We start from the raw sequence: 72,089 nt of genomic DNA, 5'->3' as shown, positions 1-72,089 counted from the left end.
ATCAGACTCACTCTCAAAGTTCCGGAGCTAGTTCTGGATCCTCAAGTAGATGGGCATTTGCTGTGTAATCTGCCTCAATTGCATGGCTTTCCCTCAAGACAGCTTTTTAAATCAAACTATGAAACATGGATAAATGCCATTTATTTTGACTATTGGTTGAGTTACATTTAGTTAATGACCTTAAACTGAAGTGAGAATGTGTGGTGAGATAATCATATTTTAGGATTTCTCTCCTATCTGAATCCATGAGCATGCAGAAAACATAATCTCAAATTGTTTCAGTACAACAAACATCTGCTTATACAGTGGATAAAATTACCTCCCCTTAGGACTTGTATCCTCTTGAAAGTAAATGAGAAGCCAGAATCAAGGAATGTCAAATCCAAAAGAAAAGTTTGTGGTCATCTAGACTTCATTTTATTTTTTTAAGTTTTTATTCAAATTCCAGTTAGTTAACATATAAAGAAGATTAGTTTCAGGTGTACAATATAGTGATTCCACACTTCACACAACGCCCAGTGCACATCACAACAAGTGCCCTCCCTCATCCCCATCACCCATTTAACCCATCCCCCCATACCACCTCCCCTTTGGTAACCATCAGTTTGTTCTCTTTGGTTAAGAGTCTGTTTCTTAGTTTGCCTCTCTTTTTCCCCCTTTGCTCATTTGTTTCTTAAATTCCACATATGAGTGAAATCATATGGTATTTGTCTTTCTCTGACTGACTTATTTTGCTTATCTTAATACCCTCTTGCTCCATCCCTGTCATTGCAAATGGCAAAATTTTATTCTTTTTTATGGCTGAATAATATTCCTTGTGTGTGTGTGTGTGTGTGTGTGTGTGTGTGTACACATACACACCACCTCCTCCTTATCCATCCATCAGTCAGTGGACACTTGGGCTGTTTCCATAACTTGGCTGTTGTAGATAATGCTGCTATAAACATAGGGGCACATGTATTTCTTTGAATTAGTGTTTTTGTATTCTTTGGATCAATACTTAGTAGTGCAATTGCTAGATCATAAAGTAGTTGTATTTTTATCTTTTTGAGGAAGCTCCATACTGTTTTCCAGAGTGGCTGTACCAGCTTGCATTTCCACCAGCAGTGTAAGAGGGTTCCCCTTTCTCCACATCTTGCCAGTACCTGCTGTTTCTTTCCTGTGTTGTTGATTTTAGCCATTCTGACAGGTCTGAGGTGATATCTCATTGTAGTTTTGATTTATATTTCCCTGATGATCAGTGATATTGAGCATCTTTTCAAGTGTCTGATGCCTCTCTGTAGGTCTCTGGAAAAATGTCTGTTCACATCTTCTGCCCATTTTTTAGTTGGATTGTTTGGTTTTTTGGGTGTTGAGTTTTTATTTTGATGAAGTCCCAATAGGCCTATCTTTGCTTTTGTTTTCCTTGCCTCAAGAGACATATCTGGAAAGAAGTTGCTATAGCAAGAGACATCTCTGGAAAGAAGTTGCTAACACAGACTGCCTATGTTCTCCTCTAGCTAGGATTTTTATGTCTCACACTTAGGTCTTTAATCCATTTTTAATTCATTTTTGTGAATGGTGTAAGAATGTGGTCCAGTTTCATTCTTTTGCATATTGCTGTCCACTTTTCCCAACACAATTTGTTGAAGAGATTGTCTTTTTCCCATTGGATAGTCTTCCCTGCTTTGTTGAAGATTAATAGACTATACAATTTGATTTTAGAAATGAATAAACTATGAACCTAAAAAGTTCAGAGAGCTGCCCTAGGTTACAGAGGCCATGAGGAGGAAAGAAAGAGCAAGATTCCTTAGGAATCCCAGGAGAGTAATTTTTCCAGTAGACCTCAGATGCTGGGAATAAGGAGCCACCAGGTTTGGAACAGGCCCTTTGGGTGGGAGTCACCAGGAGTTGGGCAGTTTGTGAAGACTAGACCAATGACAAAAGTGAGTTTCTTTTAAAAAGTAGCATTTCTTTCTTATTCTTTTTTCATGACCTTTTCTCCCTCTAAATATTGTGTCCAATATGACTACAAGTTATCCAATGGAAGACTTTCCAGTTCCCCGGGTGGGAAATAAAGTCAGATGCACATACCCCCAAACTAGCTAGGTTGATATATATTTGGCAGCTAATGGATTTTAAGAAGATAGGAAAGCATAAATCAATTTCTCCTGCAATCGAATCCAATTGTTTCTTTTACACTGTTGACTTTTTGCTCTGCTAAACTCTCATCATAAAAGCTTTCACTAAGCAAAAGTGAAAGTTGTGTAGTCTTCTTTAGCTTCTCTTTCCCTTGTTCTATCATTTAGACTATAGTCTAAAAACCTTTGAAAATGATTTCACTCTTACCAATTATGCTACACTGAGTAACCATTTATAAACCTCCTTGTGTAAGTTTTTCTCTAAGCTATGTGTTAAAAATAGAAGTGTTGTGTGAAAAGTTAAGATCATTTTAATTATGGCCAAACTATCTATAAAAGTTTCACCTATTTATATTTACATCAACAATACATGAGAGTACTTGTTAACCCACTAGACATTCACAACTTCACATTAATATGGTATATTTTCTCTTATGAGCGGTTGACCTATTTTCCTTTATTTTATGACATCTGATTCTTTTTCATATCCTTTGCCATTTTTCTAAATGTCTAACATAAAGGATTAAATATGTTACTGTGTAGACATTTAATATAATAATAGGTAGTCATTACTAAAAGTCAGGCAATTCTACATGATCTAATATGGGAAAACCTCCAATATATATTGTTAAACTTTTTTAAAGATGTCAAATGGGCAAAACGGGTAAAGGAAAATGGGAGATACAGGCTTCCAGTTATGGAATGAATAAGTAACAGAGATAAAAGGTACAGCATAGAGAATATAGTCAGTGGTATTATAAATGTGTTGAATGGTGGCTGATGGTAGCTACACTTATGGTGAGCATAGCATAGTATACACTTGCCAAACCACTATGTTGTAAACCTGAAACTGACATAAAATTGTGTATCAACTGTAGTTCAATTTTTAAAATGAGAAAAAGAAAAGTATGTCAAATAGTGTGCATAACATGCTAATATTAATTTTCTCAGAAAGTTATATCCATCCATACTTGTATGTACAGAGAACATCTCTGGAATGATACATAGAAAACTGGAAAACAAGGTTATCTCTGAGAAGATGTATGATGGACTTAGAGATAGGTTAAGGAGAACAACTTCCTTTTACACAATATGTCATTTGATAACTTAATTTCTTTTTTTTTTTTTAAGATTTTATTTATTTACGTGACAGAGAGACAGCCAGTGAGAGAGGGAACACAGCAGGGGAGTGGGAGAGGAAGAAGCAGGCTCCCAGCAGAGGAGCCCGATGTGGGGCTCGATCCCGGAATGCCGGGATCACGCCCTGAGCCAAAGGCAGACGCTTAACGACTGTGCTACCCAGGCGTCCCAGATAACTTAATTTCTAATTCTAATTTCTTTTGGTTTTTACTATACATATGTGTTAGCAATTTAAATAAAAAAATAGCAATATCTGAAAACTGAAAAAAAATAACATATTAAATGGAAACAGTAAGAAGCAAGGGAGGGTAAAATCAAAAAGCTGTCAGTGAATCCTTCCCCAAACAGCCATGGGAAGCTGAAAATACCATTGTTGGTTTTAACTGTCAATGAACAGCCAGAGGGCAACATGCTCAAGACCTGCTGTGTTGGCATCTACCTCCTTGGGTGACTGGTAATTCCATTTTTCCCTGGTAGATTTTCCCTCTCCCTTGAAGGAACCCTGAGGCATAGAAGTAGCACAAAGAGTTTTTGGAAGACCAGTTAGTGAGTCTTCCTCAGAGAGGCAAAATACAAAACAAGAACAAACAAAACCTAACTCATGGGTAAAAATTTTTATCACTGGTTCCTAAAAATCACGTTAACACACTGGATTATATTCTCCATAAGACAGACATTATAATTGGAATATGAATTATGTATGTATTTTTATAACAACAGAAATAAATAAGAATTAGAAAGAATTTCAACCATGAATGAAAAATGAAATCACCTATAATCCCACTTTACTGATAAACCACAATGTTAGTATTTTGCTTTTTCTTACCAATAAATACATACATTACATATTTTATATGCTCTATATACTTTTTAAGTTTTCACATATACATAATTTATATATATTTACTGCATTTATTTTTACATACTTGGGAAAATGCTTTTTAAAAACATTTCTATAAATAGATACAACCAGTTATCTCAAGAATATTTTCAGAGGAAGTGAAATTTATATGGATGTTCAAAGTATTTAGGATTATTCTAGTCTCTATAAGTGTGATTATTGAGTTTTCTTGTCCTGGACACTGTTTGGGAAGCTTTGATATTAGGTTATACTAGCTTTGTAAAAACAACTTGTAACCCTATTGGCGTGTGCATGTGCATGTGCGTGTGTGTGTGTGTGTGTGTGTGTGTGTGTGTGTTTATAAAGCAATTTAAAGGGCACTGCAATTAAAGTTTGAATATAATTGTTTACAACTGTCTGGGCCCAGAACATTTTGTGGAGGTAGCTGACAGATTTTTAAAAACTTCTCCCAAGGTTATTATTATATTTAGTTACCTATTCCTCCTTGTCTTCATTTTAATTATACATACTTATGCGTAAACGATCCAATTCAAGGAAATTGTCAAATGTGTACTTTTAATCTCCTCTTCTGTGTAGAAACTTAATAAAATAATAAGTTTTCATACATGCTGATTTTCAAAATTTGTGGGGGGTGGTGATGAATTGCTTTCACTATTTTTTAACCTGACTGCAACTGTATATTTAACTGACTTTTTTTTAGAATCAACTCTTGAAGTTGCTTATTTACAATTAACAATTTACTTAGACTTAGAATTCTACTCTTTGATGTTTTCTGATTCTGTTATCTTTATCACTCACTTTCTCCTAAGTATTAATTTTCCAAATTCATGAGTTGAATGCTTATTTTCCTTCTTTTAGTTTTAAATAATGAAGGCAGTTAGAAACAGATTGCATTATTGATGCATATTGAATGTTATTTCATAAAACAAGGATATATTACATAAATCTCTGAAGACTTTAAAACATTTATAACTTAAAATTATACTTGAAGCCACATAAAAATGTACTAGCCATATTGATTACAGAAAAATCTCCTAAGTGCTATGAACATATGGAAAGTATAAATCATAACACTAATAAATTTGACCATATAAAATGAATATAGCAATGATAAATAATAAGGTAATGAATTATCAGAAAGTTTACCTTCTAACACTTCAGAAGAACATTTGGAGATAAACTTTACTATAGCAAACAAAGTGCTTTACTATATCCATTAATAATGGATATAGATCATTTCTTCAGCAACAACAAAAAATATCACTGGAGGTGATTTTCTACCTCCTATCCCCACACTTCTTACTGCACAATGTAAATTCAGCTTTGAAAATAAAAATAAATGATATAAAGGTGACTTGAGAATTGTGATTGAATGAATAAATCACCAAAGCTCCCCTTTGTTGAAATAGAACTATGAAGGTTTTAATAAAACTATTGGCTATAAACTGTCAACTCATCATGTAAATCTGGAGCCAAGGGCAGCAGTATGAAATGTTATGTTTATTTGTTGGAAGGTATTCAACATAATCCACTCAGGTTTTAACAAGCAAATAAATAAAGGCGGCAAAAATTCAACTACAGGATTTTATTTGGTAATATTAAATAATCAGATTAACCAAATGGATCATTCCAAGAACTAATTTGTACTGCAGCTACTTATATACATACATTTTGTATCTATTTTTTTAACTGGATTGAGGTCATATAAACAACTGAGTTTCTCCTCTATGAGCAGCCATTTTCAAAACACATGTTAAAGGAATACCTTTTTCTTCTGGGTATGAAATGGACAGGAAGAAAAATTTAATATAAAATAAGAGAACTTTTGATAAAATACAACAAGTCGGATTCTCTTTAACTTTCCCTTCTTTTAAACAAGCATTGATTCTTGTTAGTTCATAGAAAAATTTGAAGAACAACCTATTTGTCAAAGAATCATTATTATATCTTATAATATTGGTGGGATTAGGAAACGTGCGCTGCTATAATAGCTATATTAGAGGAAATATAAACATTAAGTTTTTTCTTAGCTTTTTCTGTTCCTACCCTTATGAATTAAAAGAAATTTATTTGAAAGATGTTTACATTAATTCTCAGGACCTGGACACTATTGCAAAAATGCATATAATGGACAAGCAATCATTAAATGCAAAGCAGTTGTTTGCCATTTTTAAAACATCTAAATTTTCAAATGTGAAACAAGAATGTTATTATATCAGGAGGGAGTGTCACTTCTTTCTAATGCCCTTGTCAAGCAACTACTCTAAAAATAGTACAACATGTAATTCTGAAAAGCCATAGATTAATAAGAGACATTCAAATCCTGCAATGCAATTTGGTTTTTGCCTCCAGTCATGACTTCCTTTTCCGTGGCCTTTGGTTTAGTTTCTTAACCCATATATGTGCAAATTGACAAATTTTCTTATGTAATAAAAATTAAAAAAAGAAGATAGAAATGCACAGTACAATAAAGGAAGTGGGAAAGAATTATTCACACACAGTTACCCATGTACCCATAGTTTATATACAAACTGTTTGAATTATAACTTTTTTACTAAATTTCAGAAAAGAGTAGGATCCACAGACTAGAAACTAAATCTGACCCAAGAATTTGTCTCAGAACAGGTAGAAGACATGGTAAGTAGGGTAGAGGATAAATAGTTGTTCAGCTCAGCAGAAAGTATAATGTTGACACACATATGTTAACTGCAGCTATATAAGGTTTGATAGCTAGGGAAATAAATTCAAGAAAAAGGTTATCTTTAGTCTTCTAGCAAATCTTCAAAACCATTAGAAAGGAATTGAAATTTAAACTGTAAGTCTACTATCTTCATTTTGTTTAAAAACAATGTTTCTGTAGGGATTTTAAAATAGAAATTTTTACAATAACATCTAAACCTAATTTTTAGAATTTCTAGTATTGTCCAAAGAAGATTAGATTTCTGACCTAACCACTACCATAAAGGAAACTCACTTTAACAGAATCTTTGATATCCTCCTCTTTTTAATATCCTTCAGTGAATTCTGACGCAGAAAGAATAAAATCTAAATTGTCAATCTCAGTTTTAAAGCCCTCACCTCAACATTTCCAAACTTGTATCACTTCAAATGTGTCTGCCCAATACTAACCCTTGCTCTCAACCAAGGCCAACTGGTATTCCCAGCCTCCAGGGTATGGCTTCCTTTCTGACACCAGCCCTGTCCCTACCTACAATGGAAACTGACTGGATAAGAACAATCAGAAGGTTAGGAGCCAACAGATAGCCTCCCAGGTACCTAGAGTTGAAAAGTGAGGCAATGTTGGCTCCTAACCTTCTAGACTGACAAAGTGACTAGATACAAAGTTCACAAAAAGTAAAAGGCATGTTAGGGAGCATAATATAGTCAATTTTAGAAGTACCATTTTGGGGTATTCCTGTGATATCCAGCAAGAGGTACTTGACAAACAACTGTCAAGCTCAGGATGTACCTTTGGATGTCATCTCCTTACAAATAATAGTTGAAGTCAACAAGAGTGTGAAAACAAAGAGTCAAGGAGAGAAATTTGGTAGAACACGTATAATATCTCCTAAGAGTAAGAGGTGATAGGGAAAAAAACAATCAAATAGAAGGAGTAGAAGAGTGTGATGAAATGAGATTTTCAAAAATGCAGAGGCAATCAAGGTACAGGTGAGGCTGTAATGTTGAAGGAAGATACCATTTGGAGTACTACCCTTAGATCCAGGCAGGCAGGGCCCCTCACACCACTGAGAGCCCTTTGAACCACAAGTACATTCACACAGCACTGTGATAAAGAAGACACAGCAACTCCTTCTCTTAGGATTCTCTAAAGATGAGGTCAGTACCCCCAAACATTGGCTTTAATAACCCCAAAATATTTCTGATTACGGCTCTATGTACTCTAAACAAGGGCAATTGAAACCCAGTGTTGTCAAAGTCTATGAGTTGTGCTACCACCAATGATGGGATGGGATGTTGAGAGGATTTGAGTAACAGAAGACCTTAGGAAAGGAAAAATCAGACAAATCAATTAATATTTCAAACCTTTCCTCTCAGATCTCATGAACACAATAAATTCTTACATTATAAAATGTGGTTTCCCAGTGATGCCAAATACCCATTTTCTTCTTTATTACACTTTTTATGAGGTACTTATAAATTAGTGCTGTATTTGTAGCAATTCTAATAGTGATTAAGCAACATTTGATAATATTTCACAATTTATATTCTCTTAAACTTACATGTAAGTAGGTATAAAACTCATATGCTTGGGGGCGCCTGGGTGGCTCAGTTGTTAAGCATCTGCCTTCGGCTCAGGTCATGATCTCAACGTTCTGGGATCAAGCCCCACATTGGGCTCCCTGCTCAGCGGGAAGTCTGCTTCTCCCTCTCCCACTCCCCCTGCTTGTGTTCCCTCTCTCATCACCTCTCTCTCTGTCAAATAAATACATAAAATCTTTAAAATAAAAAAAACAACTAATATGCTTGAACAGTAATATTGATTTTCACATTTACAGCTAGATAGACATCATATTCTAGAATGATTAATAGTTGCATTTTTATAAAAAATTTATAATTTAATTAAATTTTCCAAAATATGAAAACAAAATTATTAGATTTAAATATTTTTTCCTTAAAATGTTCATACTTATTAACTTATAACTTTCTCTTCACACTCAATAGATTTTTTATTCTAGAACAAAAATATATTTACATATATGAAAAAGAATTTTAATCTCATTATTCTTTTATTCATGTTTGATACTTTTATTAAGATATATTCAAATTTTATAGATTTTATACACAATTTCATTTCATTTTTTATCTCTGATACTGTGAATGAGTACAAGTTGATATCTCGATAGAAATATAAAACAGAAAAGCAGAGCTTATAGAAGATAATAGTACTAAAAGATAAAAGAAATAGAAAATCTTCAGAGGAGGATTGCTCAAATTTTTAAAAACAAGAAATAACAAAAAGGAGCTGACTCCTACAGAACATGACTTACATAAAGTTTATAAACAGAACATTATAAAATTGTTATTTTAAAAAGTTATCATTATTGATCCAAACAATGGGAATGGGCAATATCATTATTCTTAATCAAATTCACTGGGACAAGTTAAGCAAAACTGCTGCAACTTCTAACTATTTAATCAAGATTTCATTACTGATCAAAACAACAAGATTGAGAAGAGAATTTTCATATCAGCTGTGCAACAAATGCAACTCCGGCCTGCTATTTAGAAGATGACAGAAATTAAATTCATAAAAACAAGAAATTGAGAAAAGAAAAATAAAACCTCTAGTTATTATGCTTATTAGATTATGATTCTGGAAAACACCTATCTCATCACTCTCATAGTATGAGAATAATTCTAGTTAAATATGATCTGACTCAAAATCCGATGAACAGATTTTTGGATGAACAAAGTAGAAATTTTAATATTTTATTAGACACCAAAACTATTTCAAATGAAGAAAGGAAATGCAGAAGTTGAATGTTCTATTTCAGATTGTTGTTACATGTTTTGCAAGCAATTTCTGAGATTCATTTTGGCTGAAGTTGTTACTGGAATCACTTTAGTTTTCAATTAGAATACGAAACTTCACTTACACAGAAAAAAGCACACGGTCAATTACAAAGGTTTTGAATTCTGCACATGTCTTCAAGGAGCTCATAGTGAAGTGAAAAAATAGTCCCAGATGATATAATTCACCATAATAAGTGCTATGTAAGAGGTAAACACAAAGTGAATGAGACCTCAAGTAAAGGCACTTACATAGACTAATGGATCAAGAGAGTTTCTTGGTAAGGATTATCTGTGCAGAGTGTTAAGGATTAGTAAGTGTTAACTAGGAAAGAAGAATGAGAAGTATATGGAAAGAAACAACATTGTGTGCAAAAGTAGTATGGACTACACAGAAAGTTTCAAATTGCAATCTATTATGTCTGGAATGTATGTGTAATCAGTGTGACAAGGGATGTTCATGTACCCAGGAACAAAATCAAGCCAAGGCTTTTGCATGCTAAGAAATTTATACTTTACCCTAGAGTTAGCTGGGGAGCTATAGAAAAAATGTAAAGCTTGGGAATAGCCTGAATCCTGAAAGAAATCCACCCACTAATGAGCTACTCTTTCTCCTAGATAGTGTTAAAGACTTTCTGGCAAATCTTTGTGTTGCTTCAGGCTCTACTTTTTTAGAATTAAAGCTAATGATTGCCCTTCTGTTTATATGTTCTCCTTTCTGACAGTGGTTAACTAACTTGTTAAATTTAATTTTGTTACAATCAATTTCCAAATTTTCTGAAGTAACTTTGAAAATGGATAACCAGGATCTCCTCAGTCATGTATTTATGTATTTTTTTCCATGGAGTCAGTTACTTCCAGGATAGTATACCTCTGTCAGTCACCTCCAAGAACATATTTCACAGATTTCATTCTTACGTAATATCTTTCAGGTTTAGGATTTAATTGCTCTTATTCTCGGGTATTAGTTAAAATTAAATGAAGAATTCAGAACATTAGATCAATTCATTAGGAAGCTTATCTCTGAATGGAAGAAAGTATTTTTATATTCTTATTAGATCATACCATAAGAAATAGCAGAATCATGAATATATACATTATAGATAGACATTATTAGATGGATGGATAGATAAAAGGATATAGAGATTGAGTCTGACTGCTTCCAAATGGGAAGGAACTTGTAGAAGGCTGAGACTGGCCTCTATAAGTAAGAAAATGAATATATGAAGAAACAGGTTCCCAAGATAAAAAATTAATTTTGTATATAAATGAGAAAAAAAACAGAACAAGGAAAAAAAACCTCCATATATCTTTCTCTAAGAAATAAAAAAACAGAAGTAGCAAATGAAGATATAGATCACTTCTAATTTTCTCTAGTAAGCTGTAATAGCAAGAAGCTAACTAGAAAAAAGGCGATAAATAAATTAGCCTACTGTGTAAGGCTAGAAAAGAAAATTTTAAAGACATTTTAAAAAAAATTTTATTCTCTGTTAATTATAAAACAATAGCAACAAGCGACCTAGCTTTCAGTCTGAGGCCTTATATTGGGGAAATAAAATTCATAATTTATAGGATAATATAGGAAAAAATTCAGTTAAGGAATGAAGTACTATCTACAACATTGTCTTTTATGTTCAAAGATAGTTATTAATATAGTTGTTATCCAAAATGAGTGGTAAAAATGAAAGCTCCAAATTACGGGGCCACAGGCTTTTTCTCCCTTTTCAATAACAAAAGTGATATACTGTGTGGGGCGCCTGGGTGGCACAGTGGTTAAGCGTCTGCCTTCGGCTCAGGGCGTGATCCCAGCGTTATGGGATCCAGCCCCACATCAGGCTCCTCCGCTATGAGCCTGCTTCTTCCTCTCCCACTCCCCCTGCTTGTGTTCCCTCTCTCGCTGGCTGTCTCTATCCTGTCGAATAAATAAATAAAATCTTAAAAAAAAAAAAAGTGATATACTGTGAGGGTCAATGATTTTACAGAATACCAGATTATTTAAATAACTATGTTCTTTGAAATGAGTGTCTTCACTGAATATCAATATTTCCATGTTATGAGCTGAATCGTATCTTCATAAAAATCATATTGTGTGGAGCGCCTGGGTGGCTCAGTCGTTAAGCGTCTGCCTTTGGCTCAGGGCGTGATCCCGGATCCCTGGGATCGAGCCCCACATCAGGCTCCTCCACTGGGAGCCTGCTTCTTCCTCTCCCACTCCCCCTGCTTGTGTTCCCTCTCTCGCTGGCTGTCTCTCTGTCAAATAAATAAATAAAATCTTTTAAAAAAATCATATTGTGAAGCTCCAATGTCTAGTATTTCAGAATATGATTGTATGTGGAGATAGGGCCTGGAAAGAGGTGATTACATTAAAATGAGGGCAATAGGGTGGGCCTTAATCCAGTCTGACCGGTGTCCTTATTAGACAGAAAATCTGGGCACACAAAGAGATACCAGTGATGATGCACACAGAAGAAAAACCACGTGAGGACACAGCAAAAAGGGGGCCATTTGCAACCTGAGAAGACAGGCCTCAGGAGAAACCAAACCTGCTGACACCCTGATTTTGGACTTCTATACATAATAGGAAGAAAATAAATTTTTGCTGTTTAAGCCACCTAGTTAGTGGCTTTTGGTTCCTGCAGCCCAAGCAATTAATACAGATTTTGGTACTGAGAAGTGGGGTGCTACTGTAAAAAATATTTAAAAATGCATAAGTGGTTTTAAAACAGAGTAATTGGTCAAGGTTGGAAGAATTTTGAGGTGCACGTTAGAAAAAGCCACAATTACTTTAAAAAGAGATTGTTGGTAAAAATAAAAAAGATGCTTCTGGTCAAGTCACTCAAATGGAAATGAGGAACATGTTATTGGACTGATGGAAGGGCAATTCTTATTAGAAAGAACTTGTCTGAATTGTGTTCTAGTTTTGGTGGAAGATAGAATTTGTGAGCAATGAAATCCAATGTTTAGCTGAGGTGATTTCTAAGCAAAATGTTGAAGGTATGGGCTGATTTCACCTCATGGTTTGTAGTAAAATACAAGAGAGAGATGAACTAAAGGAATTATTAAACAAAAAGGACCATAACTTAAAGCTTTGAAAAATTCTCAACCTATCCATACTGAAAAAAATGAAAAACTGTATTCTGAAGAGAACACCAAAGTTGTGACTGAACAGTCATTTGGTAAAGAGATAATGGGTGTGACTTACATGTGTGAGTCATGTTTGTGAATCATATATGACTCATATATGGCTGTATTCAATAGGCTATCTCAGCAGAAGAAAAGAATAGACATGGGGTTATACCAGTAGAAATACCACCAGCTTGAACTAAAGAATAGAGAGGGAATGAAATGAAGGAAAACTGTCAGAACAGAAAGGATAGGACAACGGAGCTATCTGGCTGTGAACATACATTATCCTTAAAGAAAAGGGAAGAATGACCCAGAAGGTGATGCAGAGATCAGGAAGGTGCCACTACCACCATGGATGCAGAAGATATAGGCCCACAGGACAAAGTGGTCTCTCCCTTGGTTTCAGGAGGGCAGGACTGTTGCCCAGAGCTGAGGGGGCAATACCGCCATGCCAGTGGACCCAGAAGATGAGACCACCACCCCTGTGGGCCTGGAGGACAGAGCACTGAACAAAAGAGGATTGTCTCAAGGCTTAAAAAGTAAAGGAATTTCCCCTGCTAGGTTTTGGGCTTGCTTGAGACCTGTGACTGGATTCTTCTTTCTAATTTCCCCGTTTTGGAATGGGAATGTCTATCCTATGCCTGTCACATGTTTGTGTTTTGTAAGAATATAATATGGTTTCACTGGTTACAGGTTCACAGCTAGAGATGAATTTTACTTCAGGATGAATCACCCATACTTGATTCAGTCACAGCTGAGAAATCGATTTTAGGAATTTCCAATTCTTTATAATGGGCTACAAGAAAGCCTGCTCCACCTTTGCCCTTTGGAGAGATGCATTATCTTTATTATACTCGACAACAAAGAAAACTGTCCTCTGCTCAACAGAAACAATGCTTTCTCTATCTTGCAAGGCTGTTTCACTATCCATACCTCCTGAAAAAGACAGTCTCAAAAAACTAAATGCCTCTGCTTACAAGACGTGCATAAATGAGACACCCATGGAGAATTCTCTCCCAACAAGAATTAGTAGAAAAGTTTTCTGACTCTTGTTCTGCACTCTTGAATTCATGCTATCATGTTTGTTTCTTTAGGTCCTTTCTGGACAATTCCTCTTCATCAAAGCCATTTGTGAAAGTACACAAAAATCAGTCCTCCTTTTCAAAGTCTTATGTCATGAAATCATACCTGATTTTCCTCTGAAGCTTTAGAATTTGCCTCCCCGTAGCTGTATTTACCCAAGTAATTATAATCCAAAGAATGAGGTAAGTGCTACACAAGTGGTACAAATTGTGATGAAAGAACCACAAAAGGAAAAAATAGTAATAATTTACATGGAAAGGATCTGGAATATCTTCTCAGAAAATCAGGTTTAAAGAGGGCCTAAAAAAGAACAGTGGAGGCTCTGACAATCAAAATTTCAGCGCTAGGGAGAGAAGTACATGAGCAAAGAAAGCAGGTTGTAGGAAGCAAGGTGGATACTTAGAACAGCAGGGAACAAATCTGCAAGGTTAGGTCAAAGCAATAGGATATGAACATACTTTTTCATATTGTTTTGTGATTCAAATTCTGTTACTGCTAAAATGTCTGGGACATATTGTGTGTACATTATGCAGAACAAGAAGGAAAAGGCAGAGTCAGCAAAAAGAAGTCCAAGATAGCCTGCTGTGACAAGCAAAGCAAATGAGAAGCTTGTTTGACAAAAATAGATTCTACAGTCCAGTGCCTGTTCCTGATGTTGACAGAGGCAGAGGAGATGTGCATAATATAGAGCATTTATCAAGGTGATGTCAAATGATGGTGGTTTCCACCTGGGAACTTGGTCTAGGATTATGATTTACAAAGGGCAAAGAAAGACTTCTGAACGTGTAGGTCATTGCAAAAAAAAAAAAAAACTATCATTTAAATTTGTCATAATGGAATTTCTTAAATTTTTCACAAAATTTGAAAAGTATCCTAAAAAGTGGATGCTTTGAAATTATATATAAAAATTTCTGAAGGAAGTTGAGTTAAAAAATAATCTTCCAAGGGCGCCTGGGTGGCACAGTCGTTAAGCATCTGCCTTCGGCTCAGGGCGTGATCCTGGCGTTCCAGGATCGAGCCCCACATCAGGCTCCTCCACTAGGAGCCTGCTTCTTCCTCTCCCACTCCCCCTGCTTGTGTTCCCTCTCTTGCTGGCTTTCTCTAATAAATAAATAAATAAATCTTAAAAAAAAAAAATCTTCCAGTTTCACCAAGCAATGACAAGTATGTAATAATTTCATTAACTCTGTAGTTTGTCATAGAAAATCTAGTCATATGATTTTTAAGAGCATTGCAAGTTACATATTAATATTTAATTCCCTTCTTTTATATTTGCATGGTTATCTTATATCCTTTCCATATGCAGCAGCTATAAGTCTCAATTCTCAACGTGAGTGCTCAAAAAATAGTACTTTATTTCCTGCAACTCAATGTTATTTCTGATCCAAGTCCCTTTCCCTTCAGATACTCAGCGTTTCTCCCATCCTTAAGGTCATTCTATAGTTCTGATACCTTGATTCAGCACCAAGGCATTACAGGAGGTGAACCAATCATTTCCCTTCATAGACAAGCTCTTATTCCTGACTACATGGCTGCTTCGGGACCATCAATTCTCTTTAACTCCCATGCCTTGATTGGGACCCAGTCACTTTGAAAGGCTGTCTTTGGTACTTTAACCACCACACAGTCAGTTTTCTTTTTCTCACTTCATTAATGCCATAATAGTATGAGTCTGAGAAAAATCCTCTTCAAAACGCTCTAGCTAGCTCCTTACCTTCTCCTTTCCTGTGGAAACTCAGCTGTGCTATGGCATGAGTCACTGGCTTTTGAGCTGGAGAGGAATATTTACTTAGCATAATTGGCGTGTTCGCTAAGGAGAGTCCAGAGCATTGCAGGACTAGTTAAAGACAACCAAAACTGAACAAATAAGTAAATCTATTCAGAATAACAGGTGTTGGGGTTCTACTGTTGGATAAAGAAGGTACAAATTATAAAGGGGACAAAGCCTAGAACAAATCTGAGGTTCCCATGTGAACATATGGTTTTTACATAGAAATAGATACAGATACGTATATATGTGCATTTCTGTGTCACCCTGTATGTAATGAACACACGCTTGGTTCCCAGACTGGGGTTTCTAAATCCATTCTCTAATTAAAAAACTATGAAAAAAAGTTTCCAGGGCTTCAGCTAGGAAAATATAAGATTAACCTAAAACATTCTGGTATGACAGAAAAAAAGGGAGCTTTCCCAAAGATTGACAGGAACATTTCAAAAGAATAGAAGAGTTGACCTTAAGGTTGCCCCACTGACTAACCCTGGGAAAAAATTAATATCAAAATAAATAATGATAATAATTTATTGTAGCCCACTGAAAATTAAAAATGGAAGAGAAATCTCTACCTTATAGAAGAATCCCAACTAACAAATACAGAAGGCATAGTGAAATTAGAAAATCACCATTCCACGATCATCATCACAATAAGCGATTCAGGAAAGAATGATCAATGGATACTAAAATTAGTCAATCGATGTTTGATGCAAAACAGGATATTTACATAGTCTCAAAGTATCTTCCCAGAAAATATTTTTTTATTTATTTATAAGTACAAGACATTTATTAACCTTAGGAAATCTGGCAGACACAATTTTAAACAAGTAGTAAAAATTAACCTTACCAACTTTAGGACAAACTGTATGCCTTCCAATAAGACAGACTAGGAAGAACACTATATTACTTTTGTGGTATTCCCAAAATCCACAGTTAGAAACAAATTTTAAGAAAGCAACATAGAATGCATACATCTTAAAAAAAAAAAAAAGGCAGGGCCATGAAAGATAAAGAAAGATTGAAAGTCTAAAGACACATGACCTCTAAATGCAATGTGTAATCTTGATGGGTTTATGGACCAGAAAAGAAATGAAAAAAGAAATTATTTTACTCTATTAAGGGCATTATCAGAAAAACTGGTAAAATCTGACGTGTGGGATTAGATGATAGTATTTTATTCATGTTAATTTCCTATTTTATTGGGCACACCAGAATTATGAAGGACAGTGCCCTTGTTCTTAGGAAACACTGAAAATTTTGGGAATCCAGGTCATTGTATCTGCAACTTATTCACAAATGGCTCAAGACAGAAAGAGACAGAGAAGGAAATGGAAAGCGCTAAAAATTGCAGAATACAGGTGAAGGTTTATGTTAGGATTCTTTGGAGAAAAAGAACCAATAAGATATAAGTAGATACATAAGAGGAGATTTATTATGGAAATTGGCTCACATGATTATGGAGGCAGAGATATGCCATCTGGAAACTGGAGCACCAAGAAAACCAGTGGAATAATTCAGTCCAAGTCTGAAGGCCCAAGACTAAATTCTATACTTGAAACTAATATTATACTGTATGTTAACTAACTGGAATTTAAATAAAGTCTTGAAGAAAAAAAAAAAAGAAGGTCCAAGAACCAGAGGAACTGATAATATAGCTCTCGGTCCTGGTTCAAAGTCCCAAGAACTAGAAATTCTGATGTCCAAAGTGGGAGTAAACGGATGTACCAGCTCCACAAGAGAGAGAGTGAAGTTTACCCTTCTTCCACTTTTTTGTTCTTTTCAGGCACTCACCAGCTTGGATGATAGATACCATGTTAGTGAAGGCAGATCTCTATACTCAGTCCGTTGATTCAAATGCTAATCTCTTCCAGAAATAACCTCACAGACATACCCAGAAATATGGTTTAACAGCTATCTGGGCATTCCTTAACCCAGTCAATTTGACACGTAAAGTTGACCTTCACAAGGTTGTACCAAAGTTCTCTGCACTGTTCTTAGGATTCTTCTGAAATTTTAAAATTATTTTAAAAGTTTATGCCAGATACTGCCATTGCTCTGTCTTGAAACCCAATCTCTCTTTTACCTCCTTAGTGTTCCTCTTAATTATCCTAAGGGCTTACAAGTTTGGAAAACACATGCTAGGAAACATTGCAGACAACCTTTACTTTCTACCCTTCCATATAGCTCTTCTCACAAGGTGCATGTTGTCACATGGGAATACTTTCCATTGTCTTAGCCATTATATAAAACAAGTACCTAAATCTGTAAAATCTATAGAACACCAATTACTGGGTTATACTATTTGGTAGTTATTCTTAGAAAGTTAAGGTATAATATAATGAAAAATAACTTGGAAAAATGCCTACTGAGCAAGCAATAAAGTCAATATTTGATTGAAGATAAAGCCAAAGTCAAATAACAACATAGGATAAACCTCCAGAGTAAAAAAAAAAAAAAAAAAAAAAAATCAGAAATTTTATTAAAATCAGATATTATAATTTTATTACTAAAATTTTACTAGTCACAGTTCTGAATTCTGACATGCAAGAACAATTATTTTTCGACATACTGAAGAGTTAGATTGCTCCTGTAGGCACAGTAATGTGCATTATGAAGCTGAACATATGTTCACTTTCAACCGAGGTCACTGAAAAAACAAGACAGTTTTTGGCTCACTCTGTTACTATATATGTTACTGCTGATGATGAAGTCACCCAGGTTATTCAGCATTACTTTCTTTTCATATGAAATAACAAGCACTTATTTTTCGTTTCTGGACTCAAGCATTTGATTGATCGTGGTGATGCAATGTCACTGAAGCGATCCCACAAAGTAAAGCTTTCTGCAATACTGAGGATGCCTTCTGATTATTTTCAGAAGCAGGTTTAAAATAACAGCCCTCAAAGACAAGCAACTCTGTAATGGCAGAGTAAAGAACTTCAAAATCTGATTCCTTTAAATAAGCAATAAAAACACTGGATGAATTGTCAAAATCAACTTTTTCAGAAATCTAGAAATTCACCAAATGCTTACAATAATACAAAGAGCATTTATCAAGAAAAAAAGCTGAATCTTGGTAAGAACAGTGGTGAGTTCTGTGGCACTTTCACTTACCCTACTCCCAGTCTCCTTTCCCCAGTTCCATGATAACCTTAGAAAGCAGCAAGCCTCTCAAACATGGTAGCTGTGAAAAAACAGCAGATTAACACTCAATGGGGTAGGTGCAGAATGAGTGTGGAGTCTCCCCCAAAGCTGCATCATCAGAGAACTGTCAGTGTTTGACCTATCAAGTAATTTCCTGAAAAGTCCCATTCACATGCCTTCTCTTCATTTGACTGGACTAAGAGCCCCCTCAGTGTGAAAAGCACTTTCTCCAGAGCATTTCTTTAAAAACAAAACAAAACAAAAAAACAGAAAGAAAGAAGAAAGAAAGAAAGAAAGAAAGAAAGAAAGAAAGAAAGAAAAAGAGAAAGAGAGAAAGAGAAAGAGAGAAAGAGAAAGAGAAAGAGAGAAAGAGAAGGAGAAAGAGAAGGAGAAAGAGAAAGAGAAAGAGAAAGAGAAAGAGAAAGAGAAAGAGAAAGAGAAAGAGAAAGAGAGAAAGGGAAGGAAAGTTTGGGCAATTATGTAACATCACAGCTGCCTGAAGCAGCATACCAATTCAGGGCAAACAACTGACCAAAAACCATGAAAGAAAAATACAGGAAATTAGGTAATTAAAACTAATAAAAAGATATTCAAATTGAAAGGAAAGAAGTAAAACTATCTCTATTTACTGATGATATGACCTTGTATGAAAAAAAAAGAAAATCCTAAGGAATTTACAAACATGCACGCGCACCCACACACACACACATACACACACAGGAATGCTGGTAGAACTAATAAATGAGTTCAGATAAGTTTCAGGATCAATATACAAACAGCAATTGCATTCCTAATACACTAGCAATGAATACTCAAGACATGAAATTAAGAAAACAATTCCATTAACAATAGCATCAAAAAGAACAAAGTACTTAGGAATAACTTTTACTAAAGAAGTGCAAGACTTGTACACTGAAAACCATAACATACTGTTGAAGTAAAAGATCTAAATAAATGGGAAGACATCATGTTCATAAATTGGAAGATTTGATAGTGTTAAGACGACCATATTCCTCAAACTGATCTACATATTCAACACAATACCTATCAAAATCCCAATTGCTTTTTTACAGAAACTGAGAGGCTAATCCTCAAATTCAGATGGAAATGCAACAGTCCTCAAAGAATAGGTAAAACAACCTTAAAAAAAAAAAAAAGTTGGAGCACTCATTCTTTCTGGTTTGAAGTTACTACAAAATTACAATAAGCAACACAGTGTGGTATGGGCATAAATATATAATATATATATATGTGTGTGTGTGTGTATCTATAATATATATAATGTGGGAAATAAAAGCAGAAGAAAAATTATTAAATTCCCTACTATTTACAGCTTATTGAGAAGTCCTTGAAATAGGCACAGTGACATTCCTCTAGAGACTCACCTGCCTCGATGTTAATACTTTGCTGAGGGCAAAAGGCAATCTTAGCCCAACCCCCAGGACCCTGTAAGTCCACTTTAACATATAAAAATTCCTTTGGAAACTTCCTTTACCTTTACCCCCCTAGTTACGTGTTGGCAATCATCCCCCAAGCATTTGACCCACAGATATATATCTGAAGGGTTTCATGACTAAGGATTTATTAGACAGTAATAATTGACCTTTTCCCAACAATAGCTAGCCCCCTTAAGGTCTCGGTAACCTTGCTTCCAAAATTCCTTAGAGACTTATGTTATCCCTAACCCCCTCCCAACTTGAAAGTATATAATGGGCCACTCCTCAAGATCCCAGTGCAGCTCTTTCTGCCCACTGGTCCTGTCCCCTTGCTTTAATAAAGCTACCTTTTTGTACTGAAGACATCTCAAGAATTCTTGGCCATCAGCTTTGAACCCTAAGGTTTTTCCTATATCAATATATATACAAGATACATAATATACATAAAATATATAAAAGGAATAGGATTAAGAATCCAGAAATAAACCCATTTTGTTAGGTTTAACAATTTACATTTGTTGTCAACTGATTTTTGACATAGGTACCACAATGATTTAATGACGAAAGGATATTTTCAATTACTGATGCTGGGATAACTGGGTATCCACATAGAAAAGTTAGAATATCTCACACCACACACAAAAATAAATTCAATATGGATTATACATAATATAAGAGATAAAACCATAAAACTCTAAGAAAAGAACATAGAAATAAATCTTTGTTACCTTCTATTATGCAACAGTTTCTTATATATGACATCAGAAGTATAAGCAACATCAAAATTAAAAATGCATGTGCCTCAAAAAACATCTTTTAATTTTCTTAATTTTTAAATTTATTATTTATTGAAATATATTTGATATAGAACATTGTGTAAATTAAAGTTGTACAACATGTTTATTTGTTGCATTTATATATTGTAGTATGACTGCCATTGCAGTGATAATTAGCACCTCTATCACCTCACATAATTATCATCTCTTTTTAGTGGTTGGAATAATTAAGATTGAGTCTCTTAGGAAGTTTGATAATTATAATACAATATTATTGATGTCAAAGATATCATCAATAAAGTAAAAGACACTCCACGAAATGTGAGAAAATATTTGTAAATCATATGTATGCTAAGGAACTTGTACCCAGAATATGGAAAAAACACTTGCAATTCAATAATATTGAGACAAACGACCTAATTAGAATAATGGGCAAAGGATCTGGGTAGATAATTCTCCCAAGAATGAATACAAATACCCAATAAACACATCAAAAGATGCTCAACATCATTTATCACTATTGAAATGTAAATAAAAACCACAATGAGCCGCCACTTTACATCTACAAGGATGGCTAAAATAAAAAAGGACAGACAGTGAATACTTGTAAGATGTGAGGAAATCAGAATTCTCCTACATTGCTGGTGGAAACAAAATGGCAGCCACTTCAGAAAACATTTTGGCAGCTTCTCAAAACATTAATGAAGAATTCCCATATGACCAGCAATTCTGCTTCTAGGTATAAACCCAAGAAAAATGAAAATATGTCCACACAAAAACTTGTAAACAAATATTCATAGCATCATTAAGCATAATGGACCAAGAGTGGAAATGACTAAATATCTTCCAACTGATAATGGATAAACAAAATGTGTTATACCCATACAATGGAATATTATTTCTTATTTTTAAAAAATGAAGTATTGATTCATGCTTCAACATAAACAAACCTTGAAAACATTATGCTAAAATGAAGTCAGTTATAAAAGGCCACTTATTATATGACTCTATTCATATGAAATGTCCAGAGTGGCAAATCTATAAAGACCAAGACTAGATTAGGGGTTGCCTGGATCCAGGGGCAAGGTTGGAGGGTTGGAGAATGACAGCTAAGGGGTGCAGGGTTTCTTGCTGGGGTAATGAAAATGATCTAAAATCGACTGTGGCAATTGTTGCACAATTCAGCTACTACACTGGAAGCCACTGAAGTGTACACTTTAAGTGGGTGAATGACATGATAAATGAATTGAATCTCAATAAAGCTGTTAAAAAAGAAAATTTCAAAAAAAATTCTGGATCTCACATTTTTATTTCTAATGCTTTTTAAATGAACATGCAGCCTCCTAAGATCCTTGAGAAAGTCCTGCTCTTAAATCTTGGATCTGGAAATGTGGCCTGGAACAGTGTAACTGGATTTCAAGGTAACAAAATCATCTTAGAATTTCTCTCTGTAGCTCTGCTTTCCTTACCTATACACCAATTTTTGCATCAGTCCTCAAAGGACTAATAAGTGGATCCTTACTGCAGGTAACATGTAAGAAACACTGACAGTTCTGTCACTTCACAAGCAAGTTATAGCCATTGAACTCTGAACAACTATTAGTTATGCGTTGCTATGTTGATAATCTTAACTGCAATGTATAGTGTAAGTTTTTTTTCATTCAAGCAGGATTTAAAAAAAAAATTCACTGAGATATAATTCACATACAACCATGTATTCTTTTCAGGGTTACAACATAATTATTTGATATTGTATATATTGTGAAATGATCACACAGTAAGTCTAGCCAACATTTATCACCATATATAATTACAGAATTTTTTCTTTTTCTTGTGATGGGAACTTTTAAGATCTGCTCCCTTAGCAACTTTCAAATATGCAATAGTTTATTAACTATAGTCACAGTGCTATATATTCTACCCCCATGACATTTATTTTTTTTTAAAGATTTTATTTATTTATCTGACAGAGAGAGAAACAGCCAGCGAGAGAGGGAACACAAGCAGGGGGAGTGGGAGAGGAAGAAGCAGGCTCACAGCAGAGGAGCCTGACGTGGGGCTCGATCCCATTACGCTGGGATCACGCCCTGAGCCGAAGGGAGACGCTTAATGACTGAGCCACCCAGACGCCCCCCCCATGACATTTATTTTAAACAGAAAGTTTGTGCCTTCTGATTCCCTTCACCCATTTCACCCAATCCCCATCTCCCACCTCTCGCGACCACCAATCTGCTTTCACTATCTATGAGCCTACTTTTTTTTTCATATATAAGTGATACCAAATGATATTGTCTTTGTCTGACCTATTTCACTCAGCATGATGCCCTCAACATCCACTCGTGTTGCTGCAAATGGCAAGATTTCATTCTTTTTTATGACTGAGTAATATTCTATCTTACAAACATATACCACCTTTTCTTCACCCATTCATTCATCAATGGACCCTTAGGTTGTTTCTATATCTTGGCTATTATAAATAATGCTGCAATAAACATGGGGATGCACACATTCTTTTCAAGTTAGTGTTTTCATTTTCTTCAGATAAATGCCCAGAAGTGGAATTCCTGGATCATATGATAATTCTTTTTTTAATTTTTTGAGGAACTTCCAAACTGCTTTCCTCAGTGGCTGCACCAATTTATATTCACACCAACAGTGCACGAGGGTTCCCTTTACTCTACATCCTTACCAGCATTTGTTATCTCTTATTTTTTTGATAATAGCCATTCTAACAGGTATGAGGTGATAGCTCATTGTAGTTTAGATTTGCATGTCCCTGATGTTTAGAGATACTGAGCATCTTTTCATGCACCTGCTGGCTATTTGTATGTCTTCTTTGGGAAAATATCTATTCAGATCCTCTGCCCATTTCTTAATCAGATTTTTTTTTTGCAGGTGCGTTGTAGGAGTACTTTATGTACTTTGGATATTCATTATCAGATACATGATTTGCAAATATTTTCTCCCATTTGTAGGTCACCTTTTTATTTTGTTGATGGTTTTCCTTACTATGCAGAAGCTTTTTAGTTTGATATGGTTTCACTTATTTATTTTTGCTTTTGCTACCTTTGCTTTTTAGTCAGATCCAAAAACCCATCAACAAGACAGATGTCAAGGAGTTTGTCAGTTGTGTTTTCTTCCAGGAGTTTTATAGTTTCAGGTATTACATTCAAATCTTTAATCCATTTTTAGTTAATTTTCACAAATAGTATAAGATAGTCCAGTTTCATTCTTTTGCATGTGACTACCCAGTTTTTCCAACATCACTTATTGAAGAGACTGTCCTTTCCCCATTGCATATTCTTGCCTACTTCGTTATAAATGAAATAAACATATAGTGTGTTACTTCTGGTAAATATAATTTACCATATAGGTCTGTTCCATTGACCTATATGTCTATTTTTATGACAATGCCATCTTGTTTTGATCAATATCCTTTTGTAATAGAGTATGAAATCAAGGCGTGTCGTGCCTCCAGTCTTGTTCTTTCTCACGATTGATTTGGCTATTGGGGCCTTTTGTGGGTCCATACAAATTTTCGGATTGTTTGTTCTATTTCTATAAAAAATATCATTGGAATTTTGATAGGTATTGCACTGAATCTGTAAGTTGCTTTGAGTAGAAGGGAGATTTTAACAAGTGATTCTTCCAATACATGAGTATGAAATATCTTTCCATTTATTTATGTCTTACTTAATTTCTTTCATCAACATCTTAACAGTTTCAGTGTAAGGTCTTTCACGTCCTTGGTTAAATTTATTCCTAGGGGCACCTGGGTGGCTCAGTCATTAAACATCTGCCTTCGGCTCAGGGCATGATCCCAGAGTCCTGGGATTGAGCCCCATATCAGGCTCCTCCGCTGGGAGCCTGCTCTTTCCTCTCCCACTCCCTCTGCCTGTGTTCCCTCTCTCGCTGGCTGTTTCTCTCTGTCAGATAAATAAATAAAATCTTTAAAAATAAATAAATAAATAAATTTATTCCTAGGTATTTTTTGATGTAATTGTAAATGGAATTTTTTTCATTTATTTCCTGATAGTTCATTATTAGTGTATAGAAATGCAACATATTTCTGTGTACTGATTTTGTATCTGCAACTTTACTGAATTATTTATTGGTTGTAACATTTTTTGGGCAGAATATTTAGGGTTTTCTATATATAATATGTCATCTCATATAGTCAAAAATTTATTTCTTTTCCAATTTAAATGATTTTAATTATTTTTCTTTCCTAATTGCTGTGACTAAGACTTCCAATTCTATATTAATTAAAAGTGGTGAGAGTGGGCATTCTTACTTTGTTTTTTATTTTAAAAGAAAAGCTTTTAGCTTTTCACCACAGAGTATGATGTTAGCTGTGAGCTTGTCACAAGTGGCCTTTATTATATTGAGGTACATTCCCTCCATACCCACTTGGTTGAAAGTTTTTATCACAAATGGATGTTGTCAACCGTTTTTTCTGCAACTATTGAAGTGATCATATAATTTTTATCCTTCATTTTGTTAATGTGGTGTACCACATTGATTGATATGCAGATATTTAACTATCTTGCATCCCTGGGATAAAAATCACTTGCTTATGGTGTGTGATCCTTTTAATGTATTTTTTAATTCAGTTTGCTAATATTTTGTTGAAAATTTTTGCATCTATGTTCATCAGGAATATTGACCTGCAATTTCCTTTTATTCTGGTATCCTTGTCTGGGTTTGGTATCAGGGTAATGCTGGCCTTGTAAAATAAGTTTGGAAGTGTTCTCTCTTCTACTTTTTGGAAGAGTTTGAGAAGGATTGGTATTAATTCTTCTTCAAATGCTTGGTAGAATTCACCAGTGAAACTGCCTGGTCCTGGACTTTTGTTGGTTGAGAGGTTTTGATTACTGATTCCATCTTCCACTACTAATTGGTCTGTTCAGATTTTCTCTTTCTTCATGATTCAGTCTAACAAAACTGTATGTTTCTAGGAATTTATCCATTTCTTCTAGGTTATCCAATTTGTTGGCACATATTTGTAATAGGTAAAGAACATCTGAAAAGTCATTGAGAAAGATCTTTCTCAACTTACAATGGGGTTAAACCTACTGTAAGCTGGGTAAACCTGATAAACCTATTGTAAGTTGAAAACATCGTAAGTTGAAAATGTATTTAATAAACTTATCTTCTGAACATCAGAGCTTAGCCTAGACTACTTAATGTGCTCAGAACATTTACAACAGCCTATAGACAGGCAAAATCATCTAACACAAAGCCTATTTTATGATAAACTATTTGACATCTCATGTATTTTATTGAATACTGTACTGAAAGCGAAAAACAGAATAGTTGTATGAATTTAGATTGTTGTTTACCCTCATGATCATGTGGCTGACTGGGAGCCAGCATCATGACAGAGTCATCCTATGTATTGCTAGCTTGGAAAACATTAAAATTTAAAACTCAAAGTACAATTTCTATTGAATGCATATTGCTTTTGCATCACTATAAAGTCAAAATATCGTAAGTTGAACCACAGTAAGTTGGGGACCATCTGTACCCCTAGTATGTTATACAGCTTGTCTTTGGCTTAAGGTCTGGTTATATTATGGTAGGTAACAATTATTCTGTGAACATATAATTAATGAGTATGAAAACACACATAAATCTTCATACTTGCTATACCATCAGTGTCAAAATTCATGACACTGTCTATAAAGCTTTTCCATTCTGAAAATATATTTTCAACCACACTCAGTGCAATGTAAACTGTGAAAGACTCAGAAATGCCTAAGCAATGAGTAAAGGAGAAGCAAGGAATTAGTCATTATTTCATTCTGCTGTTGAATTCAAACTCTTGATTGAATGCTTAGCCTCCATATATTCAGATCTAGAAGGAATTAGCTTCTTAAACTATTTGTTTAGAATCTATTGTTTTGAGGTTTAATTAGCGAGAACCAACTATGTTTTGGTTGGATATTCTGTTTTTAATTCATTTTCACAAGATGTGAAAAATTAAGAACTTTTTCTTCAAAAAGTCATGTCCTAATTAATGTCCTAATTGTAAGCAGTTTCAAATCAAAAATATTATTAAAGTAGTTTAATGCTATAAATGCTCTTCCCTTACTTTACTTACTTGAACTTCTCAATCACTTCAAGCATCATCAATTAGTGATGTATTTTAACTTTGAAATAATAGCTATACTTTTCAATGATTAATGGATTTTCAACAGAAAACATTTAAGGGTATTTTCTACTCCAACTGATATGTAGAATGTTCTATCCATCTAAAATGCATATTCAGATTTCAAAAATAAATTCAAATGATATACCTGCTTATGTTCCTGAAATTAATTGAATGTGATGATAACCTCTGTAAGCAAATTAATTGGCGATGCAAAAATGACATGGTATTAAGCATTTACTATTTGGTCTCACAAATACTGAAGTTGAACCCAAGGCTGATGAAATATTTGTGGCCAGTCACCGAGACCAAAGTTGAACTTTGGCGCACATGAAGAAGGCACTTAGAAAGCAAGGTAAAAGCATGTCACCCAACATTCTTTGAAATATTGCTAGGCATTAACAAGGTCATCCAGACATTACAGAGAATGTGTGAACTTTACAGTTTGCCTGAAACAAATACACATACACAGAGAGAGGTATTCTTAATGTTCTTTACTTGAGGTAGCCAATATCATTAATATTTATTTTCTTGCAAAGCCACAAAAACTTGCAAATAGCAACTGCTTTCTCTTACAAACCTAGTTTTAGGAGACAAGAATATATTCAAACTGCAACAGAGACTTTTCAAATTAATCTGTTCCACTTCTCCATTAACTGCCTTTTTTATTGTATTTCACTCAGTTAATACAATTGACTGGTTCATATCAATTGAGCTATTGAAACAGATATCTGCAGAACGCAACCTGGATGTGGCACTCTATACATTCACGTTGAACATATAGGGAAATTCAGAACTACTAGTTGTTAGGTTTCCAAAGAGAAGGTGAAATATGTGAATCAATGTGAATAACTAGGTTTTGAATATATTTTGGAGAAGATATTTATTCTATGTCTTTTGTACACCTTAAAACTTCAGAAGCTCTCCTCTCCTAACCATGTTCACTTTATGCCCACATCTCTCTCTGCAGAATGTGGCATTTCTACTGACATCAAAGCAAGTTCTAAACCCTGATGTATTCTTCAGTCTGGGGATGGAGGGGCAACTTTCAATAGAACTCCTTTCTCATAGGTTTCATCACAAACATCTTTTATTTCAAACTCAGTCAATATTTAAGGCAAGGAAAGAAAAATTTCCAGAGTAAACTACATCTTAAACTATCTAAACCACAAAAGTGACCACACACGGAATAGATCTATTTAAGTATTTTGTCAATATCAGCTTTAGTATTGCCACTAGGCTTTATAAAAATTTTAGGACTTAGTATTTTTTTTTAACAGAAGCTTTGGAGCTAAATTTAAGTTACTGTTATCAATCTGAGGGTAAACATATTTTTAAAAGTCTGGGTTATCATTTGACAAGAGTTTATGAGTTATAACTTACTCCCCCAAGGATGTCCATGCAGATTTTCCCATCCTTCTTTTTGAATTCCCAACAAGATATATCCATTGTATTTTACTGCCAACCAAAACTCTTCCTGAGCTGCCTTAATCATATTTCCTTTGGCATGGAGCAACCCTGAAAAGGATATGGGGTGAATAAAAAAAACATTCAGGAGTTTTTACAAAGTAAACCCATGGGTTTGTTTTAAAAACAAACACTAAATGTTGTTTCAGGAAAGTCTTGCCATTTCAGTAGAAGTTGTAAAGGAAAAATTTTTGACATCACTATCACATATTGGGTTTATAGCGCCCTCTGCTAACACAGCCTTTCTTATTGTCTCCTTTTAAGGAAAAAGATGCACGCAACCATGCGCGCGCCTGCGTGTCTGTGTGTGTGTGTAAATATACACAAATGTATAAGTGTACATTTAAAATAATATTCACTTAACAAAAAGAAGCATGAAACACAAACACTGAGCAAATATATATGGATTAAATCAGAGTTTAGAAAAATAGTTCCCAGGGTTTTCAAGTCTCTAAAAAAAGGTCTTAAAGTTATGAAAAACAAGATTAGCTCCAACTGTCCCACTGAGTTTCTTAGCAAAGCATAGTGAAATAAGTAACATACAAAGGAAAAGTGAGAAATGGGTCAGTTTGAGGAGTCTGGTAGGCAATTTTATCACACAGTTAAGTATTCAGGAACTACAAATTAATTTACTAGAAAATAAAATCTTATAATGGAAGACCAACTAAAATACTCATTTACCAGTTCTAATGAACTGAAATGGCCATGAACTAGAGTTTAGAGATTTTCTTCACACAAAAGGTTTCTTCTGGAATTTTGCATCCTTACTATCTCTTACTAAATCTACTTCATAGCACTTGAGTTATCTTCTCTTCCAAGAAATGTTATCTGATTCTTAGTCCCTTTCTGTCTGTCCCTCTACCACCCATATATGCCTTCATCATTGTATTTCTCAACCTGTAATATAATTTTTGGTTTAACTCTGTTTTTTCCACTAGTAGACTACAAATATGTTGAAAGCATAGTTATGTCTCTTCCATTTTTGTATATCCAGTGCATAAACCACAGTAGTGTCTCATTCAGGATTTTGTGAATGAATGCCATAAGTAGCAATGTCTGGGAAAGATGAAGCATATAGGAACTACCACTGAAAGCATGCTTACCTTGAACCTAGCCCTGTGCTAGACAGTTAAGTATTTTACTCATTTATTTCTCACATCAACACAGTAAAGTGGCTATTTTATGTATGGATATGCTCAAATTTTAAGAGATTGAGTAGCATGATTTGGTCTTTAAGAAGAAGTTACGAACTCTGCAATTTAAATCCAACAATTCTAGATTCCAAAGTCCCTGCTCTCTTCCTGAACCCCACTGCTTCCAAGGAGTGAAGTCAAAGTTAGAAAGCAGATTGTTCAGAAAAAAGTAAGTGTCTGTGGAGACTGCCCAGAAATAGCTTTACATTCTTAATCTCCATGCTGCTGTTTCTTATTTAACCCTGTGTCATCAGAGACTACCTTTTAAAATACTTCCCACTTTTTGATGCAGGATAATTTCTTTGACTCAAGTTTAGATTCCCCTCTCTTTGAAAGTTCATCAGAAGTCCATTCTTCTACTAATTTTGAAAGGACTCTGGTGCAGAAGGTTGACTAATCATAGCACTCATTTCATGGTACATTATCAGCATTGGCCCACACAAACCCACACTTGCTGTATTTATCATTCCATTATAGTCCTATAGCCCAGGCCCTTTCCCCTCTACCACAGGCAAACATTCTAATGGGTTTAACATGGTTTTGTTGGTATGTGTTCCTTCAAAATGCTCCTTTCTTGTACACACATATTTTTAATTTATATAAATTATATTTTGTTGTACATAGTATTCTTTTAATTTTTTTTGTGAACACTACATTTAAAAAATACATTTTTATTGGTGTGTATATATTTAACACATTGCTCCATAGTGTGCATCAAATTTTCTACTAGAACTACCTGGAAACACTCACCCTTACCTCCCTCTCCTGTCTGTCAAAGCATATGGAAAACAAACAAATGGGGAGGCAAATCAACTCAGGGTCACCTAATCTTTCACCAACAGAGATTAAAGTAAGGTATATAAAATATGTTACATTAATGAAGTATTTTAAGTGTGCTTATACTACACCTGCCCAGAAGATCATTCACATGTTCATACTTAGGAATTTTGTGGGGTTATTCCTTGATATGCAACATACAGGTACCCTAATTTATTAATAAAGAAGCTAAGATATTGAGAAATATGCAAAGAGATGTAGAGTTAAGCCTAGAGTTGGATGAGCACTGGGTTTAGTCAGAAATACTTGGCTCAATCTCAACCCTACTATTTAACCATTCTCTGACATTTGGCAAGTTACCTGCACTCTCTGCCTTAGTTCCTTATCTGTACAATGAAGTTATTGATGCCTATCTAAATAATTGCTGTGGATATTACAGATGAAACATAGAGAGTATCCAGAACAGTGTCTGGCATGTAGTTGGTACATATGTATGCAGGTATTTCCTCACTCTTACTAAACTCACACATTTCGTGGAAGGTGGCATTAGAACTCATGTTTTGGGGGCATAAATTCAGAACTTGTCCCGGAGACTAGTTATACTTTAATTAATCAACATATTATAGACTTCAAAAGCATCTGATATCTAATCTAATCTATTTTTACTGGCTTGTTCTCCCTTTCCAATACTTATTGACCAGAGTAGTCTTCCTCTACTACCAGAGCAATCTTCCTTCTGGCCTTTTGCCTGGATCATGTTAGTAATTTTCTTAAGAAAGCAGCATATTTAAAATCCTTCACAACCTAGACTCCACCTATTTTCCAAATTCATCAGTTTCTATTACCTGGGCTATAACTTGGGAAAGGTCTGGTCTTTATTCTGCCTTCACTTTTACTTATCAATTGTCTTGCCCCTACATGGCAATCTCCCTGCTGCTTCTTTTCGAATTTTCATCTATCCTTCAAGGTTCCTAAAGCCTTTACTTCCCTGTAACTTGATGTGTGTAGGACAGAGCTCCTCTGAACCTTTGAACTACAGACAAAGCTTTTTCCTCTTCTCATATGGCATTTATATAGAACTTCGAATTGTAGATATTTATATTCTTAACTCATTCTCCATTGTTAATTAAAGCTTGTTGGAAACAGGAACTGCCTTACTCATTTCTTGTCAGCTGTTCCACCTCATATGTAAGACCTTACACACAGTTGGTGCTTAGCCAATATTAGTTGGGCATAATTAAATTAAGATCCTGAAGGTTTTCATTCCTGGGCTGCTGGAACTGTGTTTCTGTAACGACTTTAATCTTCCAGGTAACTTCTATAAAAGCAAAAGTAACTTTCAAGAAGATGATAAAGAACAACTGATGAATAAAAGAGTTAAACTTTCAGGAAGCAGTGACAGCATTCACTTGCTTCACCAGCCAAGACAGACTCAACAATGCAATTAAGAGCTATTGAAGTGAGCTGGGATCCTTGGTGAAACAACATTGCATAATATCTCACAGTGGCTCTAAGTCACCACAGTGCAGTGGGTTAAAGCATTTTCCACTTGGAATCCAAGGCAACTTAAAAGGGTTATTGATTTTTTCCTCTACTTATAAATGAGACTCACATATTAGGAGTGAGAACTGCAGACACAACATAATGACCTTTCTACTTGGCTTCTTTTTCCTAACATAAACAGAATCACTTTCATTGGTTAAGAGGATATTAAGCAGTAAATCTTGTAATTATGTGTGTGACTGTCTATACCTTGAAAGCAAAAATTAGCAGCCACATTTTTATTTTAAAAATATCAGTTCTGTTCACTTAGCATTAGAAATCTCAACATCTAATTGTGTGTTTCTTTTCCTGCGCTGGTGTTGAAAAGTCCTATGTTTGTTCACGCCTCAGCACTAATACACAAGTTCAGCTTGAAACAATCAGTTTATTGAAGACATAAGACCTTGCATGACCTTGTTTTAGATGTAAGACTTAAAATAAACTTATTGATTCCTGCCGTGTTATCTTAATAAGAGAAAGATTCTAAATATGAAACAGTGGGGGAGCCCTTATTAAAGTTGTCCCAAAACAAAAGCTAAGAGGTTGATAACTATTAAAATTAGATTTGTTTTGTACCTGTTGGATTTTGCTGTCATAATTTAATTAGGGACACTCTGAAAAAAAGTTAAGGCTTGATGGGTTTCCCATTTTTTGGTCTAGTTCCTTTCTCAGAGATTTAAAATAACTATTTTCTCTGAATTTTCACTCTTTGGGGGTGACATATTTAAATAATTTCTGCTTTGTTTCAGGAGGTTTGCTCTTTGTTTGGGGTTTTTTGTTGTTTTCTTTCCCGTGTATTCAGTGAGATCTATTATCCCCTGTAACACTAGGATGCAATGTGTTCCTGTGTGGCCAGCCATCCACACCTAACTCACTACAGGTAATCACAGACATTTTTATGATCTTCAAGGTACTAGGTAGATACTTACTCTATCTAAACATACTGCCCCCCCCAACATGCACATACACTGTCCGTTGCTATGTCTACAATTCTCCCACTGAAAATCTATTCAGTTCAGTTTGTTCAGCAACAAATACACGTTTCACAGATTATTAAGAGTCATTCTGTTCGACATCAGAGTGACAAAGATAACAATAGCCTGCAATTTAACCAGCACTAATTGTGCACCAAGCACAGAGCTGAGTGTTTTAGAGCTATATATTCTCTCATTTCATCCTTACAACACCATGATGCGGTAAGTTTTATAACCTTTATTTTCTGTAGAAAGAAAGTGAGGTTCACAGAGTTAAGTACTTAGCTGAGGTCACAGAGCCAATCAGTGCCAAAATGAACAAGTTTTCCTGATTCCAAAGGTTGGGGTCTACCTGAAATTCTATGAATAAGAAAGTACTCTAGGTGACTGAGAGGGAGAAAATGGAAGTAACTCTTAAGAGTGAAAAAAAGCTTTCAATTTTGGCAAGGACTCCATCTTTAAGATAAGAAAATAGGTTCAGAGAATGTTTTTAACTTTCTAAGCTTATAAACCTTATGTGTAAGTTATCAATTTGTAATGTCTCAGCTACACATTCGGTCTTCACTGCCTGCTATTCAGTAACAGAAATAGGCCTTGTGTATTAGTTTGCTAGGGCTGCCATAACAAATACCACAAACTGGGTTGCTTAAACAATAGAAAATTATTTTCTCATAATTCTGGAGGCTAGAAGTCTGAAATCAAGTGTCAGCAGAGCTGGTTTCATTCTGAGGCCTCTCTCCTTGGCTTGTAGGTGGTCATTGTCTCCTTTTGCCTTCACATCTTCCTTTTGCACGTGCCTTTATCCTAACCTCCTCTTCTCATAAGAACACCAGAAATGGTGGGTTAGGGCCCACCCTAATGACCTCATTTAACCTTAAAGACTTGCTTAAAGACTCTATCTTCAAATACAATCAATTCCAAGGGACTAGGGGTTAAATTGTCAAAAGATGAATTTGGGAAAGCACAATTCCACCCACAGCACCTGTATATATGTCTTCTTTGCAGGCTGTATCATATTAAGCTTTTTCAGTAAGCGGTGCTGATGACACACTGGAGGGGAGGGGTTTCTTTTCCCGGTTCTGATCTGCTCCTCTAAACAGGCTCCTGGAGAGTATTCCGCACAACCTCTGCAGTACCAGACTCCTGCAGCATGTGTGCCTTCTACAGCACACGGTTCCAACAGCACCCACCGGGCAACAGCACATGGCAATTCCCTATGAACAGCTTCTTCTTTGGGGGCTTGTTAGTGAAGACTCACCAGTATGACAGCTGCTGTGAACAGCTACTCCAGCATCCTCTTGGGTGGCTGCACAGCAGAATGCTGCTAACCCAGTGCTTCTGTTGGGGAAGGTTGTTGAAAATAAGTGACCGCCAGTTGACTCTTGAGCTGGACCTGGGCAATCAGAGGCTCCTCATCCCCCTTTCTGTTGTTGGCATAGGAGTTCTACTTGCCTTTCCTACTCCCAGAGGCTGCTCCAAGGATACATAATTATGTGGTATTGAGAACATCTGCATGACATATATGACTGAACCCAGTTAAGGCCTCTTTATAAGCTTTTAAGATTTGGGAGGCAGTTTTAGGGAGCCATTCATCTTGCTGCCACTCAAGACAAGTCTCATATATAAGTTCCCTTTTCTTATCAAAACTGCCACCTGCCAACCTGGAGTGACCTGCCTCTTTCTTCAGTCTCTCCTTGCCCAGCGGTAGAGGGGCCAGTTTCAGATAATGCCAGGGAAGGCCCGCAAGAGGGTTATGAACCAACAGCTTCCCCATTAAAGGCTTTGCCAGGCAGACCCATGGAGCAGCTTCACAGAGAGTTCTAAGATGTAGTATATCCCCAGGGCAGCTTTCCCCAGCACCCTACAGAATGGCTTCCCAGTAAACACTGCCAACATGGTAATTCCCTATGGATGGCTTCCCCTGGAGTCCATCCAGAACAACTTTGGATGGCCCTGCAGCCTCAGCCAACATCTCTGCTGACCAGTAAGCCATGGCTGCACTCACTCCAATTAAGTTTGGATCTCAGTCCTGAGCTAGGAGGGGTCTTCTAGATTTTTTTCCTTCCTTGGGTATTCTTTCTTATCCTTATGGATGGTGGCTGCTTCCTATACCTGGTATTCCTCTGCTCTTTATAGTATTTTACTCCTCAGTAGTCAGTCTCCTGTCATTCCAATCCCCTATTAATAATTTTTTATATTAATTTTCAAATCATTTTGTGGTTTTTGTTTTTTTTGGGAGGGGGGGCTGGTTATACCTGAACTGATAAAACTGGTAAATGGCAGACCTAGTACTCAAATAATCCTATAAGAAAGAAAAATGCATAGATGCTATAAAGATTGGCAAGGAATCTGTAAAACTGTCATTCTTTTCACAGGACAAGATCATCTATCTAGAACACCCCCTTATGTCCCCAATAAACATAGAAAATGTAGAGGAAAAAATAGCAATCTACTCTTACAACAACAAATTTGTAAAGAATCTAAGAAGTAACCTATCATAGAACACATAAGATCATTATAGAAGAATTTTAAATAAAAGATAGAAAATATGACATTGGTAAATGGAGAAATATATATGTTTATAAATGATCTTAATAAATTGTAAGGAATTCAATACTCCATAAATTAAATTTAATAAAATTCCATATGGAATCTCAGAAGAATTTTAGGGGAATTTGGAAAAATTATGCTGAAATAAAAAATAATGATCAAGCAAAATGTTTAATCATCTTTGAAAAACTAAAATAAGAAGGACAGATTTTAACATATATTGATAAAACTGAAATCCAAAGCAATTAAAATAATACGATGTTGTAGAACAGATAGACCACTGAAATAGAATATAGAGGTCAGAAATCAAACTATGTATGTATAAGAAATTGATACATGGTAAAAGTAAACCACAAAGCAAGAATAGAATACATTTTTATGTAAATAACTTCAGGAGAGCTGGTATACTCTAAGGAGAAAATAAAACTGAACTCATGCCTTATACTATGAACAAACAAAAATTCAGAATTACTGAGCTACATGTAAAAGGTAAATATATCCAATATGTGAAAATGTAGTAAAACACCTTTGTGATCTATGGCTGAAGAAAGACTTCAAGAAGCACAAATGATAAAGAAAGTATGATTTGACTGTATTGAAATTTAAATGTTCTATTCAAAAAAGGCCATTATAGACAAAGCTATATACATAGATTATAGACTGGGGAAAATATTTGTAATATCTTTAACTGACAATGGGTTAATAGCTGAAATATACCAAGAGCTCCTGAAAACCAAACAAAAATGATAGAAAACCCAATAGAAATTATAGACAAGGGATATAAATAGGCAATTCATAAGAGGAGATGTCCAAGCATATTACAAGATGCTCCAAATCACTAATAATCATAAAAATGAAAATTAAAACAACATTAACATGCCACTTCATATCTATCAAAACGGCTACGATTAGAAACCTAATTAATACCTTGATAATACCAAGTGTCTTCAAGGATATGATAAGATGGGAATTTTTACGCACAACAGGTGGGACTATAAAATGACAATTATTGTCAAAAGCAATCTGGATTTTTTTAAATTAATTATGTTTTTGAACTGATTTTTTTTATTTTTGAACTGATGATACAATGATCCCATTCTTAGCTAAATATATAATAAAAATTGTTGTACAAGTCTATTAAGAGGACATATACAAAGATTTTCACCTAGAAATTGTTTGCATCAATAGGAAATTAGAGATAAATTGTTTATTCCTAAGGAAACCTCTAAATTATGGCAGATGTATACTTGAGAACATCATGCAGCAGGTAGAAGCAACACATTCAGCAACACAGAGAGATCTTAAAATTATAGACTGAATGAATACAGTAAAAACTGAATGAGATTATAGTACAGTACCATTTATGAAAATTTATAAACTGAAAATTTTTTCAGGATAAAAGCATTGTCAGAATATATATGAAACTTGTGAAAATGAATGCCTTTAAAACACTGTAATCAAACAGTATGGTACTGGCATTAAGACAATCCACTGGAATCAAATAAAGAGCCCAGAAATAAACACTTGTGTATGTAATCGAATGATCTTCAACAAAGATTTCAAGACCACTCAATAGGGAAAGGAGAGTCAACAAATGGTATTGGGAAAACTGAATATACACATGCAGAAGAATGAAGTCGAAACTTCATACTATATATAAAAATTAACTCAAAATGGATTAAAGACCTAAATGTAAGACCTAAAACTATAACTCCTAAAAGAAAAAAAAAAGAAAAAAAGAAAAACTTCATGACATTGGATTTGGCAATGATTTCTTGGATATGACACCAAAAATACAAGCAACAAAAGCAAAAATAGACAAATGAGACTATATGTAACTTAAAAATTTATACAGCAGAGGACACTACCAACAGAATGAAAAAGCGATCTATGGAATGGGAGAAATTATTTGGAAATCATATATCTGATAAGGAGTTAACAGATAGCCATAATATAGAAATTAGTCCTACAACTCAACAACAACAAAAAATCAAATAACCCAGTTTAAAAATGGGATAGGATGCTTCTCCAAAGATGATACACAAATGGCCAACAAGCACGCGAAAAGTTGTTCAATATCACTAATAATTACAGATATGCAAATCAAAACCACAATGAGATAACACCTCACACCTATTAGGTTGGCTACTAGATAGACAGGTAGATAGGGAAAATATCAAGTGTTGAAGACATGGAGAAGTTGGAACCCTTTGTGCTATTGATGGGATTGTAAAATAGTGCAACTGCTATACAAAATAGTATGGAGATTTAACAAAAAGTAAAAACAAAACTACCATATAAACCAGCAATCCCACTTTGGGTATATATTCAAAAAAATTAAATTAGGGTATCAAAGAGGTATTTGCATAACTATGTTCACAGCAGCACTATTCAAAATAACCAAGAAGAAAAAGGAATCCGAATGTCCACCAATGGATGAATGGACAAACAAAATAGAGTACACACATGTGATGGGATATTATTCAGCCTTTAAAAGGAAGAAAATCCTGTCACGTGCTACAATATAGGTAAGCCTTGAAGATATTATGCTAAGTGAAATAAGCCAGTCACAAAACACAGAAACTGTATGATTCTACTTATATAAGGTACCAAAAGTAGTCAAATTCATAGAAAAAAAAAAAAGTAGAATGGTAGTTGCCAGGAGCTGGGGAGAGGGGGATAGGGAAGTTATAATCTAATGGGTATCAGGTTTCAAATTTGCAAATGAAAGTCCTGGAGATCTGTTACACAACCATGTGGATATATTTAACACTACTGAACTGTACACTTAAAAAATGGTCACAATTTTGGGGGGTGCCTGGGTGGCTCAGTTGGTTGAGCAGCTGTTTGTTATGGCTCAGGTCATGATCTCAGTGTAATGGGATGCAGCCCTGCATCCAGCAGCAGGGCAGGCTCTGTGCTCAGCGGGGAGTCTGCTGGGAGGTGGGGGGTCTCTCTCTCTCTCCCTCTGCCCCTCCCATCACTCGCACATGTGTGCACGTGCTCTCTCTCTAAAATAAATAAATCTTTTAAAAGAAATGGTCACAATGGTAAATTTTATGTTCTGTGTCTTTTTACCACAATAAAAAGGGGGGTGGGTGGAGTACAGAAACACAATGAAAAGAAAGAAATGAATAATAAAAAGCAGTTCCTTGTACAAATTAATAACGATAAATGGTTATAAGCTTAGAATATGACTAATTTACTTTCTCTACAAAAATTTTCCCAAAAAAGTGTAATGAAATAAGATAAAATAAAATCAAAAGCTTTAGGAATGAATATGATCACCCAGAGAGAGATTTTTAACTAGAGGGAAGAGTGTTGATCACAATGAGAAATGGAGTAGAGAAGGAATAGCCACCAAAGGGACTGAAAAGAAATGAACAAAAAAGTAGAAGGAAAATTGTGGATGTATGATGTAAACTCCCAAAGAACAGGGGTTGGTTAGCAAAACTACAGCCTGTGAGTCAAATCTGACCCTTTTTCCACTTCCTGCCTCCAAACCTACACCCTGCTTGTTTTTGCACAGCCCCTAAGCTAAGAACGGTTTTCATGCTATAAGAACAAAGTTGAACAGCTGTAACAGAGACTGTATTTTAGGCAAAGCCTAAAATATTTATTATCTGGCCCTTTACAGAAAAAGTTGATGATCTCACAAATAAAGAATGATTTTAAGAAAGGAACTGGTGAGTTATATCAAATGTTGTTGTGAGATGGGATAAAATGAGGACAAAAATATGACCACTGGTTGTCTGGGATTCTGTATCTACTGGAACGTGAGTGTTACATCACTAAATTGCAGATGAGTAAAAATCTAAGCTCTTTCTCCCTAAAACTGAATTTTACCAACTCTTGAGCTACCATTCTCAAATTTAAGACATAAGCAGTCACATTTCCATTGTGTCTTACACAGATTATTTTGAGAAAATATTCAATCCATATTAGAATCCTTGGGTTCTCCCCACCTAAGGGTGATTTAAAGTCCAGACAGATTTCTTATTGTTCTAAAATTGAGGAGAAAGACTACCTGGCTCACAACAATAATCTCTCCTCCACTGACCTCCACCAAGATACATATTCTTCACAGAACTTTGGAAAAGAATGTCCCAGACCATGAAAGGATTCGTCTGATACTAGTGACCATTCCATATCTCCTTAACACTAGCTATTAAAATCATCTGACCAACTCATCTTCCTCTGATTCTATTCCTACCACCAACTTTCTAACTATCTTTTGGTTTGTATGTGATTTGCCTTTCAAGTATATTGACTAGTGAACTCTGATCTCTGTTCTGATTTTTATCATAAATTTTAAAAGCATGAAGTTTTACATATTCGTTCATTATGACTTTAGCCAGATAAGCCCCAGAGCCCTCTAATTTGTACATGTACTGACTCTTATATTTCTAAGAGTGAGACCCTCACTCTGAATTGCAGGGGCTACATGGAAATTCTATCACTTTAGAAACATAGAGCTGTCTCACTACTTACCTTCAAACTGTAACAAACAGCATGAGGCATATTTGTTCCATTGTAATATAAAGTAGAGGCAGAAGATATATCTAAGCAAAGTAAATATCTTAAGACTAATTTCCTTGTCATGTACTCTAAACACAGGTAAAACTGCATTGCACAACACAGTAAGAGTAATGCAACTATTACGTTTAAAAAAAAAAAAAACTCATTGGGGTGCCTGGATGGCTCAGTCTGTTAAGCATTTGACTCTTGGTTTAGGTTCAGGTCATGATCTCAGGGTCGTGAGATCAAGCCCCACATCACACTCTGTGCTGAGTATGGCACCTGCTTGAGATTCTCTCTCTCCTTCCATCTGCCCCACCCCTGCATTTGCACTCTCTCTCTCTAAACAACAACAAAATATTATTATATGTATTTGTATTTTATAATTGGCCATTATAGAAGAAGACATCTACAAATCTGATGACCTAATGAGATATATTTCACTTTTTTCTCCCTCTTAGTATTGAAAAATGACAAAAGCAATATATTTCCAAAAGGATAACTATTTAATTGAATATATTGTCCATGTTACATTAATGTTTAAATAATGTTCACAGGCAAACATTATCATACCTTCTACAAAAATATCAAACATTTAGTCTCCTTTAATCAATTCATTTAAAAAAGAAAAATTATTTTTGTAATTCCATCCTCCATTGGCTCTTTTTCTTCCTAATTCCCATGACATCTTTAAGGGCATGTTTTCATTAAGGCCTTCCACACATTAGCTTCATTTTAATTTTTGTGAAATTTTAAAGCATATATATAAATAATATCAGGTATGGTTTTGCTATTTCTATATTTTGAAGCTTACAAATGTAGTATGAAATAACAAACTGCCAGAGACCGTAGGGAAAACAGATAACATACATTGAGAGTTGTTTTTTATCAGACATATTGACATATGTCATATGTACATAAGATCAGAGAGGCATAGCAGCATCCTGCTAAATAATTCTAGGAAAAAGAGGTAAAAGTTTAACAAAACAATTAATGAAAATATTTTTTCACCTGTTCAAAGATTGATTAGGGGGCTCTGGGATGGCTCAGTTTGTTAAGGCCAACTCTTTTGGCTCAGGTCATGATCTCAGGGTCATAAGATCAAGCCCTACATCAGGCTCCACGCTTAGTGGGGAGCCTCCTTGAAGATTCTCTCCCTCTGCTCCTCTCTCCACTCACTCTCTCTCTATCAAATAAGTAAATCTTTAATTAAAGAAAGAAAGAAAATGACCACTTATTGCCTCCAGAGTTGTTAATATAATACCTGAAGAAAGAAATATGAACATTTTGTTTAGTGAGTGGTGATGACCACACCAGGGTTGTGTTTTTCTTATGTGACCTATGACATATTCTGAAACAATACAAAGATAATAAATTCACAACTGTTACACTTTCATATGAGAAAATATAATTTTTATCCTCAGGAAATTTTGGAATAAAAAATATTTATAATTCATAATTAAAGCAAATCTATGCACTTTCTCTTTCTCCTCTTCGTCAATAAATCTACATGTGTCAACTAACTTAAAGGAGTTCTGAGAAATAAGAAAAAGATGAAAGCTATACAAAGAGAAAAACTGTCTCGTGTCTAATTCTTATGAAAAAAATATTCACCTCAAAGGCCAAATGTGGTAGTGGGAGACAGTACTATTATTTTAGAATTTGTCTGGTAACCTGGGGGTATTGCATAGGGTATTTACATCATAGGACCAATAAAACTCACATTCTCAGATTCAATCAGCAACTAGCCCTGCAAATTTGAGGAACAAGCTTAGGGTGAACAAAAACACATACACAAAAGTTATGCCACACCATGCTAAAGTAAAACTGAATCAACAAATAATGGGTGTTACATAGCTGGAATTTCCTCCATTTAGTTTCCAAACTAATTACTCAAATCTCAAATAGCCAGTTTAAAAGCAGAGAGCTAAATACTCCATCTAGATGTATCATGAACTGCAAACCCATCATGCTGAAAATTGGATTCACTACACATTCATTTAAAAATTATTTTGAGAAAATATTATGTTTGAGGCGATGTCTTTTCCCCTTCCCTTTCTCTATTCTCTCATTGAGAAAACATAAATCACAGGACAGTAGACAGGCTAAATACTTCTGGTTATTATATACACCAAAGTTAGCTACTTTATCACACACTTCTACATATTCTTTATAATTATGGACTTTATTCAGCAAATAATTTCACAAAATAACCTGTTAACATGGCATGAGCCTTCAGTCCTTCCTATGCCTTATTTCAAAAGCTTCCCATATCAGTATGGTACAATTCCACAGGTCTCTGCAGAATCTCTACACTCGCTCTCCATTAGTGCTAGGAGTTTTATTGACAATAGAACCAAAAGGACATAACTATCACTCCTGGAAAGAGTAGACTTTTTTTTCCTCTCATAATAAATTTTTTTTTTATGATTGATGATACACTGGAAAATCATTGCTTTACTAGGGTATATACCTCTATGAATGGCAAGGATATTTTAAAGCTTTTGTTTATACCCAACAGTAATAGAATAAAAGATATGTTAACTAATGATTTCAAAGCATAATTTCTAAATAGGTCTCTGTTCCTTTCGTACCACTACAACCTACCTGTTATAATGTCCTGACTCTGAACGAGCACATACACACAAATTACGTGAATCACATTTTTTCTAGAACCTGAAAAGATTTTGCTCTATTTAGGGTCTACAATACTTTATATAAATTATATGATGTGCTCCTTCTCTAGCTTAGTTTTCTAACACTTCACCTCCGGATAAATTGTAATATTAAATAATTACAATATCCTGACCAAGATTTTAGAGAAATAAAACATCACAGAAAGAAAATGTTAGACCTATGTTTTAGTCTACTCAAACTGCTATAACAAAATACCTTAGACCAGAAGGCTTAACAACAGACATTTATTTCTCACAGGTTTAGAGTTTGAGTCTCAGATTAAGCTGCCAGCAGATGAAATTCCTGGAGAGGGCCCTCTTCCTTGGTTGTGGGTGACCAACTTCCTGCTAGGTCCCTACGTGGCAGTGACAGCTCTGGTGTCATTTCCTCCTTTACAAGGGCACTAATCCCACCATGGGGACTTCAGGATATGAATTTCAGAAGACATAATTTAGCCCACAGCAGTCTGTTTGTAGTATTCACATGACCTTCTTCAAAATCAATTCAATATTATTGAACGATTTTTTAAAATTGTCATATTTGACAATGCCACGTTTATTACAACCTATTTTCCCCTTTACAAATCATTTTTCAATAAGAAATTTATAATACTAAGAAATCTATCAACATAGATCAAAATATTGGCAAAAATAATACTCTGAAAATATTTATGTTTATTTTACAATGAGTGTCTTTTCTTTTGAAAATACCTTAAGCACCAGAGGAGTTACTTTTGCATATTATAAATTGTTTTTATCCATCCCTAATGATAGTATTGCTAACTTGTAACTACTTATATAAGACATGCTGCCAATAGTAAAAGAGAAATGTACCAAATAGGAATACTATATTATTCAGAATAAGCTAGGCTGAAGTAATAAACAGACTCTAAATTTTAGCAGCTTAAGAAAATTTGAAGTAAGGAGTGGACAAAGGGTTAGGGAGGTGTGACATCTGTATTTCACCAGTCCAGAAGGGTAACTGCATGGTTGAAGTGACCAGGGACTGACCATTTCAATCTACTTGGTAAACCCACTATCCTGACTGCCAAGACTTGTATGTTTCTGGACACTACCTTCCAGAGTTTTCTATTCAGCTTTCACCAAGGTCTCCTCTGCTGTGAAGAATTTCATCACAAAGAATCAATGGCTCTTAACATCCAGCAGGGAATATGCTTAACACCCAGCAGAGAACTGGTATCTGGTGTGGAAAAGCTGGCCAAGAACCCAAGGAGGCAGTATTGGAACCATCGATAGAAAAATATTTAAATTTGATCAGACGAGAAGATGGCTTATTGCTGGACGGCCTGCTTGGTCTTGGAGCATTGTGCTACTATGGCTTAGGAATATATAATAATATTGTAACCATTGAAAAGGCTGTAATTTGGCCTCGGTATGTTAAGAATATAAATCATTCTATGCATACGTACTTAGCAGGAAGTATTGGTTTTACAGCTTTGTCCACCCTGGAAGTAAACAGAACTCTTCTCATGAACATGATCAGAGGCTCTTGGGTGACAACTGGTGCAACCTTTGAAGCCATATTGGAGGTGGAATGCTGGTACAATCAATATTATATGACCAGAGCCCAAGACCCTAAGCAACTTGCTTAGTTATTCCACTCTAGTGTGACGGGGTGCCATAATGGCTCCTCTCACGATTTGGGTGGGGAGAGCTCTTCTCATCAGAGCTTCATAGTACACAGTGGGCCTTGGAAGAGGCCCCTCCACTTTGGCCATGTGTGCACTCGGGGAAATTTCTGAACATGGGACCATCCCTGGGAGTGGGCCTGGGTCTCATCCTTATACCCTCACTAGGATCTATGTTTCTTCCACCTACCACCCACTGTGGCTGGTGCCACTCTGTAGTCTGTGGCAATTTATGGTGGATTAGTCCTTTTCAGTATGTTCCTTCTAAATAATATATGTAATCAAGTGTGCAGAAATAGTACCAATATATAAGTTCAAAAATATGATCCCATCAATTCAGTGCTGGGAATCTACACGGACACACTGAATATATTTATATGAGTTGCCAGTATTCTAGCAACTGGAAGCAACAGGAAAAAGTGAAGTGACTCAACTTTTGACTTTTCCAAATAAACACATACATTTCCAATTTTCATATTTGAGTAATTGAAAAATGCTTTAATGAATGAAAACTAAGGTTAGTGTTGTGAGAATTTAACTGTTTTATCTATTTTAAAATTTATTTGGTTAAATGAAAATTAGCAAACTTGTATTTACCTGTGTATTTTTGAAATGCAAAATATTAACAAGTAATGTCATAAGTGAAGTAAAGGTTTGGTAAAGGGACCAGAGAGAAGTAGAGGTTACCAGCAGTCTTTCTTTGAATACTTAGCACTTGTGTAATTGTTGGTGAGCCAGTATGAAGGTTCTGGCTATTTGGAAACAAACAGGTCACTTCTATTTTTATAATCATCTGCCGAACTTATCAAAAGCATTGAGCATAAAACAAAGAAAACAGTGATTCATTCTCCCACAATTCCTTCTCTGTGCTATCTTTACAACATAGATGTGATCATGTTTGGCTTCTCATTGTTTGACACTATTAGGACAGTCCCAGAATGTTAATCATACAGAGAATTCCCAATATATAACACACACATATATAGTGTGTGTGTGTGTGTGCGCACGCACGCATGAGCGTGCGTACTGGTGTGTAAGTTTTACTTTTGAATCTTCTAGAACAAAATATCCTTAAAACTCTTGTCAGGACAAAATACTCAAAGCATGAAAATAGTTGCATTTTTAAGTACACAAACACTACGTTTGTAATCGCTGATTTTTTTGCATACTTATTGAAATGTTTAATAGAATACATGCTTGTCTTTCTTATCTCTTCAAGTTTTGAAGGTTTTATCAGGAAAGCCTGTTTGTGGCTTATGCTTGAGATTATGAAAGCAGTTTTTCTCCTAAGACTTGGTTTCTTGCATTCCCTCTCAGACTAAGCACTAAAAAGGGAAAGCGAAGCTCATCTTTCTTCGTGAATTATATCAATCAAAAATGTAACAGGTAAAATACTTCATTAGCGTTTCCCCTAGCAGAATTTTCCTTCTCTGCTGCATACACTATTAGATTGTGTTTATATTCTCTAATAAAGATACCATATCCAACAAAAGAACTGGGAGTGGAGTATCATTTGTTTAACTTTATTTATTGCATCATAATCTGCCATGATCAATTTGTGTTTATAGGGGCCACAGAGGCAAATTAAATAGGGATATGATGTCACCAATTCCTCTCTCCACAGTCCTTTAAATCTTTCATGGTAGCACTAAGCTGGGCAGTTCCTCTGGGGTTTTGCTGTTGTTTCTGAATTTCTGTTTTTGCTGGGAATGAGGAAGCAGATCAAGGGGCATCCCATGAGCCTTCCTACAATAATAGCCTCTTATTTCACAGGTGAGGAAATGAATTTTCGAGTTCTGCTGGTCACAAAATATACACTCAGTAACTAGGGAAGTACCCTCAGAGTAGATATATGGACCATGGGATTCATCAAGAAACTGACTTGAGTCAGAGTTCCATTTACACTCTGGACCCCATAAGCCCCTACTTTATCCAGAAGACCATAATGGCATTCTGGGTCATCTGGTAACCATGTAATCTCAGATCTTTATCCAAACTATGCTCACAGCCTAGGTGTTTCTTTTCCCCAGAAAATTTATTGGTAAATAAACAGCTACCTAGGAAAAATCTGAATTTCTCTCATAAATTTAAGTGTTGATATTGCAAAGATCTTTCTCAGTAGAATCTGACCTCTTTTTAAGCAATGGGTACTGGGTGTGTGAACTTATATCTGAAAACTGAGTGAGACACTATAATTTTTCCAATGCAGAGTCTAACTTCAGAGTTTTGCTAATCAGATATTATATTTCTGTTTTTGTCATTGTTGTTAATATAAGCCAGATAGTACTATATTTGATTGATCATCTATCATGTACTATGGGACACCATAACCTATTAGCTATGCCCAGAAATCACTGTGGAACAAAACACCCTGATTGTTTTCCTCTAGCATGCAGACTCTTTGGCAGCACAGAAAATTTGGGAAACTCTGGGTGTTTAATATTCTCAATTCTGCTGCCTATTTTCAGTAATTATATCTAATTTGTCTCTGCAAGTTATGTGCTTCAAGCTGTTGTCTAGCCTCATTGATTCCCATTACTCTCATTGATTCTAGGGAACCCAGTCTCATGGCATGTTCTTGTGTTCTCACACCAACCTGTAGATGGTAACTACCACTTAGATTCTCCAAGATGCTAGTATATTCCTCACTGTACATTTCTTATTCTCTAAGTAAAGGGAATGTCCTCTGGGACCTCCTGGGAAATAGTCAGTTCTCTGGTTCTCTGATCTTATAGAGTAAAACCATTCAGACATTCTCATTTTCCTGAGCTTCTAGCCCCTTCCTTACTACTATGTCAAAGCAGTCCCAATATTCCCATTTTATTACTGTGGATCATTGTTATATCCAATTATGAGGAGCCATCTCAGAGGCATATCTAAACAGGTTAGACTTACCAAAACATTAAAACGTGGCCCCCCATGGCAGTAGGTTCTTTCCTACCCAGGCCTATATTTTATCCCTTGAATTCTAACACCCTCAAGATCCTACATACTTTCCTCTGGTTCCTGACAGCGTACGTTAGCCAAATCTTTTGACTCCTTTTGTTTGTGAACTATTCCCTCCCATAGCAAGAATTTTATTTTCTTTTTTTTTTAAGATTTTATTTATTTATTTATTTATTTATTTATTTATTTATTTATTTATTTATTTCAGAGAGAGAGAGAGAGCATGAGTGGGAGGAGGAACAGAGGGAGAGAGAGGGGAAGAGAGAGAATCTCAAGCAGACTCCGTGCTGAGCCCGGAACCCAACACATGTGCTGAGATCATGACCTGAGCCAAAACCAAGAGTCGGGCACTTAACCAACTGAGCTACCCAGTGCCCCAATAATTTTATTTTCTAGCCCAGGCTGTGCTGAGCTCCTACCAAAATATAGGGTGGAGGAAATGGGGAATGGCAAGAGCAGAAGTTGTGAACTACAAAGCATTGTGTTTTAAGTTGCTGGTCTTGGTTGAGTTTTTCACAGGTTCTGCAAACAAGAATAGTCTTTTTCTCTAGTATGCAGATTCTTTACTAGCATGGAGAATTTAGGGAAATCTGGACACATTTGCCAGTCCTAATGTCTCCATCCTATGTCTCAGGTTTATAGTTCCTTTTATGTGCTTGAAGCAAATAACTTGCAGAGACAAATTAGATGTAATTAATGAAAATAGGCAATAGTATTGAGAATATTAAATATGCAGATTTTCCCAAATTTTCTATGTCTCTGACATAAGGAACTGTTAAGGCTATACATTCTTTATTGGTCTGCTACACTTATAATTAGATGTGGGGCTCATTTCCAGGATAATATTCTTTGAAAATATAGGTGAAAATGTCCTCAGAAGCTGTCAATATATCACCTTTGGTTTTGACAGTATACCTTGAATTAATCATTACCTAAAATGAACTAGCCATTTTCTTTCTTTCTTCAGTGCATCCAAAGAAGTTTACAATAGCCAGACAACTCCACAATCCTTAAAATTTTCATTATCCCTTTCCATTCAAATGCAACAGTTATGGTATAACCCAAAACTTTCTCTTTCTTCATACCTTCACTTACCTTCTTCACAGGTATGTAATGGTTAGTTTTATGTGTCAACTTGGCTGGGTCATGATGCTCAGATATGTGGTCAAACATTCTTCTAGAGTGTTTTTGGATGAGATTAACATTTAAATTGATGGACCTTGAATAAAGAAGGTTGCCCTGCATTGTGTGAGTGAGCCTCATCCCATCAGAGCAAAAGACTGACCTCCCACAAGCAAAAAGAAATTCTATCAGCAGACAGCCTTTGGACTCGAACTGCAACCCTCGACCTTCCTATGTCTCTAGCCTAACAACTTTTGAACTTAAACTTCTTGGATCCCCAGTATGCTAGCCCACCCTGCATATTTTGAACTGGACCATTTCAGTGATGTCAGAAAGACAGAAGAATAGGGGGTCCCCAGCTCTAGACTCCCACTGCCTCCACCAACAGAAACATTGGTTGGTTAAGCAACTATCCATGAATGAGAGTACCTTTGTGAAAATTATAAAACTCAGGGCAAGGTTACAGCACACAAGTGTAGCAAAAATAAATGAGAAAAGGGGCGCCTGGGTGGCACAGCGGTTAAGCGTCTGCCTTCGGCTCAGGGCGTGATCCCGGCGTTCTGGGATCGAGCCCCATATCAGGCTCCTCCGCTATGAGCCTGCTTCTTCCTCTCCCACTCCCCCTGCTTGTGTTCCCTCTCTCGCTGGCTGTCTCTGTCTCTATCAAATAAATAAATAAAATCTTTAAAAAAAATAAATGAGAAAAACCACATTAAATGGGTAAAAGGAATACTTTATCCATATCACCTATCCCTCAAGCCACCACTGCACAATGCCAAGACGGATCCCACAGGTCCACAATTTGTCCTATTAGGGAAAAAGAGACCAAGATGAACATCCAACTTCTTTAGCCTTTGACATTGTCTTAGTGGGCCCACTTCTGACTCCACTCATACAGAACAATGGGGGAATTATGGCTAGACCACCTGGGGGCAGCTAGGAACACATAAAAGGAACAGGACTTCTAGATGCCAGCAAGTACATATCTTGGCATTAGCCCTTTGATCTCCACCAGTGGTTATATAAGTCCTGTGTAACTGCTGCCCCACCAGGTCTTTATCAGCTTTTCCCAACCATGGAGCCTCTCCTGACTCTGCAGATTCCACAAGATCAAGAGCTCCACCAGCCACCCTGCCCAATGACAGAGGCTACCAGAAGTCTCTATCCCACTAGGGAGCCCTATCAGCAGGCCTGCAACTAAGAAGCCCCCCCAACTAGCCCTACCCAATCACAAAGCCCTGTTATGGACCTCAGGACCACATAACCCTGCTCACTGGTTCTGCCAACCATGCAGTCCCAAAAGAGTCTGGCCCAACTACAAAAGCTTCACCTGAGCCAGGAGCCCTGCCTATCAGCCCTACCAAGGAGCCTCATCAGTAGCCTTATCCCACTTTGGAACCCCACCAGTATGACTGTGGAGCCCTATTTCTGGCCCTGCCCAACTGACAAAACCCCATCAATAGCCTCACTCCACTGTGAATCCCTGCCAGTGGCCTTGTCTAACTACAAAGCCTCTCTAGCCAGCCCCTCCTGACTACGGGGTCCCAGCATCAGGCCTGCCCAACTATGTAACACTGATGGTTGGTCCCATCTGACCATGGACAATGGCAACAGATTCTGCACAACTTTGGAATCCAGCAGGAGGCCCCATTTATCTGCCCATAGCCCCCAGTAAGAGATTCCAGGTGACTACAGACACCACAACTGGCTCATCTAGAATCCTACACCAGGTGACTGATGAATGCCTTTCTCTGCTAAAGCCAGCCTGTAAAGACCAGAAACAGTTACCATATCTTCAAATGTACAGAGACTGATATAAGGATCATGAAGAATCAGGGAAACACAACACCACCAAAGTAACTAATAAAGTTTCACAGTAATTAACCCTAAATATATAGAGACATATAAACTACTTGACATCAAAAAGAAGCTCCGTGAACTACAAGAGAACACAGATAGACAACTAAATGAAATCAGGAAAACAATATGTGAACAAAATGAGAAGTTCAACAAATAAAAAGAAGCCATAAAAACAAACAAAGAGAAATTCTAGAACTGAAGAATACAGTGACTGGACTGAGAAATTCATTACAGGGCTTCAACATCAAACTCAATCACGTAGAAGAAGAATTAGTGAACTCAAAAATAAGTCATTTGAAATTATCCAGTTAGAGGAGCAAAAAGAAAGAAGGATGAAAAACAATGACAACAGCCTACAAATTTTATAGGATACCATCAAAAGAAACAATATATATATTATGGGAGTCCTAGAAGAAGGAAGAGGTAGAAGAGGACAGAAAGACTTTTCAAAGAAATAATGGCTAAAAACTCCCCAAACCTGCAGAGGGAAGTGGACAACTAGATTCACAAAGCCCAAAAGTTTTCAAATAGGTTGAACCTGAAGAGGTCTATGCCAAAACACATTATAATCAAATTATCAAAAATAAAAGATAAAGAGAAAATTCTGAAAATAGCAAGAGAAAAGTGACTCATTACATTCAAGAGGATCCCCATGAGACTGTTAACAGATTTCTCAGGAGAAATCTGGCAGACAAGGAAAGAGTAGGATGATATGTTTAAAGAACTGAAAGAAAAAAATACCAACCAAGAATACTATACACAGCAAAACCGTTCTTCGGGAATGAAGAAGAGATAAAGATCTTGACAGATAAACAAAAACTGAGGGAATTTTCCACCACTAGACCTACCTTCCAAGAAGCAGCATTTCCAGCCCCCGTAATCATATAAGCCAATTTCTCAAAATAAATCTCTATATGCATACATACATTCTATTTGTTGTTTCTCTGGAAAATTCTGACTAACACAGATGAGACTACTTTTATGGTACTACAGGACAAAAGATATCTCCACCCTCTTAAGACCAGGAACAGGATAATTAATACCTTTTTGACAGCAAATGATCCCACTCCAAAATCCCATCCAGAGTGTGTGCTTTTAAAGGCCACTCCCAGAACCAGTTGTCTTAGTAGGCGTTCTCCACAAATCACAGTCTGGGACAGAGGTGTGTGTACAAATAATTTATTTGTGAAGTAATCCCAGGAAGTAGAAGTTAAGTACAGGGGTTGTGAAAGAGGAGAGTAGGTAAAGTTGAATAATGGATTTGGCTACCCCTTCAAGCAACTTATTGTTGTTTCTTGTCAGACCATCTGACAAGTCTTATGAAATAAGTCATCTAGGCACTGACTCTCAACCAATGTTGGCTAAAGAGTGGCCCTATGGACTTGGAGTACCCACACTTCCGTGTTCCACACACATCAGTGTTGGATGGGTTTTCTGTAGTGTCAGTAAGCTTTGGCGCAGGAAGGCAGAATTAAGCGCAGGGCTGAAGTAAAATGCTCTTGGGTTATATCTGCATGAGGTTGGTGGAAACCTGCAGAGAATGGATTGCCAGAGCAATGGCTGGAGTCAAATGAAGAGCTGAGATGTTTTAAAGTATTATACAAAAGAAGTATGTACAGATTGCAACTTTCCAGAGACCTAAAAGAGAATCAACTAAAAACGTTTTAAAATGGGAACATGGACTAAAAGGTAGAATAGGAATAAGGAGGAAGGATTTCTTCTGAGACCCCACAGAATCCTTTACATAGCTCTCTCAGAAAAATACACTTATTCCACTTCATTGTAATTATTGTAATCATTGTAATTATTGTCTATTTCTCTCACTAGATTGTGAATGCTGATCTCCTTTGGGATAGAGATATGTGATCTTAATGTGTGTGGCACAGAACAAAATGTTAACATTGAAAGTTGGGTACCTTATTATTTTTATGGCTGAGTAGTATTCCAGTGTGTGTGTGTCTGTGTGTGTGTGTGTGTGTGTGTATCACATCTTCTTAATGCATTCATCAGTCACTGGACACTTGGGCTGTTTCCACGATTTGGCTATTGTAGATAATGCTGCTATAAACATAAGGGTGCATGTATTTCTTTGAATTAGGATTTTTGTATTCTTTGGGTAAATACCTAGCAGTGCAATTGCTAAATCACAGGGTAGCTCTATTTTTAACTTTTTGAGGAACCTCCATACTGTTTTCCAGAGTGGCTGTACTAGTTTGCATTCCCACCAACAGTGCAAGAGGGTTCCCCTTTCTCCACATCCTCACCAGCACCTGTTTTCTTGTGTTGTTGATTTTAGCCATTCTGACAAGTGTGAGGTGATATCTCATTGTAGTTTTGATGATCACTGATGATCAGTGATGGAGCTAAAGAGTATTATGCTAAGTGAAATAAGTCAGTCAGAGAACGACAAATACCATATAATTTCACTCACATATGGAATTTAAGAAACAAACAAAGGGGGAAAAAAGAGAAAGAGGGGCAAACAAGGAAATAGACTCTTAACTTTGATGGTTACCAGAGAGGAGCTGGATGGGGGGAGGGTTAAATAGGTAATAGGGATTAAGGAGTGCACTTGCTATGTGAGCACCAGGTGTTGTATGGAAGTGTGGAATCACTATATTGTACACCTGAAACTAACATTACACTGTATGTTAACTAACCAGAATTTAAATAAAAACTTAAAAATAAATTTAAAAATTTTTAAGTCGGATACTTTATGAATGTTAGTTTCTAATAGTAATGCCTAGTTTATAATCATCTTGATACTAAGCTATGCTACTTTTCAGGATAATTAGAGTTTAAATTCTTTTCTTTCTTATGCTTGTATAGTGGGTGCTTTAATTCTGAAGCTACATAATTACAGTTTCCTTAATACTTATGTAAACTTACTTTAATTAATATTTTTACTCCACTAATTTAACATTCATGTTCATAGAAGTCTTTGTAACTATTGACTCATTTTTTAAAGTTTTTATACTGACTCATAATTCCCTTCTCTGACAGTCCTCATCATGTTTAGTAGCAACATATCAGAACTTTGATCTTATCCCCATAATATCTAAAAGACATTTACTTTAGAATTTATTTTATAAATATTTCAATACTCAAAAACAGCACTGAAATCTCAACAGATTCCACTATCCCAGTGGGAATAAATCTCTACTTTACAAGCTAGAGCTATCTGAATCAAAGTAATTTCCTATATACGTCCCTTCATAAGTAAATACATTATTTTTACACTGCTCTACCAATATTAGAGAAAATACTTGAACTCTGCTGCCTTAACATTACTCTAGGCATGAAACAAGAGAAAATGTAATCATAATATCAGCAGCTCTGCTTAAACCTCCTTCAAAGAAGTTTGGATCAGGTCTCACACTGTGTCTGAAAGTAGATATTTATAAATTGCTTTGAATTATATGACACCTTTCTTCTCCCAAGAGGCTTATTCTGATAGTATTTATTCTGTGGCATTTCAAATAATTGATTTGTTTCAGTGTGCATGTCCAGAGGCCCCAAGGACACGGCCATGTTTTTCACAGACCTAATAAGTCAAATTAACTTGGGACAAAAACCAATGAAGGTACGCTAATGCAATCTAGTGGGAGGAACAAAGACTCAGCATGTTGTATGTCATTCATCTTAGGGATATTTTTCTGTGTGCTGCAAAAATATTGAAGATATATAAGTTATTGAATTTTCTATTTCTATTCCTGGCCCTATGCTGACTCAGTAACTGACCATGGGCAAAAAGTCACTAAACTTTTTGCAGCTGCAATATATTTATTTAGTAGAAATTATGTTATTGACCGTTATGTTTTAACAGCATTACCTGCCAGACATTACAGTGATGGATGAGATCATAGTGTATATAACTTCAAATTCCTTAGATGGTGAGAAGCAGCAAATCATAGTTCCTATCTCTTAGAGGACAAAAGAGACCTCCTGCTGGTGTTCCACTCTGGGTCCACCTTAATGTTACTTGACCCATGAAAATTCCTTGGATTCTCTAATAAACCTTTGCCTCAAGAGAACTTTATAATATCGCCCAAGTAGAGGCAACAATGATCAAAGACCTTATCTAATCTAATAGAAATTGGAACAGAAAATGGTACTAAAACTTCCAGTTTTCAGTAAATACATAAGATATTAACACTGTTCTTTGAATTTACAATATAACTATTTTCTATTCTCTTCCCTGATGTAACTCTAATATATAGTCACATTGGTTAAATTAGACTTGTATAAAACACTGTAACCTAAAAAAAAAAAAAAGCAAGCACTTTTCAGAAATCACCATTTATGTTATTTCAGTCTAAATTTAGAGTCCATTTTTACCCTCAATAAAGTACTTGTTTTCTTTCATTTTAAACAGATGTCAAAAGTTCATACACTTCCTAGAAGTACATTTCTTAGCATTATTGTACGTCCAAGCTATCAATGTCAGAATTAGAGAACAAGAGTAAAGGAGTATAATGTGCATGTGCACATTTATTTTGGGTAAGTTAATGGTGACTCAATCCCACTTGAAATGAAATGCAGCTAATACATTAACATAAAATGCTATCTACTATTCTTGGTAAAATCTTAACAGGAAAAAAAAACCAACAGAATTTAATAAAATCCTTTTTTTTTTAACATAGTCCATTTTCTTTTCTTTTTTTCCCCTATTAACAGTTCCATGGGATTTTGCCCAAGAGCTAGGTTTTGATCTCACATTTCTAACAAGTTCTGCCAGTGGATGCAATAGATTTAATGTTGCCCGCCAGTTCAATTCAATCCTTCCCTCTACTCATATACCATATGCCAAAGTAAGTTCTGTCTATCTCACAGCTTAATGTGCCTGAACCAGCTTCCACAACTAAGGAAATACCTCCTACAGTAAGGCTCCTTTGCAAATGCATGGGATTGAAAGGAATTGTACACTGGATTCACTTCTGAAAAGTTCACTATTATAAAGATGAAGATTATATAAGACTCTTCAAATTTTTCCATGTTAACTGTTGTATTTTCTTTAACAACCTTAATATTAGTATTCTACCTGAATAGATATATGTTAATGATTATGGATTTTAAGGGGAAATAGTTGTTCTACTTGTGTTTCTCTCCAGTAATGTTCAACTGCACAGGTGAAGATACTAAGTATGTGGAGAGTTGGATTTAACCTGTGTTACTGTCTCCTAAAATAGGTAAAGTAGAAAAAAATAAAAAAGACTTCAAACGAATTGAAGGTATATAGAATAGTATTAAAAATGACTGGTCACTAAACACTTTCTAAATCTGAACCCACCTGAAACAGATGTCTTATTACGTCTAGGGTAGGAATAGCATTTAAAAACTGATCTGTTTTTACTTCTGCCTCCATCTTTACTCCGCTGTTAAAGAACAATGGCATCTGAGACAAGGGGAAAAACAAGGTAAGCCCTAAAATTGTCCCATTCTGCTGTTTAGGGAAGTTTCCAGAATACAGCACAGGGCAAGGGGACAGTTACACAAGGGAGGACACCAGAGGTCTGCAGAGGGCTCCCTTTGAGCCTTCGTAATGAGCATGAGCACGCACTGGAAAGTTTCCTAACACATGGGGCATTGAGTAGAGTCCTTAGAAAGAAAGTGCTTTAAGCCACACCTAGAAAGGATCAACCTGTTTTAAAGCAACTTAATGTTTCCCAGAATAAAGTCCAAAAATATTAAATGGAATGCAAATACTGTAGCACACCACACAAACTCACAAATGTGATATCCAATCAAAAAAAAACCCCAAAAAAACAGGTATGCAAAGTAGCAAAGAAAAAAATCAATCAGTACAAACAGATGCAGAAATGACACAAATTAAAGAGTAGACAGAATGTTAGAACAGCCACTATAAAAATGCTCTATATATCCAGGAAAGTAGATAAAAGTTGGCAAATGAGGAGAGACATGGAAATTTTTTTTAAAAATTAAAGACTAGTAAAATATCTAAAGATAAAAAGTACAACAAAATACACACTTTTTTTAACATTAACCAAAATATCTTGGGCCATAAGACAAGTCTCAATGAATATAAAAGTTTTCAAAACATAACAATTAGATTAACCTGACAATTAGATTAGAAATCAATGACAGAAAAATATACGAAAAATCCAGAAATTTTTAAATTTTTTTTAAAGATTTTATTTATTTATTTGACAGAGAGATAGCGAGAGGGAGAGTGAGAACAAGCAGAAGAAGTGGTAGGCAGAGAGAAAGGGAGAAGTAGGCTCCCCACTGAGCAAGGAGCCCAACATGGGACACAATCCCAGGACCCCAGGATCATGACTGAGCCGAAGGCAGACGCTTAACTGACTGAGCCATCCAGGCAGCCCCAGGAAATTTTTTAAACAAAACAACACACTTGTAAATAATTGATGGGTCAAAGAAGAAATCAAAAAGGAAATTAGAATATAGATGAACTAAATAAAAATGAAAACACAGTATGTCAAAATCTGTGAAAAGCAAGTTAAACCGTTCATAAAGGGACAATTAAAGCTTTAAATGTTTATGTAAGGGGCGCCTGGGTGGCTCAGTCGGTTAAGCATCCACCTTGGGCTCAGGTCATGATCCCGGGGTTCCTGGGATCGAGCCCCATGTCGGGCTCCCTACTCAGCCAGGAACCTACCTTTACCTTTACCTCTGCTGCTCTCCCTGCTTGTGCTCTCTCTCTCTCGTGTGCTCTCTTTCTCTCTAATAAATTAAAAAAATCTTTAAAAAATAAAAAATGCTTATGTAAGACAAACAGAAGGGTCTGAAATCAATTTACTAAGCTTCCACAATAAGAAATTAGAGAAAGAAAAGCAAATAATATTCAAAGTGAGCAGAAGAAAATAAATAAAGAGCATAAATCAGTAAAACAATGATATATATACATTATGTGTATATATAAAGAGACAGACAGAGACAGGGANNGGAAAGAGAATGAGACACAGAAAAAGAGAAACAGAAAAAAATCAAAGAAAGCAAAAGCAGGTTATTTGAGAAGATAAATAAAATTGATAAACTTTTGGCCAGAAAAAGGAAAGAAGATACATATTACCAATATCATAAATAGGAAAAGGAGACTCACTACAGATGCTACAGATATTAAAAGAATAAAGGAATATTATGAAAAAATTACAATTATTTCAATAACTTAGATGAAATGAACAAAATTCCTTTAAAAAAATTACAAAAGCTCATTCAGGAAGATATAGACAAACAGAATAGCCCTATTATCTATTTTATTTTATTTTATTTTTTTAGAGAGAGAGCATGCACATGCACAAGCAGGGGGTGGGACAGAGGGAGAGAGAGAATCCGAAACAGGCTCCAAGTCCAATGGCATAGCCTGAGGCGGGGTTCAATCTCACAACCCTGAGATCATGACCTGAGCTGAAATCAAGAGTCAGATGCTTAAAGGACTGAGCCACCCAGGTCCCCCGTATCTATTTTAAAAACGAATTTGTACTTAACAATTTCCCCAACAAGTAAATGCCAGGCAAAGTAAGACTTCATTGGTGAATTCTACCAAACATTAAAGGAAAAATAACACCAATTGATATTTCCTAATCACTGGAACCTGTCAATGTTATTCTTCATGGCAAGAGGACTTTGCAGGTATGATTAGGTCAATGATCTTGAAATGAGATTATCTTGGATCCAACCTGTGTGAGCCCTAAATGCAATCACAAATGCCAAAATAAGACAGAAGCAATTTGGAGATTCTAGTACAGAAGAAAGAAGGTTTTGTGACGACCTCAGAATCTAAAGATTCTATGTCATGGGTTTTAGAAATGGAGGAAACTGCAATGAACCAAGGAGTGCAAGGAATGGAACTCTAGAAGCTGGAAAAGGCAAGAAAATGGATTCTCCCCTAGAGCCTCTGGACACTGATGACACCTTGTTTTTGGCCCAGTGTAACTGATTTCAGACTTCTGGTCTTCATAACTGTTAGAAAATAAATTGGTGTTGTGTAAGCCACCAAGTTTGTAATAATATGTTATAGGAGCCTTAAGAAACTAATACAGAGGGGCGCCTGGGTGGCACAGCGGTTAAGCGCCTGCCTTCGGCTCAGGGCGTGATCCCGGCGTTATGGGATCGAGCCCCACATCAGGCTCCTCCGCTGGGAGCCTGCTTCTTCCTCTCCCACTCCCCCTGCTTGTGTTCCCTCTCTCGCTGGCTGTCTCTATCTCTGTCAAATAAATAAATAAAATCTTTAAAAAAAAAAAAAAGAAACTAATACAGAAAGGAACTTCCTCAACTAAATAACATCTAAGAAAAATCAACAACTAACATCATACCTAATGATGAAAGACTGAATACTTTTCCCTTAAGACTGCAAACAAAACAAGGTTGTTGATTCTTACCACTTCAATACAACATTTACCATAGACATTAAATGTAGACTTCAATAAAGGGGAAAAAAAGGTAAAAACTATGATAGAAAAAGAAGTAACACTACTTACAGAAGTCAAGTGGGCTTAGAAAATCTTAGAGAATCTCTTAAAAGCCTACTATAATTAATATGTAAGTGTAGCAAAATCACATGACTCAACCTCAATATTTATAAATTAAAATATATAACAAAAAAATCACACAGAATGAAATGGAAAAAATACCATTTACAAGAGCATCAAAAATATTAAATTCTTAGAAATAAATTTGATGAAGATGTAGACTATTTATACACTAAAATCTACAGAATGTTTATAGGATTAAAGAAGACTTACAGAAGTGGAGAGAAAAAGCACGCTCAGAAATCAGCAGATTAAACGTAAGGCACAAATTCTTCCCAGACTAACCTAAAAAAAAAAAAAAATTCTTAGCTGGAGGGCAGCACAAAAACAGACTGAAAGCTGGATTTGACACATGAGCTATAGTTCCCAAACTCTTGCTATAGATTAAATGAATCCCAGTGAAAATCCCAGCGTGCTTTATTATGGAAATTTATATGAAAAAAGTCCTAACATAGCTAAAGTTTGAAAAAGAAGAACAAAGTTGAAAGACTTACACTACCTGATTTGAAGACTTATTTTCAGTCTCTAATAATCAAGTTAGTTTGTGATTAGCATAAAGCTAGATATATAGATCCTTGGAACTATAAAAGAATTCCTCAAAAAGACCCATGCATACATGGTCAGTTGGGTATGACAAAGATGCCAAGGCAATTCCTCAGAGATAGGATAATCTTTTAATAAGTAGTGCCGGAACAATTTGGATATCCGTTTGGAGAAAGAGAAAAAAAAGCAATAGTCCTTAGCTTGGGAAAAAAAATTAAGAGTAAATCTTGGGTTAGGCAAAGATTCCTAAATAAAACACAAAAATCATGAACTATAAAAAAATCAATAAAATCCTAAATTTCATCAAAATGTAGAACCTATATTCTTTGTAAGACACTGTTAAGGAAATGGAAGGACAAGCCACAACCAGAGAAAATGCATTTGCAAAGCATATATCTGGAAAAGAACTTTCATCTAGAACAAGAACCAGCAAAACAAGGCCCACTGGCTAAGTTCAACCTGCCATTTGTTTTTGTAAATAAAGTTTTATTGAGAAACAGCCATATCCATCCATTTAGGTCTTATACGTTGTTTTCATGATACAAGATCAGAGTTGAAATTGTTGCAACAGAAATCACATGGCCCATAAAGCCTAAAATATTTACTCTCTGGACCTTTAAAGAAAATGTTTGCCAATCCCTGATCTAGAATATATAAAAAACTTGTGTAGCACACTGAGACAAACTTCCAATTTTCAAAAATGAGAAAACATTTGAATAGGCACTTCACAAATGAAGATATATGAATGGCAAATAAACATGAAAACCTGCTCGACATCATTAGTGATTAGAGAAATGCAAATTAAAACCATGATGAGATACCATTATATAACCACTAGAATGGCTAAAAGTAAAGATTGTTCATACCAACTAAGCAAGTTCAGAGGGACCAAACGGAATCCTCATGCATTGCTGGTGGGAATGTAGGATGACACTATCACCTCTGATAATTTGATAATTTCTTAAAAAGCTAAACATACACATGCTACACAATTTGGTCATTCCTCTCCTAAAGAAATAAAATATGTCCATTCAAAGACATGTTTGTGACTATCCATAACAGTTTAATGTTACAGCCCCAAACTAGAAGTGCCACAAATGTCTATCAGCAGCTGGATAAATAAACACATTGTCGTACATGCATTCAATGGAACACTACTCAGCAATAAAAAGTACATGCAACTCAATAATGAGACAAAAACCCAATTTTCAAAAATGGAAAAATGGATGAATTCCATAATATTTATGCTGAGTGAAGGAAATGAAAACAGCTAGATAATAAAAAGTACATATTATATTGTATAATATTTTTATATAAAATTCTGGAAAATGGAAAATAATCTAAAATGACAGAAAGCAGATTAGTGGGTATATGGGATGCAGAGAGGGGAAATCAAGGAAAGATTACAAAGGGGCATGAAGAATTTTTGAATGATAGAAATGTTCATTTTATGCCTATTGTAATGGTTTCATGGTTATAGAACATATGTCAAAACTCATCAAATTTTACACTTAAAAATGCCACTTTGTTGTACATCAATTTCGGCTCAATAAAGCCATACAAAAATGGAAACTCTTTTGGAATAGCATTTCCACAGTCACAATTTCTCCATAGATATTATTTTTGGAGTGTTACTTTAAGGGAAAAATAATTATAGTGACATTCGGCCTAGCTACTCAAATTGTCTGAGAAGCAGCAGCTTTGGCACTGACTGAGAGCTTATCAGAAACACTGAATTCTTTCACTAGCCCAGCCACCACCCCAGAGCTTTTGATCAGAGTATGCATTTTGAAAAAGTCTCCAGGTGACTTACATGCACAGTAAAGTTGAAGAAACACTATACAAGAGATAACAGCTTTGGTACACTTGAAAAGTAAAAATCAATACAAATACCCCACATTAGAGATGTTATTTAAAAGATTCCTTTATCATGCTGTGGATATTACTAGATAATTCTAAAATACCCTTCGATTCTGATCCCACAGTCCCATGTCATTGTCTATTTTCTACTGGGGCTGCCACCGCTTTTCACGTAAGTATTTTCATCTAGTATCCCCCTCCTTTGTATTTCCCCCCATACGTAAGCATAAATGTTCATTTTTTTTTAAGTTGGCTCCATGCACTGTGTGGAGCCCAAAGCAGGGCTTGAACTCACGACCCTGAGATCAAGACCTGAACTGAGATCAAGAGTCAGATGCTTAACCGACTGAGCCACCCAGGCGCCCCATACATATTCATATTTTTATAGGGAATGTAAAGTGTTTGTAATGTCTTTAAAATTATATTGGGCTCCCTTACCTCCATTCCTATCCAGGATTCTTGTGCATTGTGGTAAAGTGGGACAAAGGGTGGTTTCAAAGAGTTAGTCTTCTGACTTGAGTAAAAATCTCTGAAATGAGCTCCAGAAATTGACAGAAATAAAGGAAGAGAAAAAATTTAACCATGTAAACAGTTGCCCATTTAATTCTTTAAAAAAAAAAAAAAACTTACACTAAAATAACTACAACTCAAAGCAATGATATAGAAAATAAAGATTTGAGAAGAAACTCGTAATATAAAGCAAGTGTACTGAAAAAAGAACACACACTAAGGAAAACAGTACCTTACTTTAGACAGCTTTTTATAGATTTTAGTGTGCTTTCACATTCATTATTTCATTTAACCTTTTCTATAAATCTATGATATAAGAAATCAAGTGTTATTACCACCATTTTCCAAACAGTTATATTATTTATCCAGCCTCACTCAGCTGGGGATTCAAATCCTATTGTTTCAACTTCCAGCTTACCAAACCATATTGCATGTATGAAATGTCCTTGCAAGAGACACTAAAGATCTCTTTCAAGTTTCGCATATAAGCCGTTCAGTTAAAGACTAAAACAAACACTCTGGGGCATTTCTCTCATGATAAGCCAAAATCTGAAGAGTTTGATATTAAAATCAAAATTGCCTTTGAGTTACAAAAGCACATAAACACATCTTTATCTCCAAAACTCTGTCTTTTCACCTAAAATGAAATAGCAGGCAGCTTTGTTTAAAGGGGGTGGGGGGACTTCTGGTTAAAGTTTTTTTTTGTTTTGTTTTGTTTTTTTTAATCTGGAGAGGTTTTTTCCCCATCAAGCAGTTAATTCTAGTGAGTTCCAGATGTCATATTTTAAAAGGCACTGTTCTCAGACTTCTTTCTACTAACCAAAGAAATCCCCCCTTCTTTAGGTAAATTTACTATATTTCTACTACCTTTTATTCTGGAGTCAACCATCTACTGTACCCTTTTTTTTCCTTTTCTTTTCTTAAATGATGCTTCTCCTTGATTTCTTATTAAACGGCTTGAGAGAAATAGATAAAAATGACACCTAGAAAAGAATACTTCTGCTCCTGGGAGTCATCAAATTTCAAACTTAAACTTGGAAAAAGTATCTGAAGCAAGCCAAAATGAGCACAGAGCAAGCACAAAGACAAATGTTCCTTTTTCTTCTTCTTTTTTAGTTTGAGGGAAGGAGATTATTTTGTTTTCTTTTGTTTTGTTTTACATTTGGTCAGCTGGCACATTGCACAGTTAATTTGAGATTTTTTTTTCCCTTTCTCATTTCAGTTACTTTAGATGTGTCCTACATTAGCTTTTCTTTAAGTCTTGAAGGGAGTTGGCCTCCGTTCCCCAATTGGAACAATAGTTTCTCTCAGTTGACGGTGCCAGCTACATATATTATCTGTCCTGTTCCCAGCAGGAACATTCCAGCGACTGCTTAGAAAAATTAGTCACATGGATTTTTAGATTGGGGGGTGTGTGTGGCTAGCTTCAGTTGTCATCTTTGTGAGAAAATTGAACTGTTTCTTTCACGTCTCCCATTTACCTATTTCAGACTTTTAGAGATGCTACACCTTTTCTTCATGACAGTCAAGAATGAGCCCATCTTTGGAATCCTCCAAGAACCGGGGGCACATTTAGCCTGTTAATGCTGCTTTCTTGGCCCAATTCCACTTGGGCTAATTACATTCTCTTCAAAGAAAAAAAAAAAACTCTTTGCATTTTTATTTGGAGATGAAAAAGATTGTTTTTCAACCTCCTCTTCTGAGCTTTAAAACTCTACCCTCAAAAGCCCAGCATGGATCCATCCAAAGTTGCCTAAGGACAATTCCCAGAGTGTGGGAGAATCCAAAAGAACACAGCCATTCCCAGAGGATAAAGTGGCCATCCTTGCACCCAGTCTTCAAAGAAAAATATATGATTATCTGGCTGCAGAAGGTTGCCCTTTGCTTTGAAAGACATACTTCTTTATCAAGGGATAGTGATGACATATTTGAGGATCCATACCAAATACCATCCAAAAGAGACGGGAATTCCCTGGAAACACATTGTCTGTTTCCTTTTTGAAAATGAAAAAGACTGCAAAGTAATCCAAAAAGTCAAATTCCTATAGTTTCTAACCTCTTCTTCAGTGCTACATGTTGCATGGTCCAAATATGTCTAGCAGCTATAGACAGTCATTGAAACATAACATACCTCTTACCAACCATGATGTCTCTTTTTTGCTACAATCTTTATAACAAGGGCTCTTCACTTTTATTTCAATTGAATGAAACAATGTGACATTTGCCCTTGTTATTTTAGCTTTATTTCAGAAATTTCTAAAACACTTGTCTCTGCAAGATTTTCTTGATGTTAAAGCACAGGAAATTGCTCTAGGCTCTGCTGACTCGACATTTACACATTTTTCTTCTGATGAAATATTTGTTTGCTTTAAAACCAAATGATGTAATGCAACTAAAACAATATAGAATTATACTAATTATGGTCTAAGTTGACAGATTTAGATGGAATCATACTTTATGTCTGTTCTTGCAGTATATATAGTCATTATCTATCAAGTATTCACACGCAGTTTGGGAATTTTCACACCAACTGTCAAAACTCCAAACCAACAACTTAAAAAAAAAAAAAAAAAAGGAAACTTCAAAAGACTTACAGGTTTAGTTTATACAGTACCACCAAGAAGGGATCATGAACAAATTCACTTTGCTAGTCTTTGTGACTAGAAAGTTCCCACGATTAGGCACTGGGGAAGGGGAAGAGGGTACATCTTTTCTTTTTATTTTATAAATCCAGCATAGTTAACATATGGTGGTATATTAGTTTCAGGTGTACAATATAGTGATTCAACAATTCTATATATTACTCAGTGCTCATCATGGTGGACGTACATCTTAATTTTAAGATTCATGGGGGGGGTTAAAAGTAGGTTCATGGTAGGTTTACTGTTGGTGTCACTACTTTTACATTTTCTATCTCAAGTTTTGTATAAATGTAAAGTCATGTTTGTTTCTGTCTCATAAGTAGCCTTAATAGATAGGAATGAATCACAATAGATTTTCTTCCCCAGGTACCAATGATGGTAAGGCATTAAGGAATATAGTTTTAGGTCATGAGAAAGAGGGGAGACACTGAGAAACCTCCCAATTTTCAGTTAACAATAAACTTTCTTACACAAAAAAATCACAAGTTGCAAAAAAAAAAAAAAAAATCTACCAAGCTCAGTGAGAGGGCAGACAAGTGGTAGATGAGCTTCCATTTAGAAAAATGAAAGATACTCTATTTCTGATTATCATATATCATAGATCATATAAACTGTTCCTAGAAGATAACCTAATAAGGAAGAGTATTTTTTTTTAAGTTGCTTTGTTTGTGTAACAACATAAGTCCTTGACTTTGGCAGCTCTGGAATCTATACTTCAGGAAAAAAAGGAGCCAAGTTAGATGTGTTCATAGAAAGGCATTCACAACGAACAAATGATGAACTTACTTCTATTTAAGGATAGAAGATTTCAATAACTCTATCTGAAAATGTAAATTCATTTTTAAAAGGTAGCTGAAATTTAAAAAAAATACTTAAAGAATGCAGAAAGTCTTGAAATACTGAACTTAAATGTCACTTGATATTTGAAGGGAACAGGATTAATAAAACACAGTTAACAAAAGGAAGAAATATTTTTCAAAGTGCGTAGTAAATCTCTGATATTCATGACTCCAAGAAGTAGAAAATATCCTGTACTCTGGATGAATGCAGATTATTACTTTAAAGATAACTGCAAGCAGCAGAGGTTGGTAAAATAGGTTTATAAAATTTAGTTGTAGTACTGAGCCTTTTGTATCTATATTACAAAGATCAGTTACCATGCTCGGCTTAGTTTTATTATGAAAGAAAAAAGAGAGATTTGACCTAGGATAGCTTAAATTTTTGTAGGATTCTAGTGCTTCATCTATAGGACAAAATTTTGATAACGGAAGCACCAAAGAACAATAGGTAAAGGAATAGAGAGACGTGGAGCACACTTAAGAACAGAAATTCCAGAACGCTGTAGACTCCACTGAATCTTTACTGCTCTCTCTTCACCACTAGTCCTTACGGCACCTTTTAAACATGGAAGAATCTCAGATCCTCCACAGATATACTTCCCTTTACTATCCAAATTATAAAATGTCAAGGACTCTTTCAATAGTCCTGTCCTACATATTTAAATTTCTAAGAATACATAAAGTGATGGCCAGACTTCTCTTCCTAATATAAAGTGCTAACCTCCCTCTGAGGAACCAGAGTCTATATAAATTGGTTCTTAACATTTTCTGTTACTTTCTTTCAGAATCTCACTAAAGATAACAAAATGAGTGCCTAGTAAGACTAAAGCTATATAGGCTCTTTAGTGATTTTCTTAGTTACTCTGACAAAAGATAGATTTTTTCTTCTTCTCATACTGGAAATTTTGACACAAAGAACTAATTTCCACTTCAACATGTAATAACAGTGGAGGAGGCTGCAGGTTATTTGTTGATCTTCTCAGCTAAGTAGGACTCTTTAAAATGATGTAATTTTGATGGCAGCAACAACCCAAGGAGACAAAAGAAAATGTTATAATGCCAGTGACCTCTGCTGCTAGGGGAACATGAAAATTTAGGATTTAAAATGCCAAAATGCTTTAACAATGTTACAGTCACCCTATTTGTAATTTCACTTACTTGCTCAATTTTAACTGTATCATTTAGCTGATTCTACACAACAGCAAATGGAAATTTAAATAGTGCCATTTGGAACACACTAAACTATCTCTCACGAGTGACGTAATTATTCCAAATTCTAACTGTACAGAAAAGATATACTTGTATGAACGTTGGCTTGAATGTTTTGGCTTCAATTGCAACTTTGTAATAGCTGCAGCAAATTTTCCTATCTAAATGCTTTTAAAGGCAGAATGTCTTCATAAATGAGCGAAGAATTGGGTATCTAGATACTCCCTGGAAGCAAAACACAGCCAAGTGTCCAAATACAAGCTTTCTCATTTATATGTAGTGGAGTTTGAATATAACACAGCTGTTTAGTTCTGAAAGATGTGGGTATAATTATTCTCATTAGGGCTCTATCCCTCTACCTGCTTGGCATATGGCCTCATGGGCCAGTAGTGGGAGAATCTATGAAGGAAAGTTGATAAAGCAACTCCTGATATTCATATTGGTTGATGTGATTCAGCTGTTCCTGGCTTATAAAACCCAAGAGCAACTGTACTGAGAGGAGGATAGAAATACATGGAGAACTCATACACTACATGTACAAGGACTGTGGATTGGCAAACCACAAAATTGATATTTTAGGCAAAGTGGCATCTTGGAAGACTGTATAGGACAAAAGAATAAAAGGCACAGTCAAGTGACAAGTTCAAACAGAAAAAAATATCAAGAAGAAAAAAATGAATAAAAAAATGCATATAAGGAAAAGTTAAAATAACATTTTTAAGCTTTCCAATGTTCCTATGACCTGCTTTATTTGTGGTTTCTCATCTACTTTTATAAAGTGATTTGCTTTAAAGCAAAAAAAAAAAAAAAAAAAAGCCTTGTCCTTTAAATTATAAAATAGATTAATAGTTGGAGAACCCGTGTCTAATTCAACACAGGTTGGGGAAAGATATCCTCAAAAGCAACCCAACAATACCACCAATGGATACATTAGGTTTTGTTTGCTACAATGGTAGGGGGAAGGTGGACAGGGAAGAATGGAAGGAGAGAGGAAGGAAGGGAAGGAGGGAAGGAAAAGCAAAAAAAACAGACCTGGGGTTTATGACTTTGTCTAAGGTCTGAATAGAAAAACCTGTGAACTTTGTGGTAACCCATGAAGCTGACTCACACCACATTTCTGTTGAGAAAATTTAGGCTCATAGAAGTTTTGTGATCTGCCCAAGGTCACACGCCTAGTAAATGGAGCTGGAATTCAAGAACAGTTGTGATTCACTCCAAAGCCCATAATCATGCTCTTTCATCACAATGACTGGCAGCTGAGAATTTTAAGCCAAGCATGAAAAAATGGAGCCATAAGAAATAAAGAATAGGAATACGCAGCAAAAAGGTTACTTAACATATATTAGTGTAATCACTTTAACTGAAAAAAGAAAAATATTATAGAATTTAATAAAATATAATCGCATATTTTTTAGTCCAATGAAGTATAATTTGTATAAGAATAAATGTCAGTGAAGTTCCTTAATTTAACATGAGAAAAAATTATATGCATGAAATAAATAAGCAAATACTCTTGAGGAATAGGTTGAGAAGAACTAAATTTTGTTGTCACTGAGTGGGGTCTGTATTATACAGCTCATTTTTACTATATCTGAGCTTTACTGGACATATTCACTGTAGTTTGGGGAATACAAAAGAATACTGGACTAGGGTTCTGAGACTTAGCTTGTTATAAGATCTATAATAAATCACTTCAAGGAATGTCTGGCCCCAGGTTTTCTAACTTACAAAAATGAGGCACTTGGCTAGATTTGTGGTTATCATATTTTGTTTTGTTACAGAACTCCTTTTTTCCAAATAAATTCTCCAGTTGATTTCAAATAAGTAATGCTGATAAAATTGCAGCATGACAAATACCAAAAAAATAAAGACTTTTTTCCTTGAGCACTTAGATTTATGTTTTAGAAAAGGCCTAGTCTTAAAACATGTGGGAAAATGATATTAAAATGAAATATATTTCAGCATTTCACATATTGTATTCCAAACTGTCCTAGTTCTTGGAAGTAGTGTTTTAAAAAGAATTCTCTGGCTAATAATATCTTTGAATGATGAACACTGCATCTCCCTTTTGGACAGTTACAATATGTGTATCAGGTTAAGAAATCAGTAAAATTCTATAGCAAAATAAATTTATTTAACTTTGCTTATTCACATGCATCACAAGTGACCTCAGGTCACTTTTTTTCCCCCACCTTAAGTGAATGTTCCAAGAAGCATGCTTTTTAATATGGTCTACAAGTTCACGAACTCCAAGGACCCCAGTTTAAACCTATTTATAGGTTCTGAAATGGCACCTACTATACAAAACCACTCAATGGATATCATTCCTATGAATTAAAGTTGAATTCCATAAACACGGAGTTAACTAAGTACAAACCATGACATATTTAAGGTATCTTTTAAAGGAGGAGGGAAGGCTATTGATGATACAAAAGATATACAAAGCTCTTCAAGGAAAACAAATCTGAGATGAGCAAATATACATTCAAAATAGGGAAATATCTTGAAAATTCTTCTACCTTCCCTTTTCTCCTTGGCTTCAACCTAAGATTTTGTCCTATTGATCCATGTTCTCTCCACTTCTCACCCTTTCCTTTAGTTAAGGCCAGAAGAGAAAAAAAATCTAAAGAATGAAGTGCTACAATCTCAGTAAACTGCCGTATCTCCACCCTGCTCCTCTCTTAAACCGGGTCATTCCCACTGCTTTGTCCTTATAAGCTCTTGCTCCAGATTCCACAGTAAGAGCTTCTCCCATCCCAGAGCTAGTGCCTTTGGTGAATCTCCAGCACTGCCTACGACTGGTTTTCCACTGAAATGTGGACTGATGTTCTTTAAACCTTTTTTGTACAGAGATTATCTTCCACCATCCATATCACCTCTAAATCATTAGGACAAAAAAATTATTTTATTTAAAAAAATAAAATAAAATCACTGAGTGGAATAAGGGTAATGTCACATAGAAAAGACTGTCATTCCCTTATTTCTACAAATGGCAAATAAATAATGAGAAAAAAATTTTGTTTTAGAAAAGGAGAGGAAAAAACACTTTTTTTCTTCTATATTAGACCATGATGAACAGAAACTTTAATTCTAAGCCATAGATGGTGCTATGAAATAAAGTAGGGGAACAAGAAGGAAGGAAGGAAGGAAGGAAGGAAGGAAGGAAGGAAGGAAGGAAGGAAGGAAGGAAGATTAATTAAGGCCAGAATCCAGTGCCAAAAAGTGAGTTTTCTCCCCAACACCTCCGCTACTTAAATCACTAAACTGGCCCCAGCAGTACCCACAAAAACTAATTTAGAAAGATTCCCCCTTCTTCTTGCTAAAAGATAGGACTGTCAGGGAGACTTCCATAATTTCATCACAGTAAAAAATGCACTATTGCCATCCCAAACTGAAAATGTATGGCTTTTCACAGAGACATTTAAGTATGCAGTGTTAAATTTCACAGCATTATTGACACAATACTTTTGGTATACAATGTGATTGGTGAGCTAGCCTTGGGACTGAAACTCCAGCTGTGATTCCTACCCTTCTGGAACATAACTTGTTCATGAAATGGAGATCGCACTTATTTTCAGGAAAGAAAAGTACTGAGGTTTCTCTAATCCAGAATAGTTTAAATATAGGAAATGTTCCAAAGGATAGCAATCAAAATGATGAATGAGTTAGATTGTTTTATTCATGTGGAAATATAAATGAAGCATAAATTACCCAAGACAAATTTGCTAGGAAAAAAAAATTGGGGGAAATTGTGTGATGGTCTACAGAATGTGAAAGGCACAGACCTCAAGGCTAGAGAAATAACTTAGTGTGATTCAAAAGCTAGTAGTAGTACAGATAATGAGAATGTTCACAGTAAAACAGAAGCTGCCTCCCCTGTTGAAAAAGTAGCAGAGAAACTACACTAATTTGAATGTGGTTTAGGAATCCAAACCAGGTAAAGACTTAGGAATAAACTCTAATACAGTATTAATACTCATGTCAAGGGAGATCAAACCACCCAATCATGTTATCTAGATTATCTAGGTATAGAATTTGACCCATGGGGTCATCTTCTTTCATAAATATCAGACTCAACCAATTTGTTACCAACTTCCCATCGTTGGAAAAGCCTGTTGGATACATCAATGTTTAGGCAGCAAGTTGCTTGTGTTTTTCTCTGGGCATCAAAAAATCAGTACATGCATGATAAACAATTTAAAAAATCACAATTAGTTTCTTCCCAGTGACAAATAAATAGCAATCCTACATATCCTTAACAGTTCCAACACTGTCCAACAGAAATATAATGTGATAAACATATGTAATTTTAAATCCCCAAGTAGATATATTTAAAAAACAGGTAAAATCCATTTATTAATACATTTTATTTAACCCAATATATCAAAAATTTGATTTCACCTTGTGGCACTAGCCACATTCGATGCTCAGTAAGCACATGTGGTTAGTATACCGCATCATACAGCACAAGAACTAAGAGAATGGTAGAGGTATAAGACAAAAAGGAAAAACTGTGCATGGGTCAATGAAGGGACATTCTTTTTGACCCATGGTAATGAACATTATGATTATATTAAACACTACAGGTAACTTCACTGAGAAGGGGAAGGAGGACCACAGGCACTATGTGTGTGGTGAAGTGAAAATATCCTTAAAATAAGAATTAATTCATTTACGTGATTTTGGAGATGGGTTAATTTGAGAATAAAATTATTTTCTTTATATCCTCCTAAGTGAGCAATCAAAAATATATCAAAACATAATTTTAAATATTTTTATAAGTGGCAACTGCAATGATGTTAAGATGTTGTGACTAGAAAATAAAATGTTATTATGAAAATTATAAAAAAACTTGTCAAAGATAGCACTACATTAAGCACTTAAAAACATTTCTAGGACAGTTGAAGATGCCTACATTTAGAATACCAGTTGCAGATCATTATTCAGAAAATATACCAACAATTTATTTCTTTATTCAATAAAAATTTCTTTAGTATTTATTCTATTCCAGAAGCTGTCCTAGGTCCTAAGGATACAATGAAAACAAAAACAGGTAAAATCCATGCTCCTCAGAAGAAGCAAATATTCTAGGATAGATACATAAATTCATTTGTCTACCAAAGCTTCGTTAAACAGTTTTTAAAGAACTTCCTTTTCTATCACCAACTAATACGACCTAGAATTTGTTCTCTTAAGGGAACATATTCATTGATTGTCAGCCTCAAGAAGCTGGAACCTGTTTTATCTATCATCTAGTTCAATACATAGCAGAGTGCCTTATACATTATTTAATGATGGTACTGAATCAAATTACTTGAATCAAATTGAAATAAATCAAATTTAATTTAATTAGAAGGCATAAAATAGGTGTTATTGCACTGCTAAAAATCCTAACTCAAAAACCAGGAATATCTCCATTAAAAATTAATACTGAAACCAAATGAAGACATTAGTTTCAAGAAAGGAAAACTTCAGGCCATTATCTCTCATAAACAGAGATGCAAAAATCTTCAATACAATATTATCAAATCCAACAGTATATACAAAGAATTATATACCATG

General features: G+C 35.4%; 1 pseudogene; it reads left to right on the top strand.

The window, feature by feature from the left end:
- The first annotated feature begins 22,323 nt into the window (after positions 1-22,323).
- LOC103673183 lies at positions 22,324-44,909 on the top strand (annotated as a pseudogene).
- The last annotated feature ends 27,180 nt before the right edge of the window (positions 44,910-72,089 follow it).

Source organism: Ursus maritimus, unplaced genomic scaffold (genome assembly GCF_017311325.1).
Source record: "Ursus maritimus isolate PB19 unplaced genomic scaffold, ASM1731132v1 scaffold_4, whole genome shotgun sequence".
Lineage (NCBI taxonomy): Eukaryota > Metazoa > Chordata > Mammalia > Carnivora > Ursidae > Ursus > Ursus maritimus.
Note: the sequence above shows the minus strand (reverse complement) of the source record. Positions and strands in the feature narration are given on the sequence as shown.